The sequence below is a fragment of the Medicago sativa genome, chromosome 7 (genome assembly GCF_051527215.1).
Source record: "Medicago sativa cultivar Bolivia chromosome 7, Bolivia_mono, whole genome shotgun sequence".
Classification (NCBI taxonomy): Eukaryota; Viridiplantae; Streptophyta; class Magnoliopsida; order Fabales; family Fabaceae; genus Medicago; species Medicago sativa.
The window spans coordinates 54,318,897-54,390,985 of NC_140755.1; the positions used below are offsets into that span (position 1 = coordinate 54,318,897).

General features: G+C 35.3%; 2 protein-coding genes, 2 long non-coding RNA genes, 2 other non-coding genes and 3 pseudogenes across 8 annotated transcripts; 8 read left to right on the top strand and 1 right to left on the bottom strand.

Moving 5' to 3' along the window:
• Window positions 1–2,407: 2,407 nt before the first annotated feature.
• LOC146906812 (uncharacterized) lies at window positions 2,408–8,388 on the top strand (annotated as a pseudogene).
• A 1,913-nt stretch (window positions 8,389–10,301) lies between these two features.
• LOC146906813 (uncharacterized) lies at window positions 10,302–12,181 on the top strand. Of its 2 annotated transcripts, XR_015019856.1 has the most exons (4): window positions 10,302–11,052; window positions 11,270–11,315; window positions 11,839–11,911; window positions 12,000–12,181. It is a non-coding gene; the product is annotated as an uncharacterized LOC146906813 (long non-coding RNA). The 2 variants fall into 2 exon arrangements; XR_015019855.1 differs by having other exon boundaries at window positions 10,304–11,052; window positions 11,839–12,181.
• Window positions 12,182–21,453: 9,272 nt separating this feature from the next.
• Window positions 21,454–22,137, top strand: LOC146906814 (uncharacterized). Its single transcript, XM_085728966.1, has one exon. It carries the CDS (start codon window positions 21,454–21,456, stop codon window positions 22,135–22,137), a length of 684 nt encoding a protein of 227 aa, XP_085585092.1.
• A 13,553-nt stretch (window positions 22,138–35,690) lies between these two features.
• On the top strand, window positions 35,691–37,074 carry STOMAGEN (stomagen). Its single transcript, XM_085723816.1, has 3 exons — window positions 35,691–35,953; window positions 36,516–36,577; window positions 36,682–37,074. The coding sequence occupies exons 1-3, from the start codon at window positions 35,881–35,883 to the stop codon at window positions 36,865–36,867; spliced, it is 321 nt and encodes a 106-aa protein (XP_085579942.1). The 5' UTR covers window positions 35,691–35,880; the 3' UTR covers window positions 36,868–37,074.
• A 12,743-nt stretch (window positions 37,075–49,817) lies between these two features.
• On the bottom strand, window positions 49,818–52,915 carry LOC146906816 (uncharacterized). Its single transcript, XR_015017848.1, has 2 exons — window positions 52,776–52,915; window positions 49,818–50,188 (listed from the first exon to the last, which is right to left on the bottom strand). It is a non-coding gene; the product is annotated as an uncharacterized LOC146906816 (long non-coding RNA).
• A 1,597-nt stretch (window positions 52,916–54,512) lies between these two features.
• LOC146906817 (F-box/kelch-repeat protein At3g23880-like) lies at window positions 54,513–57,831 on the top strand (annotated as a pseudogene). The gene is made up of 2 exons (XR_015019568.1): window positions 54,513–55,746; window positions 57,589–57,831. The product of XR_015019568.1 is annotated as an F-box/kelch-repeat protein At3g23880-like (transcript).
• Window positions 57,832–62,408: 4,577 nt separating this feature from the next.
• On the top strand, window positions 62,409–63,514 carry LOC146906818 (F-box/kelch-repeat protein At3g23880-like; annotated as a pseudogene).
• A 5,518-nt stretch (window positions 63,515–69,032) lies between these two features.
• TRNAK-UUU (transfer RNA lysine (anticodon UUU)) lies at window positions 69,033–69,105 on the top strand. Its single transcript has one exon. It is a non-coding gene; the product is annotated as a tRNA-Lys (tRNA).
• A 2,407-nt stretch (window positions 69,106–71,512) lies between these two features.
• On the top strand, window positions 71,513–71,585 carry TRNAK-UUU (transfer RNA lysine (anticodon UUU)). Its single transcript has one exon. It is a non-coding gene; the product is annotated as a tRNA-Lys (tRNA).
• Window positions 71,586–72,089: the final 504 nt, after the last annotated feature.

The following is a 72,089-nucleotide window of genomic DNA, read 5'->3' on the forward strand; positions in this document are numbered from 1 at the left end:
TCCAAGGAGATTTCACTATGAGTAATATCTGATTACAAATGCTCAAGCACACAAGCAAGAGACTTCCTTTGCTCAAGCACACAAGCTAGAGACTTCCTTTGCTCAAGAACACAATCAAGAGACTTCCTGCTCAAGCACAACTGCAAGAGACTTCCTAACTAAACAAAATTACACAGAAAATTGTTTAAGGTTGAACACTTGATATACAATCAGAGGTGCTCTCAATACAAATCAGATACAGACTCAATGGACTTAAGAATTTCTAAGATATGACTTTTAGACACAGAAATTCTAAGTGAATGCAGAACAATTTCAGCAGAGATTTGGCACTTGTAAAAATGTTATGAGTCTTTCGTTTAGTGTTCTTGCATTACCAAATTTCTAGGTCTTCACTCCTTTATATAGAGGTGTGAAAGAGACGTTGTGAAATTGCCAGCACACCAAAGAGTCGTTGTTGAAGCTTGATCTTTCACCAATGATCTTTTGCCTGATTTGGTTGTTGTCCTATGAAGAACCAATTTGAAATCCATTCCTTATCCAAAGGAACATATATGCAGGCGAGACCGTATTCTGGAGCTGTTTTCTTGTCTTGAAGCGTGGACACAAAACAGAGTAGTGGAGAACGTGGCTGTACAATTCGTACAATAGTACAATGTCAACGCTTTCGTCCAAATTGCAAGCACATGCCTTCAAACACCTTTGAAATGGCCGTTGCAATGTTCCACTGATTTTCTGCTGTGTTTTCGAGACCAATAGACAGCTTTTGCAATGTAGATCCTTCAATCTTTGAATGTTTTGCAAATCCAGTTGATCTTCAGCTTCTGGTGAAATGACTTCTGATGAGGCAGCTTCTGATGATGCAGCTTCTGATGAAGCAGCTTCTGCAGCTTCTGATGGTGCAGCTTCTTCAGCTTCTGATGATGTGGCTTCTGGACCTCTTGTCTTCAGAAGCACTATTCTTCAGGAGCAGCTTTACTTCAGGAGCGGTATGCCTTCAGAATCATCTAAGCTTCATTTCCTTTTGCTCTTTATTTGCTCATTCAGAACCAACCAATGATGTAACTTTTTAACTGTGGTCCTGTACACTTGAACAAATATTAGCTAGTCCAATTTACAATTTTTAATACCTTGTTATCATCAAAACTCTTTAAGGTTCATTGTTAAACACATTTTGTTCCAACAGAGACCACTCAAATATGGTGTTACCACCATTCTAATTTTTAACATCTCCAAATATCAATATGGTATTTCAACCACTCAAATATGGTGCTACCACTACAAGAAATCCTGCATATTGCCAGGGATCAATGCCAGGGACAAGAACTCCTGGCAAATTTGCCAGGACCTATGCCAGGGAAAACTCATGGCAAAGTTGCCAAGGGCAACCCCTCACAAAAGTCGTGGCAAAATGTATGGAGCAGAAAAGATTCTTGTATGGTCAGAAAAAGCAGGACGGTACAACACTTTCCCAGGGGTTGTGCCACCAAAAACCCCTGGCAAATTGCAAAGCCTGCAAATTTGTCAGCAAAGCCTGCAAGCTACGTGAATAGCCTGTATTGTAGCCTGCAAAGACTAAAGAGCCGTTGTGAAATCACAACACTTAGAGAATGGTTCCCTTTCATTTCGGTCATAGCACTTAGAGAAAAAATTTTCTCTTCTTAACAGAGAACCACCAAAAACTACTCTCCACAAAACACTCTCTTCTTCAACAACACTAATTTCTTTCACTTTGGTAAATTACTACACCTACATTTTTATGCTTCTATTTTATTTTCTTATATTGGCATATAATTTTATATATGTTGTTGTATTTAATAATAAATATGCATGTTATTTTTTGGTGAAGCTAAGTATTAATGCATGTTGAATATATGTTTGTTCTTGTCTAGATCATCTCTTGAATATATGTTTTTTTTTAAATGTATGTTGAATATGTGTTTTTTTATTAGATCTATTATTTTTTTTATTAGATCTATTAGTTTCTTTTTATTTGATATATATGTTAAAACAAAAGAAAAAACCAGAATCGAATTTTTTTTATAAAAAATGTCTTTATTATTTAAAACCGTATTTTTTAAAGTTTAATTAAAAAAATGTTATTTAATAAAATTTTAAATTTATTGGTGTAATAAGTATTAAACTGATGTTATTATAAGTAAATAGAATTAAAAAATTAATTTAAATGAATAAGTATAAAACTGATTTTATTATAAGTAATTAGAATTAAAAAAATAATTTAAATGAATAAGTATAAAACTGATTTTATTATAAGTAATTAGAATTAAAAAAAATAACTTAAATGAAAAAGTATAAAAAGTGTTTATTGAAAAAATTTGTGTTAGTAGCGATACTTAGGGAAAAAAACTAATTGTTATATATGTGAACGTTATAGCTGAAGGTGCCAACGATGGAGTATTATCAGCATTATCGTAGTTGGATGTATGACAGAACGTTTCCGGGAAGAAGAGGATTAAAATCCCATTTTGTAGAAGGAGTTCACGGATTTATTTCATGGGCATGGGGACAACAAGTTTGTAAAGATGAGGGAGGGATAAGATGTCCGTGTCTGAAATGTGCGTGTAGATATATAAAGACTGACCCCAAATGAAGTGAAGAAACACTTGGAGAAAGTTGGATTTATGCCTGATTATTGGGTTTGGATTTATAACGGTGAACAATTTCAAAATTTTGGGGCGGGAGTCAATGCACAAGCTTCGAGTAGTGGAATAAATGTGGTTGACAACGAGCAATTCAACGATGAACAATTCAACATGATGAATGATATGGTCGCTGATGCTTTAGGTGTGGAATTGTCTTACAATGATGATGTTGAAGATGAACAAGGTGAACAACCCCCAAATGAGCAAGCCCAGAGATTTTACCAGTTGTTGAGTGAATGTAATGTCCCACTGTTTGAAGGGTGTACGCAATCAAAGTTATCAATGTGTGTCAGACTTTTAGCTCATAAGGCAAATTATAGTGTTGCTGATAAAGGCGTGGATGAAATTACGGAGATGTTGTTGGATGTGACTCCTTTTAAATATAATTTGCCAGCAACTTATTATGACACTGAGAGGTTGGTGATGAGGTTGGGATTAAAAGTTGATAAGATTGATTGTTGCATAAACGGCTGCATGTTGTTTTATAGCAATGAATTTGGGAAAAATGACGGAGCATTGGTGGAATGCAAATTTTGTCAGAGTCCACGGTATCGTCTAACCAGGAGTGGGAGGGTTCCGAATAAGACAATGTTTTACTTGCCAATAATACCAAGATTACAAAGATTGTTTGCATCGATGAAAACTGCTAGTCATATAACGTGGCATCATTCAAACAAAATTCCCGGAGTCATGCGACATTCATCTGATGGTGAAGCTTGGAAACACTTTGATGAAGTATATCCTGATTTTGCAGTAGATCCGCGTAATGTAAGACTTGGATTGTGCTCTGATGGTTTCACTCCATATATCCAGGCATCAGGGAAACCCTATTCTTGTTGGCCGATCATTGTAACCCCCTACAATCTCCCTCCTGACATGTGCATGACAAAGTCGTACATGTATTTGGCGTGTGTTGTTCCAGGCCCAGATAACCCTAAAGCAGGCATAGATGTGTTTCTAGAACCTTTAATTGATGATTTGAGGAGGTTTTGGATTGGAGAATTGACATACGATATTTCAACCAAACAGAATTTTCTAATGAGAGCATCTTTGACGTGGACAATTAATGATTTTCCAGTATATGGCATGTTGTCTGGTTGGAGCACTCATGGGAAAATGGCTTGTCCACATTGTATGGAAAATAGGAAGGCGTTTACTTTGGAAAATGGAGGGAAGAGTTCGTGGTTTGATCATTGTTGTTTCTTGCCTCATAATCACCCGTTTAGAAGAAGTAAGAATGACTTCCTGAAGGATAAGAGAGTAGTAGTTGGCCCGCCCCCTAAAATCACATCAGAAGAGGTGTGCACAAGAGTTAGTGATTATCCTAAAGTCACTGATCTTGGCACAACTGTCCCAATACCAGGATACGGAGTTGACCACCACTGGACAAAAAAGAGTATATTTTGGGACCTCCCCTTTTGGAAAGATAACTTGCTCAGACATAATCTTGATGTGATGCACATTGAGAAGAATTTTTTTGACAACATATTTAACACAATGATGGATGTTAAAGGGAAGACAAAAGATAATGAGAAAGCCAGAAAAGACTTAGAAGTGTATTATAAAAGAAGGGACTTGGAGTTAAAACCTCAACCGAATGGAAAGTTGTTGAAACCTAAGGCAATATACACTCTAACTTTCGAAGAAGCTAAGGCAGTTTGTCAATGGTTGAAAGATTTGAGAATGCCTGACAGATATTGTTCTAACTTGGGTAGGTGTGCCGATGTTAAAACTGGAAGGGTAATTGGAATGAAAATTCATGATAATCATGTTTTCATGGAGCACTTACTCCCAAGTGCGTTTAGTTCACTTCCCTCCCATGTGTTAAATCCACTCACTGAGATCAGTCAATTTTTTAAAAACATTTTTGCTTCAACTTTGAGAGTCGATGAACTTGAGAAATTAGACAAGTTAATTCCAATCATACTCTGTCAGCTTGAGCAAATTTTTCCCCCAGGTTTTTTTGACTCTATGGAACATCTTGCGGTGCATCTGGCATATGAGGCTAAGCTTGACGGGCCTGTTCAATATAGGTGGATGTACCCTTTTGAAAGATTTATGGGAGATTCAAAACGATCTATTGAAAATAGGGCTAGAATTGAAGGATCAATCGTTGTTGTGTACTTTCATAAGGAAACCTCATACTTTCTTGGTCATTACTTCATCGACCGTGTGCTTGTTCCAACCACTACATGAAATGAAGTTTATGTTGATAGTGAAAGAGACCCGTTGACCTTATCAGTTTTCAATCTACTTGTTCGCCACTCTGGCAAGACGAGGGAACATTGGATGGTAGATCCGAAAGAGTACCGATCAACTCATGTTCATGTCTTAATTAATTGCGCGGAGGTTAAACCATACCTTGAGTGAGTATTAAACAAACTATTACACATTTTTCCTGTTACATTCATTATTTATGAAGTTAAAACACGTCTAACTTTGTTTTTAATTTTGGTATAGGGAATTTAATACCTTTTATGAAGAATTTGGTGATGATTCACCTGGTTACATACATGAATATTTTCCTGGTTGGTTTAAACAAAAAGTATTCGATGCCGAACCAACGGATGAAATCCTTCGTTTAAGAGGTTTAGCTCAAGGTCCTTTACAATGTGCCATTGAATATCATACATACTTTGTAAATGGATATAAATTTCATACCCAATCATGGAGTGAGGGGAAGAAGACATATAACAGTGGTGTATATGTAAAAGGAGTTACAGAAGGAGGTGCAGCTGACTTCTACGGCGTGATCAAACACGTTTACGAGTTATTTTACAATCAGGATAAAATGTTGTTATTTTATTGTGATTGGTTTGATCCCTCGTCTAGGTGGTCAAAAATGAACAAAATAAGCCACAATGTTGACATTCGAGTGGACAAAAAGTATAATGTGTATGATCCGTTTTTCATGGCACAAAATGTTAGGCAGGTGTACTATGTTCCTTATCCCCCAACACAACCACGCAAACGAGGGTGGTCGGTTGCAATCAAAACAAAACCAAGGGGTCGAATTGAGACTGAAGACCCAACTGATGAAGTTGAGCAAACTGATTAATTGAAGTTGAGTCGGTTACAGGTTGGCGTGATGCAGAAGTTGAAGGGGATCATGTTGATCCAGCTGTTTTTTTAGCTCCTAATGAAGATGAAAATGAGGAGGATGATGCTGGTTTGGAAGAGCCCAATATTGAATGGGATCTAGATTAAGGGGATCAAGTCAATGAAAGTGTTTTTGGATTATAATTAATGTATTGTTGCATTATTATAATTGGTGTATTGTTGACTTAGTTTTATATTGTTCTAATTGCAATGATATTATTTTCAATATGAATGAATATGTGCGTTTTTTAATTCATACGTAGAGGTTTATAACCGCTATTGCATTTTTAGTGAAAATACAAGATTGCCCTTGGTTTTAAAAAAAATAAGGGTATTTTTGACATTTTTCATCAAACCCTAAAATCCCTAAAGGCTTCAGCTTTTGTCGTCCTTCCTTCATTCTTACCAGCGGCCGTCTTTCCTTCCTTCACTCTCTCAAGAGCGCTGCTTCCTACCTTCACCGTAAAACGCCGCTGTCGTTCCTCACAGCCGCCGTTCATCAGATTTGTCATCACTTTTCTTTAGATCTGTAACTTCTTGATTTTATGATTCGATTGTTCCTCACAGCCGTCGTTCATATCTCAGATTTACCTCTGGTATTCTCATTATTTCCAACTGGCGTGCGTATCAGCTTCTGTTGTGCTGGTTTTAACTGCTTTGTGGTTCTGTTCTTGTAGTGGATGTAGCTTGGGCATTATGGGTTTTTTTTCAGTTGTTATTTTCTACAGGTCGGGGCTTTATTTTTGGTCTATAGGTAGTCAGGCAGGGATATGCTGCTGGTGTTGTTCACTAGTATATGTCGGCCTCAAGACCGGTTTCTGTTATTGGCTGTTTTGGCGGTTTTGTTGCATCGTTTATTAGCGGCCTTTTGTTTGATTGTAATCCTTTCCTTCTGCGAGTTTTTTTGCTTCTTGCATTTACTCGACGAGAATAAAATATGCTGCTTGAGATTTATAGATTATAGTCCATTCATTTTCTGCAACTAAGTTTGTTTTATAGATGAGTGTTCTGCAACTAAGTTTGGCATCTTGTTTTATAGATGAATAACCTCATTCATTTGCTGCTTGAGATCTATAGACTATAGCCCATTCATTTTCTGCAACTAAGTTTCCAAAGATATTTGTCTGTTCAATAAAATAAAATGAAAGATAGCTGGCAGATTTGATATATGATTAATGGAGATTTCACATTCCTCACTTTTCTTGTCTTGAATTTTCTTCTGAGCAGGGTTTGCATTGGACAAGTTGATTAATGGAGATTCCATTACAGACCTTTTTGTCTTGCTTTATATTGTTGATGATGATACTGCTAGTTATTGTTTAATGTTGGTTTACTAGACTATAAAGCATAAACTATTTTGTTATTATTTGAACAGGAGGAGTATGACCGGCAGCTGGCTGATGCTATTTCTCGAGGGTCAACTGTTGATTAGGCATGGCAACAAAACTCATACCCGTGGTTACCCGCCCGAACCAAACCCAATTTGACGGGTTTTCCTCGTTTTGACTGGGTTTGGGTATGGGTTTGGGTTTTCCCCGATTCAAAACACGGGTATGGGACGGGTAACGGGTATATAGGTACCCACCCCGAACCCATACCCAAACCCGCCCCAAATGCAAAAAATTACTTTATGTTGATATGTCATATTATTTTGTTTGATAATACTGCGTTATAGAAAACTAACATTGATATTTAAAGGAGCAACTAAATCAATCGGTCTAACAAATGTTAAAGTGATCATATTGCAGGATAATGCATTACAACATTTCTCTAGGGGTTGCAAAAAAACTTCTATTTTTTATTAAAAAAAATTATTCAATGCGGGGATGGGGCGGGGATACCCGAACCCGTCGGGGATGGGGATGGGCTTCAATTTCTCATCCTCGTTGGGTATGGGTAGGGTAACGGGTAAGTATATGAGAATCGGGTATGGGGACGGGGAATGTAAAACCCGTCCCCACCCCGCCCCATTGCCATGCCTACTGTTGATCACACTTTGTCCTTCCGCACTTGGACAAAAGTTGATGGCGAGAAAAAGAAAGGAAAGCTATATGGTCTTGGAAACTTAGCTGCTAACTACCGAAAGGGTAGTGTTGCGTCAACCCTAAGACTTAGCCTAAATCATGATGAAGGATCCTTCGAGCAGCCTGAGCTGACGCCAGAGATGCGGGAGCTTATACATAGACTGACACAAGAGTAGTTTGCGCAGCAGATGGCGACTCAAGCAGCCGTTGTGCAAGACTTGCTTAACTGCCAAAGATCATATGAGGAGCAGCTGGCTCAGTTTAGGCAAGCGCAGGCTCAAGATCCCTCTCACACTAGAGCACCAATTTTAAGTCCCAATGTTGAACCTTATCCGGTTGATAGAGATGAGGAGGATAGAGATGATGAGGAGGATTGAAGTCCCAATGTTATGATATATTCTCTCTTGCCTTTATCTATTTAATTTCTTTGTCGGTAATATTTGGGGAAGTTTCTTATACTTCCCGGTACAATTTCTACCTATTTGATACTTATGTATGTAATATTTTGCACAATTTTAATTTCAATGCTGCTAGACTTATTATTTTATGTGTGCTATTACTTTAATTTGCATTGTTAACTTCTTTTTCTAAACCAATTAAATTAAAATAATATTTTAAAAATGTTTTTTAAATAATTTTTATTATTAAATCAATTTTTAAAAAAGAAATAATAAACAATTTAAAAACATTTATTTTAAATATTTTAATAATTAAATTTAATTAATTTACGAAAAGAAAATTTAAATTCTTTTTTAAAATTATTTTAATTATTAAATTTTAATATTTTTATTTTTTAAACGAATAAAAAACGTTTTTTAAATAAAATTAAACAAACACAATTTGCCAGGGGTTAACCCCTGACAAAGTCACTACACCATTTGTTGTCTCTGGCAACACTTTTTTAGGGGACGTGTAAAAATTGTCCCCTAAAAGTCGCTAAGGCAACGCTTTATGGCTGTTCCCAAAAATATTTTCACAACCCATGAAAAACGTCCCCTAAAATACTTTTGGGGACGTTTTTGGAGCGTTACTCTACTATTTCTTAGGCAAAGATCGCGAATTGTCCCCATAAATACTTTTGGGGACGTTTTTAAAGTGTCACAATATTATTTTTCTGGCAATATTTGATAATTGTCTCCTCAAATACTTTTGGGGACAATTTTAGATTGTTACTTTATTTTTAACAAAAGGCATTCCTTCAATGTTGTATAAGATTCACACATCAAAATTTGGTTGGCAATCTTCCCTCTAAACTTGTTCACCAAAAATAAAATCTTCCCTCGGAACATTATTAAAAAAAAGTTAATAAAAAAATTGGCTAACATATAATAATATCTGGATAATTAATAATAATATATGGGATGAGATCAAATGACACCACACTACACCATTTGTTGTCTTTAGCACAAAGTAGGCCTACTATAATTTTTTTATTTTTTTTTATAAATTTTTTGTAGATCTTGGCTTTTATAAAACAAACAAATACAATGCTCTTTAAAGTTTTTTTTTTAAAAAAAAACTTATAACAAATGGCCTTAAAGAGCTTATTTGTTACGTAATAGAATAAAAATGATTTTTACATTCAAAGATTTAGAGATTTTTTTTTAGAGATTTTATAAAAAAAAATATAGAATCTATTTCAGGTTTGTTTATTGTATTAAACTCTTTTTTGGTAAAAAAAAATAATAATTTAGTTTGTTTAATAAAACTATATACATGGATTTGTCTGTTACGAAATCACCTCGATTTTTTGACAGCTATTTTTCTCTCTCCTCTTGATATGATTTTTTGCTATAAAATACATAAAAGAGTAAAAATATGCAATATGTTGGGGTTTCAAATGATTAGATGAGACAAAATTGTGTTTATGTTGGTAATTAACTTTCATAAATAGAGAATAGATAAACTGTTATTAAAAAAAATTAGAATATAATGTGTAGTTTGTTGAGAATAGATAAACTTAAAAGAAATATTTAGTTGATAAGATCAAAATAATATATGAAGTTTGTTGAGATATTCAGATCAAATAAAATATTATTTATAAAATATAAACAATAATAAAAATATTGAGAATAAACATGAAAGTGACACGTGACATAAAAAACATTACACTATATATATTGATTGATATTTTTTTTAAGGAAGATACTAATAATATATATGTTCACCATATATATATATATATATATATATATATATATATATATATATATATATATATATATATATATATATATACACGACTCAATCGAATCTTCACACAATATTTTTTGTTATTTTTTTTTCTAAAGCCTTTACACAATTTTATAATATATTAATAATAATACATACCCTCCCTCAAAATATATATATACACCGTATCACACAAATATATACACCCATCTTTTTTTTTTTTAAGGATATATACCCATCTTTATTTAATCGCTTTCTAGTCTCTACCACCGACAAAAAAAAAAATACCCACCTTTTTTTTTAAAAGTAAAATACCCACCTTTCAATTGAAGCTTCACACAATTTTTTTTTAATAACCTTCACACTATTTTATTATAGAAAAAAATATATAATATTATAGAATAAATAAATATTTAATTTCCAATCAAACCCAATTCATTCAGACTCTTCGTTCCTCACTCAAACCATCGAACCTTCACAGTTCACACACCCTTGATCCTTCACACCTCAAACCATCGAACTTTCATCATTGCAATCGGATCTCCAACCTTAATTCAAACCAAATCGAACCTCAAACCTTTCAAATCTTGTGACAATCATTCCAAACCTTCGAAATCATATGACAAATCGTCACCAAAATTAACCCTTTTTTGGGGGTTTTGATTTATTTTTCATTCTAGATCCATGTAATTCTTATTTCTTCTTCGTCCTCCATTTATGTTGAGTTTTCTAAGTTCAATTTTTTGACCTTTTTGGGGTTTTTTGTTGTGTGGGGTGTTGAAATGTATGAAATGATTTTGAGTTTTAGATGTTAATGGAATGATTTTGGGTTTAGGGTTTGTTGGGGTTTTTTGCTGTGTATGAAATTAGTGTGGGTTTTAGATGTTAGTTGAGTGGTTGTGAGATCTAGAAAATTACATGAATCACTATTGGATGAGTCAGTGATGTTGGGAGTTGAGTGTTGGTTCTGCAGGTCATGTTTTTGTAGATGCAGTCTGTGTTTTGTGTGGCAGGTTTTGATTGTTCTCGTGTGGGGAGATGGGGCAGGGCTGCTGGTGTTTTTTTGCAAGCTTATTGATGTCATGATGTACTTTCAGGTAGGATTTTGCTTGATAATGTGTTCTGTTACTGTCATTGCTTTTGCTGGTGTGCCTCTTTTTTCGTCCCTGGCTGTTCTATGCGGTCACTTACCACTGGTGCTTTGTTTGTTTGTTTGTTCACAGGTTTTTGTAATCCTTTTGTCGCGTTTGGTAAATCATTTTCTTGTTTCATGATTATGGCAGTAACCATTTCTCTCGATCATGAATTATGCAGGGAAACAATAGAGAAATTGATCAAGAGATTGTAGAAGTTGTTGATGGTAATTTATTTTCTTGATTCATGATTTTGATTTTACAAAATTGCATATGTAACATTTATGTTTTGGATTTCCTTCAGACATATTTATTCCTAATTTTTTTTAAGAAATTTTAGAAAAATTAGAAACACCAAGAAAAGGAACTCAAATATGTCTGAGAGAATTAAACATCGTCCTCCAAAGATACCAATAGAAAACTTTAGGAAAGCTTGTGAATATTGGAGTAAAGAAACTATACAAGTAAGATTGATAATTTTTTTATGTATGTGTGCAATTTTACACCTTTCTATGTATGTCATAATCAAGTAAGATGATTATAATAATTCTGTAAAATTGAAATGTAGGCAATCACTGAAAGTAACACTAAAAAATAGAGATCAACTAAAGTTGAAGTATCAAATGGGTCCCAAAAACTTCACTTTAACTTTTGAATGGTTCTTTTAGCATTTTAATTCATGTCTTTTTTTTTTTTTTTTCTGTAATAGACATTTTGATTCACGTGTTGTTTTATTTTGGAATTATGCAGCGTATAAAGGACGTCGTAGTTGATGAATTTCAAGAGGACGGCTTAGATGATAAATTTGAAGAGGACGACATAGGTGATGAATTTCTAGACGATGATTTGAATCATGAATTTTAGAATGTAAAACTTAAATGACTTGGATGTTATTTTATTTTGGATTGTAGTGTGGTTGGTGAGTTGCTTGTCGATGGTCAGCGATGGTTTTCCTTGTGTTGTCTTGGCAATGAAGTAAACTTAAATGTGTTGTCTTGGCAGTGAAGTAATGATAGAAATTTTGTTTACGACTGTGTTGACTTAATGTTTGTACCCAATTTTATTATAATACAACAATCATATTTAAATGTGATCTTGTTTGAGATGTAATCTTTAAAATATTTTGAAGCTAGTTATAATCAACTATATTTTTAAAATAATTGAAAAAGTGTTGCCTAAATGCTACGGCTTCAATTTTTTGTGTTATTCAAATTAATATTTAAGGCAACGATTATCAATTGTAGCCACATATGACAACGTTCAGAAACCGTCCCCTCAGATGCCATAAAAAAACGTCCCCTATTCCCATGCTTTAGGCGACGCTTCTAAAAAGTGTGCTCAGAGACCATGAAAAAACGTCCCCATAGACAATAGGCAACGCTCGTATAGGAGACCCCTGGAAAACGTCCCCTATTCTTTTAGGCAACGTTTTTCGATGTTCTGGCAACAATTTTCAACTGTTGCAAGACAGCATAAATGGTGTAGTGAGTCCTTGACATGTTTTGAAAAAGACTGTTGTGATGCTGACACATCTGCAAAAGCCTGCATTGACTAGGGAATGCGTCAGCGAAGTCTGTAATTATGCAGATACATTTTGCCAGGGGTTGTGCCAGGGCCTTTGCCAGGAGCGCATTTGCCAGGAGAACGGATTTGCTGGGTATTCTGCTCCTGGCAAAACTCCTGGCAAACATCCATTTGCCAAGGCTTTCTGCATTTTGCCAGAGCTTCTTCCCATGGCAAAATGCAAGATTTCTTGTAGTACGGCCATTCTAACTTCTAATTTCTCCATGAATTGAAGAAGAATATATATGTTTAAGATCATTCTTATTATACCGAAAAGGGACTATGATCTTAAAATATTATTTATCCTAAAAAGGCATAAATAATTGAAGGGACTATGCTCTTAAGACCATTCTTGATTCTGAAGGGACAATATACCGAAAAGGGACTATATGGTCTTAATAACACTCTTAATTCCGAAGGGACAGAAAGGAGTACAAAAAAGAGAAGGACTTGTCAACACAAGTCGAAGGAGGGAGAAGAGAGGAAAGACACAGGAAGCATCAACTGTGAATTTTGGTGTGTTGAATGCACTGTGTGAGCTCTCTATTTATAGAGAAAATTCACAACTAATAAGTGAGAAACTTTGGGAACAAGTAATACATTACCTTGTGATTAAGTAAGTCACATATTAGAGCTAGTAAAAAAATATCTCAATTGAGTACCAAAATATATTATATTGAGTATAAAAATATATTATATTATGTACCAAAATATATTTCAGATCAAGTACTAAAATATATTAGATTGTCTACCCAAATATTTCAGATTGTGTTCCAAAATATTCTAGATTGCGTTCCAAAATATTTTAGCAAAACTTGGGGACTAAGAAAGCACTTTCTAATAATGATTAAATTAATTATTTAATTTATCATTTCCAAATAATAAAAAATATATCAATATATATATTTTTTCTCTAGTGTTTACTTCGTTCACATAATTATGTACGCCTATTAGTGGTACACCCGTACTATATAAACACTACTAATGTGTGTGTTCCATCCGATGTGGGACTTCCACTTTTTTCAATTCACACAACACTAGTTCTACTCAACATGGGAATTTGTGTTTATAGTCTTTTTACTCAATTTCCACACATGTTCCAACAATCCCCCACTTGAATTAAAAAAATGGTTTCAGAAATAACATAAAAAACGTCTCTATAAGATTTGCTAGTAAACAAAGGTGTCGCCTACAACTTGAACCTTTGCATAGCGGATAATATTCCGATTTAACAAGAGTTTCTTATAGCATTGAACTCTATCTCAGACATAGAATCCACACACAAACCTTTACTAAGGTGTATTCTTAAAGCCCGTGCGTTTATGGCCATGCACGTCTATCCCAGTTTTAACGAATGCTCTAGGTATTCTGCCCCGAATTCCATAGGAACTGGCCTTAGTTCCACATTCGTATAGTTGAGTCTATCAAGAGTACTCCTGTAGCTATGTACTCCACTCCACATAGAGTATAGATCTCATTAAGAGTTTCTATTATCTCATCCTTCTGTCAGTGCAGGAATCATGTTTTCTTACTTTTCTCATAGCATGTTCTATCACTCATGACTTGTTATTACCCATTGAACCTATTTCTTGGGATCTCCAGTCAGTTAGATCGGGTTACCATCACTTGTGACCTTTGGGCATTAGTTCCATCCTATTGGATGTGTTTAGGACTTTCTTTATTATTCCTTTCGTCAAAGGATCAACTAATTCATCATCAGTACGAACATGATCTACTTCAACTATTCCTTTTGAGAGTAGCTAGCTCTCTAATTCTTTACGTGTTCGTGCCTTAATAATCGTCTCTTGTCATTGTAGTAATGATTCTCAATTTTTGTAATAGCTGCAGTACTATCACAATGAATTAACACTTATGGAAACAGTTTTACCCACTAAGGGTTCTCAACTAGCATGCATCTTATCAACTTGCTTCTTCACTAGTTTTCTCTAGTGTTCTCATCTCAGATTCATTCCATAGTGGACTGAGTCAATATCATTTGTTTCAACAAATAACCCCTCCAGTGATGCTCCAGTGATGCTCAATATGCAGTCACTGGTCGCTTTAAGACTCATCTGAAGGATGTTCAATTTTTTTATCTTGTACCATTCATGTACAATATATGATACTTCTCATTTGTATCTTGTACCATTTAAGTACAATAGGATACTTCTAATAATGTAATCCTAGAGTCATAATCTTCATAAGGCACCTCATGACTCTTTCAATAGAATGACGATGCTTCTCATCCGTCTACTAGTAAACTTGAACAAAATTCTCACGACGTGGCCAACGTCGAGTCTAATACATTTAATGGCATACCTAAAGGCTGCCAATGATGCTCGCATATTCTATTTGTCTAACATCATCTCAAGTGTTCTTGAAAAGTTTTACACTTGCAAGTTTACAGTCAAATAATTACATTTCCTTAAGGTATTCTTAAATTGTGAGATTCATCAGAAAAGTTCTCTTTTCTGATATAGTAATCTTGAAACCAAGAATTACTTCAACTTTGTCTAGGTCTTTCTTATCAATGTTGTTGATAAACAATGATTTCACATAATTCATAACATGAATCTTTAAACCAACTATGAGCAATTCGTCTTCATAGTGACATATGATCGTGCAAATTTATTTACATATTTGTTGTAAATATATTTGTCACTTTCATTCACTTTATACTCATTCGATAACATTAGAATGTCAAATTTTTCATGTCATTCCTTAGGAGTTTATTTTAGACCTCACAAAGAATTATCTAACTTACAGACCTTGTTTTCTTGTCCATGAATCGCAAAAATTTCAGGTTGTTTCAAATAGATTTCTTCTTCTAGTTCACCATAAAAAAGGCAACTTTCACATCCATTTGGAGTACTATCGAGTTATGAACAACGACTAAAGGGACTAGTACTCATATGGATATGATTCTAGTGACTGGTGAATGAGTGTCGAAGAAGTCTATATTTTTACTCTTTGTCTAAAACCTTTGACTACAAGGAGAGCCTTGTATTCATCAACCGTACCATCAGGTTTTAGTTCTTTTCCGAAATTCAAATACAACCGTTTAGTTTGCAACTATGAGGCAAGTCAACAAAATGTCATGCTTTGTTAGACTTTAGAGAATCCATTTCATCGTATATATCCAATGAGGATATATCTTGTTTAAGGCTTAATGGATCTTCTTCCAATGTATAAACCATAAGGTTCATACTCTTTAGCAATTCTTGCTTCTTTACCTGCTCAAGGTTCTATAACATCTCGTACGGTGTTTTCATAACTATTTATGATTACTGGAATGTGATCAGATATAGTGCCCCCACTAGTTCTTAATATACAAGGGGGATTTAGTTCACCCCCACTAAGGCCCCCACTATTCTTTAATTTATATGGGTACTTACTTCATAGAAATCAACATCGTTTGACTTTATGATCACTTTAGCATTTAGGTCATAAAACCTACAAGCTTCCCTAATTATAGCATACCCAATGAATACACATTCATAGGCTCTACTAGTGAGTTTAACTCTCTTGGGTTCAAAGTCTGAACTTATATCAGACAATCCCAAGTTCAAAAATAAGACAAGTTGGATTGTCTTCTCTTCAAAAATTTCTTAATTAGAATTTTTGTTCATAGACTTGGGTACCTATCCAACATAAATTTCAATTTTCGTTAAAGAAATTGAATATAACAAGCATATCAATTTTATTCGCAGTCATTAATAAATATGATAAAATATCATTTTATCATTTCTAGGTTATGTGCCATCAAGTTCGCACATATCATAATTTATTAAGTTTAGAGCTTTAAATTTTCTAAACACTGATTTATATGAACTTTTGGTTCATTTATCTTGACTGCAAAAAATAAGATTGTCTAGTCATATAACTTTGGAATTAAGTCCAAGTTACTCAAGTTTAAAATTAAACGCTTGTTCACATAATAAGTTTTGATATGTCAAATATTAAAATCACACAACTTATAAAATATAGGGAGAATTTAATTTTGAAAAAACCATCAAAGGCGCAGTCTTTTCCACAAGAATACATGATACACAAGTCTCTCTTTTAAGTCTGATTGAACTCAGTCTTATTCAGTAGAAATCTGAAATTCAGATTCTTTCTTACTTCATATCTCCAATGTCATCAACTTTAATGATGTTATAATATTATAACAACACTTTCTTATTTTCAGCAGTAGTATATGTTTTGAACATAGCATAATCATTGCAAACATGATGCGATGCGCTAATGTTTATCCATCTTTCACTTAATTCACCAACTAAAATGAGTTAACTAGTCATATTAGTGAATTTCTCTTTAGTCATGTTAGACTACAAAGCAACACTTGACATGTTCATATAATTGTGGGACATATGACATGGTTTCTCACAATTGTATTAAAAATAAATTGTGAACCAATGTCAATTCTTGATGGTGGCTGCTGATTTTCACTTAGGACCTTTTTGGGTTCCTATTCCCTTGGCAATTAGAGTTATTTATTCACAGTGCAGTTCTGAATTTTGAAAATAAATTTCAAACATATTCAAAGTAGCATATGTGAATTTCGTTAGTGTTGTTGTTATAACAACAAGCACTTTCATCGTTTCAGTCGAAAGATGTATTTCTATAGCTTGATTTATCCTTCTTGTATTTAGGGACAACGAAACCTCAATAAGTAATTTCCTCGGTAGACATAGCAGTCGAAACGTCTTAAAATTGTTGTTTTTTGGATTCCCAAACTGTTGTATTTTGGTTTTCCAAATTCTATTTTCTTCCGAAGTTGTTACTAGGTTGATTCACGACCAGGTCGCTCTCTTTAAGACGTTTCGTGGCACTGCCTAAAATTGTACAAGACAGACTATCAACCACGCCGCCTCCAGGATAAAACAAGTCCAGCTACAACTGTGCAGTTAACTACTGCACTGTAGAAAACCGTTCGAGAATTACACCTTCAATATGTTACTAAGACCACTCTTTTAATGCTGAAACCAATATGGTACTGTAACCACTCTATTATGGTGTTGAGACCACTCAAATATGGTGTTACCACCATTCTAATTTTTAACATCTCCAAATATCAATATGGTATTTCAACCACTCAAATATGGTGCTACGACCGTTCTAACTTCTAATTTCTCCATGAATTGAAGAAGAATATATATGTTTAAGATCATTCTTATTATACCGAAAAGGGACTATGATCTTAAAATATTATTTATCCTAAAAAGGCATAAATAATTGAAGGGACTATGCTCTTAAGACCATTCTTGATTCCGAAGGGACAATATACCGAAAAGGGACTATATGGTCTTAAGAACACTCTTAATTCCGAAGGGACAGAAAGGAGTAGAAAAAGGAGAAGGACTTGTCAACACAAGTCGAAGGAGGGAGAAGAGAGGAAAGACATAGGAAGCATCAACTGTGAATTTCGGTGTGTTGAATGCACTGTGTGAGCTCTCTATTTATAGAGAAAATTCACAACTAATAAGTGAGAAACTTTGGGAACAAGTAATACATTACTTTGTGATTAAGTAAGTCACATATTAGATCTAGTACAAAAATATCTCAATTGAGTACCAAAATATATTATATTGAGTACAAAAATATATTATATTATGTACCAAAATATATTTCAGATCAAGTACTAAAATATATTAGATTGTCTACCCAAATATTTCAGATTGTGTTCCAAAATATTCTAGATTGCGTTCCAAAATATTTTAGCAAAACTTGCGGACTAAGAAAACACTTTCTAATAATGATTAAATTAATTATTTAATTTATCATTTCCAAATAATAAAATATATATCAATATATATTTTTTCTCTAGTACTTACTTCGTTCACATAATTATGTACCCCCACTATATAAACATTACTAATGTGTGTGTTTCATCGGATGTGACACTTCCACTTTTTTCAATTCACACAACATTAGTTCTACCCAACAAGGGAATTTGTGTTTATAATCTTTTTACTCAATTTCCACACATGTTCCAACACAATAGAATAACACATGAAATTATTTCTGATTCAAGTCTTTGACACTAAATATTTGTTTCTCTACTTCTGATTCAAGTCTTTGACATGAAATTATGGACACTAAATAAAACTATTTCTGATTCAAGTCTTTGACACTAAATATGTGTTTCTCTACTTTATATTTCTACTCTTAACTCTTTTTTCACTAAACCTGCACACAAACTCACCACAAACTCACACCAGTAATCTAGCCCTGTAATATCCCACTTTTATGAAACGATGATTCATCTGTTAACGATAAAGTAAGCGCGTTTAAGACTAAGGGAAAGATGGTAATTGCGCACGAAGGGACTATTTAAGGACTTTAGTCCAAATTTTTCACACAATCCTCTTCACTTTCTCTCACTAGGGTTTGAAAGAAAGTTTTGCTCTCCCTTCTCTCTAGAAAATCGATCCTCACCATCCTTCTTCTCCCATAATCTTTGTTTCATCTTTCTCCTCTTTGGAATCAAGTATGTATTATCTAGGGTTTATGGTTTTTGGTTAGTGGAGTGTTGAAGCAACCTTCCCTTTTCTTCTCTACTCATGATCTTCCTTTAATCATCTCCTAATCTTTCAAGAAGTTGAAGTTTAAGCAAGGCTAGGGTTTGGTGCTTGTTGGTAACAAGTTGGAAGCAAGCTTCACCAACATCCATCTCATCTCTAGGGTTTTGGTCTTAGGGTTTGCTGTCAAGGTTCTCAAGTTGTGAACTTGATTTGAGGTTATGTTAAGGTGAGTTCTTAGTTAGTAATCCAACCATGGTATGTGTTTTACTTGCAAGGAAAAACTTTATATTTTCTAGGGTTGTACATAGAAAAAGTTACCCCTTTTATGCCATGCATCATTTGTGATTACTTGCTCAATGTCTGTTTTACAGGTTCTATATGATCTCTAGTACCATGATAAGCCTTGGGATGCTTGGATTTGAGGTTTTTGAGTGAAATATACCATTTTTGACAGTTCTGGACTGTCATAACTTGCCACGGCGAGTAAATAGCTTGCAAGGCGAGCTAGAAGGCCGAATGGGAGTGTCCACTTGCCTCCTACTCGCCAAGGCGAGCAGGTGCTCGCCTCCCACACATAATCACTCGCCATGGCGAGCAGACAGTGGGGAGACCCACTGTTTTGTTCGTTCCGGGTGATTCTGGTGTTTCGTGAGCGGTTTTCCTTATATAATCTTTTATACTTTAACCCCTCAAATCAGGATTTCAAGGCAAAGACTTTTAAAATGTTTTCTTGATTGTTAAGCAAGTATTCACATGGTATAATTAAGCATGGCGAATGAAAGTCATAGCATGAGGTGAAGGGGTAGCATGCAATAATTAATAAGGGAAGTGGAACTAGAACCTTGACGTAGTCGTCAAGAACTAGAGTGCTAATCAAGATTATATTATGTTAGTGTGCGAAGAATATTTTCTTACGCTTATGAACTTGTATGTTATTACCCCAAGGGATCGATCAAGGATCCGAGTTATAAGTATTTAACTCATGTGTGTGACTTTTCATGTATGCATATGAACAAGGCTAATACAAGATGTAGGTGCTCGTGTCTCTCGTTATCCACATCAGGGGGATACGGGAGGTTCTCGACTTAAGGGGAATGGTTCAAGCCGTAAGGGACCCACACGACACCGAGGGAGTCCAATGTACGTACATCGGTCATGTTTGGGAGTTTACTCGGGGTTACTCCACCCGGGACTCTCCGTAAAACGAATCAAGATAATGTTTAATTGTTCAACCCTAACATAATGATATAAATGAATGTGTTCATGCATGATTATGATATGATGATAGATATGAGCAAGTTATAAAAGATTGCCAAGGACGATCTTAGGATACCCTATTCGTCCGGTATAGGTTGTGCCATGATTTGATTCATGTTTAGGCTTAGATACATTTAGCGTATCATAGCAAAGCGCTGCTAGGAACCCTTGACCGCCATGGCACGTATAAGAATATCAAGCCTATAACAAATTAGGAGATATCTAAGACGGATTTAGCTTGCACGACCGTCTAAGGTACATGACCACACACGTACAATCAACCGCCAGGTTGTAATATAGACACGTGATAACCATAGGTTTCCCCGAGGTTATCACTAGCCTAGGGCTAGGAAGAACTCACTGAGACATTATGTCTCACCCAACTCCTTTTTTGTTCAGGTTCACAGGTTGTGCAAGGAAAAGGTAAAGAAAAAGTCTTGGATTGATCGTGACTTCATGGAATCGTTTTGTTGTGAATTAGAGATGCATATGTTATATTATAAGATGTGTAATTATGAATTTTGTATTTACACTACGTATGACAAACTTTGGTGTAATAATGTAACATAGAAGCCTTGGAGTGATGTTGTAACCAAACTTTCGACTTGATGTCGTTTCATGTATTTGTATAATTAATGTATCCAATATCAGTTTAACGCTTATTTGAATATTCTAGACACTTTCAAATTTAGGCGTTACAATTTGGTATCAGAGCAGGTCTTTCCAGATCGTGCCTTGGGTCATTAATAATACAATTCAAGTAGTCGTTCTTTTGGTGTTTAAGATATTTGTCCTCATTGTTATATTGGTTAAAATTGATCACTTTGACTTAAATATGACAGTTAGAGCGAAAATGTCTGGAGCACAAAGGGGACGAGGCCGGCCAAGAGGTAATCTGTATGTGGAGGAGAATGTTAATCCTGCTGCTCAGATGTGGGCACAGTTGATGCAACAAAACCAACAGATGATGCAGCAGCAGATGCAGCAGAATGCTCAGACTTAGCAGCAGTGGGCTGCAAATATGCAGCAAGGTCCAGGTGTTTGTCATCAGCCCCCTCCACCACCTCCAGTTGTGGGAAATCCAACCTTCCGAGAATTTAATCGGAACCATCCTCCAGAGTTCGATGGTAGCGGTGAGCCACCTGAAGCTAAGAGGTGGATCAAGCAGATGGAAAAGATTTTTCTGATGGTTCATTGTACCGAGGAAGATAAGGTGGTTTTTGCAACGAATCAATTCCGAGGTGCAGTGCTTGATTGGTGGGAAACTGCTCGGCGTAGAATGGAGAATAATGGGTTGGAGTTGAACTGGGAGAATTTCAAGCAAGTGATGAAAGAGAAGTATCTTCCTTTGTCATACAAGGTCAGGAAGGAGCAGGAATTTCTCCATCTAAAGCAAGGTCATATGTCTGTGACAGATTTTACGAAGAAGTTTGAGGAGTTATCTTATTACTCTACTCACAACGAGTATGCGGGTAATGAGATGTGGAAGGTTAATCAATATAAGCATGCCTTGAGGGGAGAACTCTATGCTGCAGTAAGTCAGCAAAGGGTAACAGATTATGATGAGTTGGTGCATAACAGTTTGGAGGCCGAAAGAGGTTTTGATAAGGCAGCTAGAGAAGGTTCTGGGGCAAGTGGAAGAAACAGAGGTAACTTTGTCGATAAGTATCATGAGAAGCTGAAACCCAAAGGGTTCTCCAACTAGAGGAAAGTACACAGGTCCACCTAGAACTTATCCAACTTGCAGGAAGTGTGGTAAGGCTCATCAAGGAGAATGCAGGGTAGGTTCTGGTAATTGTTTTGCATGCGGTCAGTCAGGACACTATGTGGCTGATTGTCCAACAAGGGGAAATAAGGGCAAGGGTGTGAGTACTACAATGAGTAAAGGTAGAGTGTATTCCCTTGATGGTAAGAAGGCACAGGCAAATGAAGACTTGATTGGTGGTACGTGTTTTCTTGGTTAGTATCCTGTTAATGTTTTATTTGATTGTGGTGCATCATGTTCTTTCATTTCATTTCAATGTGTTGAAGCTCTTCAGTTGTCTGTTTCATTATTAAATCCCCCTATGAAAGTAACCACGGCTACTGACAGAAGTATTGTAGCGAATTATGTTTGTGAAAATTGTTCCATCACCGTATCTAGTAAGACGTATTATATAGATTTGTTGTGTCTGCCGATGAAGCAACTTGATGTTATATTAGGCATGGATTGGTTGTCAGCAAATCATGTATATATAGGGTGTGCAGAGAAAACTATTTACATGCCTACTAGTAACACGGAGGAAGGAGTAGCTTTGTCAGAACTGATTAAGCACACGTATCAGATGGCTCAGTTTATTTGTGCACAAGATAAGGGTTTTTATGTAATGCTCACCGTGACACCAGAATCAGACATAAGCCCCAGTGATATTCCAATTGTTAGTGAATATTTGGATGTTTTTCCGGCCGAAATTACAAGCTTGCCACCTAAAAGGGAAATTGAATTTTCCATTGATTTAATTCCAGGAGCTGAGCCAGTGTCGGTAGCGCCTTATAGAATGTCTCCTTTGGAACTTAAGGAATTGAAATCGCAATTAGAAGAGCTTATTCAGAAGCATTTCATTAGACCCAGTGTGTCTCCATGGGGTGCACCGGTATTGCTGGTCAAGAAGAAAGAAGGCAGCATGAGGCTGTGTATTGACTATCGTCGGCTTAATAAGGTAACCATCAAGAACAAGTATCCCTTGCCAAGAATTGAAGACCTTCTTGATCAACTTAAGGGAGCATCAGTGTTCTCAAAAATTGATCTTAGGTCGGGTTATCATCAGATACGCATCAAATCTTCTGACGTGTCCAAGACGGCTTTCAGAACTCGTTACGGACACTATGAATTCCTGGTTATGCCTTTTGGAGTATCCAACGCACCAGCAGTCTTCATGGACTATATGAACCGGATTTTTCAACCTTATCTAGATCAGTTTGTTATTATTTTCATTGATGACATTCTGGTTTATTCCAAGAATCCGCAAGAGCATGCTCAGCATCTAAGGATAATGTTGGATATCCTTCGGGAGAAGCAATTGTTTGCAAAGTTCAGTAAATGCGAGTTTTGGTTATCAGAAGTCAAATTTCTGGGCCACGTTATTTCTCAGGGTGGTGTAGCCGTTGATCAATCGAAGGTTGAGGCTGTTCAAAATTGGGCAAGGCCGAAGAATGTTTCAGAAGTTAGAAGCTTTTTGGGACTAGCAGGTTATTATCGACGTTTCATCATGAAGTTTTCTCAAATCACTTTGCCTTTAACTCGTCTCACGAGGAAAGAAGTACCTTTTGTGTGGGATGAGGAGTGTGAAAAGAGTTTTAGGACCCTGAAGAAGAAGTTGACTCAAGCTCCTGTTTTGACAATTCCAGACCCAGAAAAGAAATATGTGGTATTTTGTGATGCATCGTCTAAGGGACTTGGAGGAGTACTTATGCAAGAAAACAATGTAGTAGCTTATGCATCTAGACAACTCAAGACGCATGAAGCAAATTATCCCGCCCATGACTTAGAGTTGGCTGCTATAATCTTCATTTTGAAGATATGGAGGCATCACCTTTATGGAACGCATTTTGAATTGTTTAGTGATCACAAGAGTCTGAAATATTTATTTGATCAGAGGGATTTGAATATGAGGCAGAGGCGTTGGATGGAATACCTTAAAGACTTCGACTTTGATTTGAAATATCATCCAGGAAAGGCCAATGTTGCAGCGGATGCTTTGAGTCGTAAGGCCTTAGTTCAAGCCGAAGTTATGATGCACACTTGTCAGATGTATGAAAAGGTTCGTGATCTTAATCTTGGAGTCACAGACATTGGTGATGGTATTTGTTTGTATAATTTGGAAGTCTCGTGTGACTTACGATCAAGAATTGTACAAGCCCAAAGTGATGATTTGGAACTTCAGAGACGAAGTGGTTACCCAGAGTTTTCTAAGGCTACAGATGGAGCAATCTTGTTTGAAGGAAGATTATGTGTTCCCAATGACCAAGAACTTAGAAGATTAATCTTGGAAGAAGCGCATAAGAGCAGTTTTTCAATTCACCCTGGTACAACCAAAATGTATCAAGATTTAAAGAAGGAGTATTGGTGGCCCGACATGAAAAAGGATATTGCTGAATTTGTAGCACGATGTATTGTATGTCAACAAGTCAAGATAGAACATCAGTGACCAGCTGGTATGTTACAACCATTAGAGATTCCTCAGTGGAAATGGGAGCACATTACCATGGATTTTGTAGTAGGTTTACCCCGTACTCAAAGAGGTCATGACTCAATTTGGGTAATCGTGGATAGGCTAACCAAGTCAGCACATTTCTTACCGGTAAAGTCTACCTACAAGACATCACAATATGCGGATTTGTTCATTTCCGAGATTGTCAAGCTACACGGTGTTCCAGTGAGTATCGTATCAGATAGGGATCCAATATTTACTTCACACTTTTGGAGAGCTTTTCAAAGAGCTTTGGGAACTAAATTGAAACTAAGCACGTCTCATCATCCGCAAACTGATGGTCAATCAGAAAGGACTATCCAAACCTTAGAAGATATGTTACGTGCTTGTGTTTTGGAAGATGGAGGAAGTTGGAACCATCATCTGCCTTTGATAGAATTTTCCTACAACAATAGCTATCATGCAAGTATCGAAATGGCACCATATGAAGCTTTGTATGGTAGGAAGTGTAAGACCCCATTATGTTGGGCTGAGGTTGGAGATAAGAGCATCCTTGGACCAGAGATCATTCAAGAAACGACTTTGAAGATTAAGTCAATTCAAGAGAAGATGAAGATAGCTCAGAATCGTCAGAAAAGCTATGCGGATCAGAGACGGAGACCTTTGGAGTTTAATGAAGGTGATCATGTGTTTCTAAGAGTTACGCCTAAGCTGGGTTTGAGAGGTGTTTTTAGAACCAAGAAATTAAGTCCTAGATATGTGGGACCGTTTCTGATACTCAAGCGTATCGGACCAGTAGCTTATCAGTTGGCTTTACCTCCAGCTATGTTGGGATTGCATGATGTATTCCATGTATCGCAGCTGAAGAAGTATGTTCCAGATCCTTTTCAGCCAGTTGAATTAGACTGTATAGAGTTAAGATCAGATTTGACGTATCAGCCAGAACCAGAGAGTATAGTAGACCGTGATGTCAAGTCTCTCAGAAACAAAGAGATTCCCATAGTGAAGGTTGTATGGAAAGGATCACCAGAAGGTGAAGCAACATGGGAACTCGAATCAGAGATGTCGAGTCAGTATCCGCATTTGTTTTCAGGTAAATTTCAAATTTCGAGGACGAAATTTTTTTTAAGGGGGGTAGGATGTAATATCCCACTTTTATGAAACGATGATTCATCTGTTAACAATAAAGTAAGCGCATTTAAGACTAAGGGTAAGATGGTAATTGCGCACGAAGGGACTATTTAAGGACTTTAGTCCAAATTTTTCACACAATCCTCTTCACTTTCTCTCACTAGGGTTTGAAAGAAAGTTTTGCTCTCCCTCCTCTCTAGAAAATCGATCCTCACCATCCTTCTTCTCCCATAATCTTTGTTTCATCTTTCTCCTCTTTGGAATCAAGTATGTATTATCTAGGGTTTATGGTTTTTGGTTAGTGGAGTGTTGAAGCAACCTTCCCTTTTCTTCTCTACTCATGATCTTCCTTTAATCATCTCCTAATCTTTCAAGAAGTTGAAGTTTAAGCAAGGCTAGGGTTTGGTGCTTGTTGGTAACAAGTTGGAAGCAAGCTTCACCAACATCCATCTCTTCTCTAGGGTTTTGGTCTTAGGGTTTGCTGTCAAGGTTCTCAAGTTGTGAACTTGATTTGAGGTTATGTTAACGTGAGTTCTTAGTTAGTAATCCAACCATGGTATGTGTTTTACTTGCAAGGAAAAACTTTATATTTTCTAGGGTTGTACATAGAGAAAGTTACCCCTTTTATGCCATGCATCATTATACTTGTGATTACTTGCTCAATGTCTGTTTTATTGGTTCTATATGATCTCTAGTACCATGATAAGCCTTGGGATGCTTGGATTTGAGGTTTTTGAGTGAAAAATACCATTTTTGACAATTTTTGAGTGTCCACTCGCCTCCTACTCGCCAAGGCGAGCAGGTGCTCGCCTCCCACACATAATCACTCGCCATGGCGAGCAGACAGTGGGGAGACCCACTGTTTTGTTCGTTCCGGGTGATTATGGTGTTTCGCGAGCGGTTTTCCTTATATAATCTTTTATACTTTAACCCCTCAAATCAGGATTTCAAGGCAAAGACTTTTAAAATGTTTTCTTGATTGTTAAGCAAGTATTCACATGGTATAATTAAGCATGGCGAATGAAAGTCGTAGCATGAGGTGAAGGAGTAGCATGCAATAATTAATAAGGGAAGTGGAACTAGAACCTTGACGTAGTCGTCAAGAACTAGAGTGCTAATCAAGATTATATTATGTTAATGTGCGAAGAATATTTTCTTACGCTTATGAACTTGTATGTTATTACCCCAAGGGATCGATCAAGGATCCGAGTTATAAGTATTTAACTCATGTATGTGACTTTTCATGTATGCATATGAACAAGGCTAATACAAGATGTAGGTGCTCGTGTCTCTCGTTATCCACGTCAGGGGGATACGGGAGGTTCTCGACTTAAGGGGAATGGTTTAAGCCGTAAGGTACCCACACGACACCGAGGGAGTCCGATGTACGTACATCTGTCATGTTTGGGAGTTTACTCGGGGTTACTCCACCCAGGACTCTCCGTAAAACGAATCAAGATAATGTTTGATTGTTCAACCCTAACATAATGATATAAATGAATGTGTTCATGCATGATTATGATATGATGATAGATATGAGCAAGTTATAAAAGATTGCCAAGGACGATCTTAGGATACCCTATTCGTCCGGTATAGGTTGTGCCATGATTTGATTCATGTTTAGGCTTAGATACATTTAGCGTATCATAGCAAATCGGTGCTAGGAACCCTTGACCGCCATGGCACGTATAAGAATATCAAGCCTATAAAAAATTAGGAGATATCTAAGACGGATTTAGCTTGCACGACCGTCTAAGGTACATGACCACACACTTACAATCAACCGCCAGGTTGTAATATAGACACGTGATAACCATAGGTTTCCCCGAGGTTATCACTAGCCTAGGGCTAGGAAGAACTCACTGAGACATTATGTCTCACCCAACTCCTTTTTTGTTCAGGTTCACAGGTTGTGCAAGGAAAAGGTAAAGAAAAAGTCTTGGATTGATCGTGACTTCATGGAATCGCTTTGTTGTGAATTAGAGATGCATATGTTATATTATAAGATGTGTAATTATGAATTTTGTATTTACACTACGTATGACAAACTTTGGTGTAATAATGTAACATAGAAGCCTTGGAGTGATGTTGTAACCAAACTTCCGACTTGATGTCGTTTCATGTATTTGTATAATTAATGTATCCAATACCAGTTTAACGCTTATTTGAATATTCTAGACACTTTCAAATTTAGGCGTTACAAGCCCTGTACTAAATCCATAAGAGAATAACACATGAAATTATGGACATATATTTTTAAAAGAAATATCTCATATCTCATTAATCATATCTCATCAATCTCATGGTCATGAATCATATCTCATGTTAAACTAACAACTTGCCAATGATCTTAGTGAAATTTCGTGTTTACTGTCAGGGACCTAACTGACAGTACACAATCAGGGACCTAACAGTAAGTAGAGGACATTGATTTTCGATTCAGGGACCTAACTGACAGTAAGTAAACACAGTCAGGGATCTAACAGTAAATTGAGGATATTGATTTTCGATTTATGGACCAAAGTGACCATTTTTTACTTTCACTTTAGTCCCTGTGACATGTCATACTCCTTGTCAGCATGTCACATCATCACTTAACAGATTTTTTTAACGGCAGAGACCAAAGTGATAACGGAAGTGTAGAGTCAAGGACTTGTTTGTATTTAATCATGAGTGAGAGACCTATATGACAGCGAGGTGCAGATTCAGTGACTAAGTGACTATTTGTTCATTAAACGTCAATTCAAAATATCTCATTTTCTGTACACTATGAAATAATTATTATTTCTATCAAATCACCATGTGAGTGTTCTACTTAGCCATTTCCTCAGCAATATGCATTGCATCCTGTTGTCATCCCCTCTTTGCAAATAGTTGACCTAATAACTTAGAATAGGTTGTTCAGAGAAATTCAGTGATAGGAAGATTCCACATAATATTGAAAACCAAGTTAACGAACTTATGGCAATGTTGGCTGTCACACGACCCCAACCACAAACTAGATCAAATAATTTACTACCTCCGTCCCAATTTAATTGACACAATTTTGTTTTTCACACATATTAAGAAAAATGTATAAATAAAAGGGAAAATGAAATATATTGTATTGGGAATGATAAAAGTAGTATTATTTAGTGTTATATTGTATTGGGAATGATGAAAGCTGTATTGAAAATTGAAATGAGTCAGTTATTTTGGGACACTTTTTTTTAGAAAATGAGTCAGTTATTCTGGGACGGAGGGAACTTCAATAAGTGTTTTCTTTTTAACTGACCCATTTTAATTGGGTCAGTTTTTTTTTTTCCGCTTTTAATGTTGATAAGATTGATCCAGAGTTCCGACATATTACTAGACAAAGTAGCATAGATTTATCTAGAACAAGTCATCTCAACTATTTGGCCAACAAAGCCCTTCTTTAGACCTCACATTTTTTATTTTTTTAACTAGTATATATTTTGTAATTCACACTCCATGACAACATTTAATATGGCATTAATTAACATGTATGCGTACATTGTGATATATTGCGATTTTCACAATTAACGTTAGTAGTTTCCTTCATTAACGTTGAGATTCACGCTCTTTTTTTTGTTCTCTTCATCCCTTACTTACAGTCTCACAACTATCTCACTTGCCCATTTCCTTTATTTACGTTGGGAACTTCAATAAATAGACGTAACAATAATCAAATCTACTGTGAACAAAGTAGTACAAAAATATGAATTAGACAATTTGGTTTTTAAACTAGGGAAGAGGTACAATGATTTTAAACTAGTCCTTAGCTTACTTATTATAAATAAATTATATATATTTTTTTTTAATTCTAGATGTTCATCTCAACCAATTTTAATGTCTAATGTGAACAGTAAGGGTGTTGTCTTTATAAAATTAAACTTTTTAAAAATAATATTTTATGTAAATTTAATTTTTCAAGCTTTTTGAGATGCAAAAACGTTTATTAAATTATCACAATCGAGTTCATTTAACATTTTTTTTTTCTTTTTTTGGTGTTAACCCTCCGATTCCAATGGGAATGAGGTCTTTGGTAATCTGGAGTTCGGTTGGGCCTAAGGTAACTTAAGTTTGGTCAATAATTGTTCCGCATTAGAATCATGTTCAAGTTCTCCTGAACAATTTATCCTTTGGTAGAGCTTATTGACCAGTTGAGATCATTTTCTTGGTTAACATTTCTTTTCAATAGTACTGTCAAACCAAGAGATAATTATGAGACTCTAAGTAAGGGACGAAGAGAAAGATAGTGCATATATACTTAAAAAAAAGAATGTGAATGTCAACAATAAAGATGCAAACTATAAACATTAATTGTGGAAAATCGCAAGAGATAGTTGTGAGACTGTGAGTAAGGGATGAAGAGAACAAAAAAAAGAGCGTGAATCTCAACGTTAATAAAGGAAACTACTAACGTTAATTGTGAAAATCGCAATATATCACAATGTACGCATACATGTTAATTAATGCCATATTAAATGTTGTCATGGAGTGTGAATTACAAAATATATACTAGTTAAAAAAATAAAAAATTTGAGGTCTAAAGAAGGGCTTTGTTGGCCAAATAGTTGAGATGACTTGTTCTAGATAAATCTATGCTACTTTGTCTAGTAATATGTCGGAACTCTGGATCAATCTTATCAACATTAAAAGCGGAAAAAAAAAAAACTTTCTCACAACAATATTATTATTAATTTTTATAATTGGAGTTCTTTTATGTCAAACAGTCTACGAGTTAAAATTTCATATTTAAGGTAAATAAGTGAAGACTTTAGAGTTTAAACTCCAACATATACATATATAATATAATGTCTCTACCAATCATCTATGCACACGGGGAATGAAGCATACTTCTTATTGCTTAAGTATGATGATTGAAGAAGTTACGTATTATAAAGAGAAGTTATGGTCTAAGGTGTTGCAATAGGTGGTGAGAATGAGTAATATTTGTTCCGTTGATCCGACGTAAAATCTTTTTAGGCAGCAGTATAGTTTGGAAGCTTTTGGTCTGGATCTCCATAATGTATTCATCAGAAGGTGTCTCTTTTACTATAAAAATTCATTTTAATTTTCAGTCCATCCCTTGATCCCATTTTTCAAGGTTTTTGAGATATATGCATATGCAACTATACTGTGACAACATGAACAATTATAAGTACAACTGTATCAATCATAAATAAAAATTGTATCAATCATTTAGTTTTATACAGTATATCAGAAACCACGAACAATTTTTTATTTTTTTTAACAAGCAAAAATGATGTATATTAACACCGACAAACAATATCTTCAGCACAAGGTGTATCAAAGAGACCACGAAGAATTTACAAAGTCAGCACCTGAATACAGATACAAATCAGTCGATGCTCAAACATACAAGCGAACTCGACCACCATATATGAACCCCAAAAACAAAACAGACTTTCTTAGCTTGAAGCCACCATAAAGAATACAACTTAACTTTTCCTAATAATTGAAACATAGTATTTTCTTTCTGCTTAAATACCTTGATGTTACGCTCGTTCCACACAATCCAAACACACAGTAACCAAATCAACTGAAGAACGGACTGCCGCGATTTCAAACCACCCGTGTAATAAATGAACTGCTGAAAATGATCTATAATCACCGGAGAATCCACACCATCAAATCCTGAGTAGTGAGCATATCATAGAAATCACGGACCGAGTAACCCCTGAAGGATCCGGGAGCCACTGCCAACCATATGAGAAGGTAGACTGCAAAGAAACATCAGATAATAATAACCTACACTTCGCTAGCATCTCCTCCTCCCACACCCACAACCTCCTCCTCCAAACCCAAGCTTCCCCTCCTTCGCCCCACCCAAGCAAAAACATGCTCCTAACCGGAGTTGATTTATCAACAACTAAATCAAACAGACGGCGGAAACGCACACTAAACAGAACACAACCAACCCAGCAGTCATACCAAAACAAAGTATCTGCCCCATCCCCCACCTTTCTCATAACCATCTGCTCAAACAAACCCCCCCTCACCGCCACCGCCGCCACCATCACCCCTAATCAAACCAAATTTTGTTAAACTCATAGGGTATGTTTGGTTTACCGAAGAAAGTTTAAGGAAAGAAAGTGAAAGGATAGATAGTAGAAGGAAAGAATGGTTGAAGAAAGTGAGATGATTATTTTAGTTGTTTGGTATAAAAGAAAGTGAATAGATTGTGAGAGGAAAGAAAGATATGTATATTTGCAAAATGACAATTATAACCTTAAAAGTTCTAACTAAATGTGTTTATTTTAAATTAATTATGTTATCTACACATTTAAATATATTTTATTAATAATTTTTAATTTACCTAATATTTGTTTTTTTTTTTGAGGGAATTTACCTAATATTTGTTACATTTTTGTTCGAAACATCACGCAAGCAATTTAGAAGCACAGCTTGTATTACAATGCTTGGTCAACAAAGTAATATAATTATTATAGCAAGGGTACTTTTGACTTTTCCCTCTAAAAGTTGGTGATCCTCCATCTTTCCGTCCATAATAGTGGGGAAAAGTTTTGAGTGTGGGTCCCACCTCAAAACTTTCTTTCCTCTTCTTTTTGAGGTGTTGCCAAACTGTGGAAAGTCAATCTTTCCACACACTTTCTTACCTTCTTCTATCTTTCCTTAACCTTTCTTTAGATCCAAACATAGCCATAAACTAATATTAATTCGATATGTCGGTTATATTAGAGGATACTTATTTAGCTCCAAAATCTTATCCATGTACAAAAACATGATTTTAATGATACTCTCATAATTGAGGACCAAGTTGATACTTATTAGGGAGCATAAAATGGTTGCTTACACTAAAATGTACAACGTACTATGTAATTATTGATAGGTGTCCAACAAGCCGACCACCTATGAAAGACTTATGACCTAATAATTATCATTTCTATCAAATCACCATGTGAGTATTAGCCATTTCTTCAGCAATATGCATACATTTTTTTTGTATTATTGACCAGGTTTTACTATTAGCATTGCATCCGGTTGTCATCCCCTCTTTGCAAATAGTTGACCTAACTTAGAATAGGTTAGTCAGACAAATTCAGTGATAGGAAGATTCCACATAATATTGAAAACCAAGTTAACGAACTTATGGCAATGTTGGCTGTCACAGGACCCCAACCACAAACTAGATCAAATGATTTAGTTAGTTTACTTTTATCTTTGGGATCTTCAATGAATAGACGTAACAATAATCAAATCTACTGTGAACAAAGTAGTACAAAAATAAGAGTGATGTGTGACACCCAGTTTTTCTCCAGAACAATTTGTCCTTTGGATTTTAGGTAGCTTAAGTTTGGCCAATAATTGTTTTGTATAGGAATCATGTTCAAGTTCTCCTCAACAATTGATCATTTGGTAGAGCTTATTGACCAATTGAGATCATTTGCTTGGTTAACATTTCTTTTCAGCAGTACCGTCAAACCAAGAGATAATTGTGAGACTCCAAGTAAGGGATGAAGTGAAAGATAGTGCATATATACGTTAAAAAAAGAGTGTGAATCTCAACAATGAAGATGCAAACTATAAACATTAATTGTGGAAAATCGTAAGAGATAATTGTGAGACTTTAAGTAAGGGATGAAGAGAACGAAAAAAGGAGAGTGAATTTCAACGTTAATGAAGAAAACTACAAACGTTAATTGTGAAAAATCGCAATATATCACGATGTACGCATACATGTTAATGCGATATTGTCAAGGAGTGTGAATCACAAAATATATTCTAGTTAAAAAAAAAAATTTAAAAATTTGAGGTCTAAAGCAAGGGCTTTGCTGGCCAAATAGTTGAGATGACTTGTTCTAGATAAATCTATGCTACTTTAGACACCAGAAGAATTCATTTTACTGCCGACGTAAAATCTTTTTAGGGGGTTCTAGATAAATCTATGCTACTTTAGTTGAGAAGACGTAAAGTTGAGGTATTCATCAGAAGGTGTCTCTTTTACTATAAAAATTCATTTTAATTTTCGGTCCATCCAGCCATTTTTCAAGGTTTTTGAGATATATGCGTATGCAACTATAGTGTGACAACAATTATCAGTACAACTGTTAAAAATTGTATCAATCATTTAGTTTTATACAGTATATCAGAAACCATTAACAACTTTTTTTTTTCTTTTTAACAAGAAAAATGATATATATTGATACTAACAAGCAATCCCTTCAGAACAAGGTGTACCAAAGAGACCACGAAAAATTTATAAAGTCATCACCTGAATACATATATACAAATCAGTCGATACCCAAACATAATAAAAACCCACAACCTCCTCCTCCAAACCCAAGCTTCCCCTCCTTCCCCCCACCCAAGCAAAAACATGCTCCTAACCGTAGTTGATTTATCAACAGCTAAATCAAACAAACGGCAGAAACGCACACTAAACGGAACACAACCAACCCAGCAATCATACCAAAACAAAGTATCTTCCCCATCCACCTTCCTCACAACCATATGCTCAAACCAACCCTCTCATCGCCGCCACCACCCTCCCTAATCTTCACTATCTCTCTCCACCACAAGGAACAACTGCGAACAACAGAAATAGAAATTGTCATTGCAATTCAAAAACCTTATAATAAAAACTTGATAATGTATTCAAATTCCTGATAGTATTACAGAAATAAAATGATGACGCCAAATTTGAGTATCACCATTTTCAAAGCAAATATTTTAAAAAGTTAATTGTGAAATTAAAAATTAGACAAGGAGCACATTTTGAAGTTCAAAATATGAACATATTTAACTCACTTCCTGCTAACCACATTATTTATGAGTCAAGTGGCAAAAGTTTAACATTTTAATTTTATGGTTCAAATTCATTTGAGACAATTGTAAAATGATAATTAGTATCACTTATTAATAATAATTTATCTTTTTTCAACTTTTATAAAAGAATTAAAATGAGCCAATTAAATTTGATCGAGTTGAGAATTATTCAACTCATATTCCACAAAGACTTGAGTTCGAAACTCATCGTTGATGTGAGAATTTTTTTGATAGATGATATTTGAATATGTATGTCAAATTTTTTTGGGTCTGACTCTGGTTGCGAGGAGATTTAACAATTTTTTTATTAAATAAAGCAAAACAATATTCATTAATTCAAATTGATAAAATACATCAGATACAATAACATCATCAACATCGCCTTGTTAAAAAAAACATCATCAAAATCGCTAAAAACGTAAATGGTGAATCTGCGAACAAACTCATAACATCCAAGTTAATAGCATACAACGGCAAAATGACTACAAATAATATGATAAAATCTAGAAAAATGCTATTTAACGCGAAAATAACCATCCCGACTGTTTCAAGACACATGTAGCATGTATGCCACTCATCCACTTTTTCAGGATTTCCATATTTTTCTCCCCCACCTCCCGTGATACCTGCTCAAAGATGCTTTTTGATTGGCTTGTTTTCATTCTTGATAATTATTGTCGTTGTGAATGACATAGCTGTAAAATCTAAATCATCAGAATACTCATGTTTTCGGATTTGCAATGTTGACGCTTAAATCATTAATTGAATCAGTGTTTGACTGAAACTGATCTTTCAAAAGGAACCAAACGTACAAGACTGACAAACAAATCCAAAGTATATAAATTAAAATCTTCAATATTTTTTTATATTTATTGAAGATCTTTGTTGGGATGTGAAGCCACATTCAAAATATGGAAGCCCTAGATGCTCTTTTTGGTGGAGGACATGTCTTCACACATACTTATGTCCATTCCAAATGATTCTTTACTATTGAAACACCATTATTACCCAAACCAAATACCAAATCAATCACTATCATTACGGTCTCCATTATGGGCAATCTAGTAATTCTAATTGGACCTAGAATTTCCTATGAGTTAGCCACTATAGTCAGCATTCAGTACCTTTCTTTGATCATGTTCCTCTGTCTTAGTGCAGATTTTGCCAGTCTATCTCTTATGGTCACTAATTCACCACAACACCACATTATCTTACCTATCTTTCCTCATCTTTATCTTTCCAAAAACACATTTTTTATCTTAAATATATTCTCTTCTCTTCAAAGTTAGCATAACAAAAAAAAAAAGAGGAGAATGGGTAACACCAAACTCCCAAAAGTACTCATGCTACTCTTGACCTTAATTCTTGCAGCTAAAGTTATACAAGGTCTACTCATGTCATATTGTCCTACTTAATGATACTATGATTCTTCTTTTCCTATAAAGTTCCAATGAATTCTCACCTTCTTCTTAGTCCTTACACTCTTTCTTTTTTTCACTTCTCTTGGATTCTTCTTATTATTATATTGGATGCTTCTTTCAATTGTATATAGTTTGGAGCATATATTAACTGTATTCTTAACATAAACATATATAATACTCATAATATTAGTGTTATTCATATTATACCTTACTTTATTGGTGTATTTTTCTTTATGTTATATATGATTTGCTTTAGACATTAAGTGCATTTTCCAAATTGTCATAAGTTTTACAAAATTACATTGGTGCCACGATTTTGTTGAAGTTTTAAAATGTAATATTTGCAAAAAAAAAATGTAATTATTCTAAACCCACCACCAATTTAAGCATGCACTAATTTCAACAAAAGCACTTCTCTAAATTATCAAGGTTGTCAAAAAACACTTTGCAGAGAAAAATAATTTAGTCTCAATTTCTTGATGCATATGCATTTTCAATGTATCCTAAATTTGTAACATTCTTTGCAGGAATTGAAACAAAAGGGTGGATATCACAATCCTCACAACCTCAAAGAGAACTAAGTTTGAAGGTGAAATCAAACACATGAAATATCAATTTGAATTAATTGCTTGGTAAGTTTTCTCTATACACTTAAATTAATGCATCAAATATTTTTGTATCTATTATTTTCAGGGTAGCAATGAAGCATGGAAACAAAGAAATTCTAGAAGATTGATGATTGGATCCACAGCACCAACTTGTACTTACAATGAATGTAGAGGCTGCAAATATAGATGCAGAGCTGAGCAAGTTCCTGTGGAGGGAAATGACCCCATCAACAGCCCTTATCACTACAGATGTGTTTGTCATAGATCATGATATATAATAAATATATTATGATTATGATTATATTCATTAAAATAGATTATATAGGATAATGTTAATTTTGTGTTTTGGTAGAGTTGAGTTTATCTACAAGCCTTCTTCTAATTAGTTGTTAGTGCTTATGCTGAAATGTTCAAAAATTTTGCATTTGCTATGTTGTCATTCAATTATAATAATGAGAAGCCTATTTGTTAAGTTTCATTTTCATATTTTTACTTCTATTTTCACTAATGCAGCTAAAGTCATTAATATAAAAAGGGTTTTTGCTAACAAGTGCTTTAATGGTATTGTTTAAGGAGACCATAAATAGAAATATTTTCTTAAAGATATAAGTCAAACATATAAAAAAGTAATAACCACACATATTTCTATACAAAAGTTACTACTATTGATTGTTTAAACAATGCCCCAAAGACACTTGTTAACATTTCCCATGTAAAAAAATATCAGAACTTTTGATGTTAACGTATTGTCATATGATTGTGTTGTAATGCCACATAGTTAATAACCTTTTTTTTTTGAGAAAGAATATAGTTAATAACCTGGTTGGAATCCTTAAGGATATGTTTGGTTCTATTATAAGTCAATGAAAATTGATTGATTTTCAATGAATTGACTTCAGTAATTCATTTTAGTTATAAGTGAACTAAACGTAAAGTTTTTAATACATTTATGTAAATATGAGTTCAATAATTTTAAGTTTAAAGTCACGTTTAGCGATAAAAAATGAAAATATTACTTCATTAGAATCAATTGTATTTGAGAACACTGAACCTTTTTCATTCTATGGTAAAACTAATTTGAAATGAATTAATTTTAGTTGAATCTAAAATGATTTTTATTTGAATGTATTTGAATAAAAATGTGCGTCTAAAAAAATGATTCTACAAATAAAAACTTTACATTCTAACTTCAGATGGAATCATTTTATCGCTTAAAGTTAGCTTCAAGCACAAAAGCATAGATTAAAATTCATTATGAAAGACCAATTGCACTAACTACATGTTTGGAAGTTGGAACTAAATTCAATCACTTCAAACACACAATTTTGGCTCTCCTTACCAAAAGTGATTATGAGAAAATATATCTATCCAATTTCACATTCATAAAATAAATAAAATGTGAAAAATAAAAGTGTGTAATTTTACCTGCCAGTTGGCACATGAAAGTGGTCCTAAATATTGTAGTGCACAAGGGACCAAAATGTCACATGGGTTATTTGTTTGAATTCTCTTAATTTGCACAAAGTGGCAAAATAAATATTGAATATAGCAGACCATGCGTATATAGACAAGGAGGTCCCATTTTCAGTGTAAAAAGTAAGGTAGCTAGCTACTGTTAACGTATATATATGTTGTTTCCATGTGCTTGGTCTTAGCTTACCAGTTAAATAGATGTGCTATTTGTTACTACTTTGACAATCTTCAATATACCGTGATCAGTCTAATCAATTTCACTGCACATTCCTGACTGTAGATACACATTTTATTTACTACACCTATATATGTTCAGACAAATATTGCAAATCAAATTGTTTTGAATATGCTGTGGCTAAAAAAAAGCTCTGATCTTTTATGGTCAAGTACTTCTTCTTAGTGGTAGCATTTTGAATAAAAACTAGTAGATTTTTATTTTTATTTTTTGAAAAATTGGGAAAGGGTGAAATTAATATGGCATTAATGACAATTTAACAATCGTTTTCGAGGAGATTTAAACTTTGATCCAAAACTCATACGAGCACCTCATGAACATAATTCAAAAGTTTATAATCATACAATAACAAGAAAAGGTGGAAATAGAAAATAATTAAATAATATATATTTTTTTAAAAAAAGACAAGTTCTCTCCAAAACAAAATTAAGCGATGAGAGCACTGAGAGGAAAAGAGTGTCGCGGCCAACCTAGGGCAACCACGCCGGAGTAATTCGCCAGCAGAGAGGATCATTGGGGGGGGGGGGGGATAAGGGTCCAGCCAGGGTGGCAGAAATTGGGGGGGATGGGGGAAATTGGTATGTGGTTAGGTCACGGAAGAGGAAAGCGATGCAACCAAAAGCGGGAAGACGGGACAAATCAAGAGGTTCAGAACGACACGACGACGCAGGTAATGGGCTGAAGGTTCGGCATGGCAGGGACGATTCTAGGGTTTATCATCGGGATTCTTCAGGTCTGGCAGACGCGGTTTATCCTGTGGGCAATACAGGCAAACGTGTTTCTTCTTCTGACATGCGTGAGTACATGAATGGCAAGGTTACTGGAATCGACAGGTTTGATCAGAATGGACTCGACAATTCAACGTTTGGACGTAAGGTTTCTTTCTATTTCACCAACATACCGGAATGCCTTCCTATCTTTCTTCTCAGACAACAATTTGAAGTTTGCGACATCTTAATGGACGTTTTCATTGCAAGACAACGGAATGCACGTGGACAAGTCTATGGTTTCCTGCGCTTTTCAAACGTCAAAAATTTAGATAAGTTATCTCAAGCTCTAATCAATGTCTAGTTCGGTCACCTTAGGGTTTGGGCTCGTGAGGCGAAGTTTGATAGATTTGCTATTAATGGTAGAAAGCCACTTGCTGTTTCTAAGTCAGTAATGCGTCATGATGACGGTGTTGTAAGGAGGAAGGAGGTGGTGCGGGTTATTGGTGAGGGAGATAATATTGTGAGGAAGGGTGAGGGAGATGCGATGACCAATTGGGGAAGAAGAAGGGAGGGAGAAAAAAGTGTGAGGGTTGGGCAACTAGAGGCGAGAGTTAATGGTGATGGTGGGGTTAGAAAGGAAGCTCGGATGGGGTTTACATGGCAGACGTCGCCGGTGTTGAAGAAGGGGTTGGGAAGACCGGCAGTTACAAAGACAAATGAGGTGGTAGTCCTGACTATAGATGAAGAGGGGAAGGTAACAAAGTCCATCGAATTTGATGAGGATGTGGAACAACCTTTAAACAAAGTACTGACTAGCTGTGACGGTCATTCGAATGATAAGGTCATGCTTGAGTATCAGTCTTCTTCAGATGACAGAGAATGGGTAGGTGCTGGGTTGATGGCAACTGTTAGCACGAAGGAAACTTTGTTAGCAATACATCAACGTGTGGAGGATGCAGGGTTTGATAATGCCGAAGTGATACCTATGGGAGGAGATAGAGCTTTTCTTCATTGTCGTAATCATGGTGATATTTTGCAAGTTTTTAATGAAGCTGCTGATTTTTTTGGTATGTTTTTTTTTCCGATATGCACAAATGGACGTCAAAGGATATTCCGTATGAACGTGGCGCTTGGGTCCGTATCTATAGTACGCCGGTACATGCTTGGAACATAAACTTTTTCAGACTTTGTGTCTCTGATTGTGGGAGGTTAGTGCAGGCTGATGAGTGCACTTCGGATAGAGGAAGAATTGATTATGCACGAATTCTAATCTCTACAACTTCTTTGGATGTGTTGAATAAAACGACGGTTATGGCGGTTGATGAGTGCAATTACACTATTAAGCTTGTCGAAGAATGGGTTTGTAATCTTGGTGAATATGCTTTCTTGATGGAGGAAGTCGTTGATCATAGGGAGCAAAATTTCGACGAAGGTCAAGAAAATTTGAGTGGCCACGGCTTAGATGAAGTTGATGGAGAAGTGGATCCGTTGATTGAGGACATTCACCGGGAGTGGCAAGAACATGAGGGTCACAAGCAAAATGACGACGCATGGAGCATGGAGTGTACTAAGAATGCACAAGATGTGCATCAGGCCGATGCTAACAAAGAAGGAATTGATGTTGATGCTCTTAGTGATACAAACAGTACCGAGGCACCTCACCTTGGCAATGACGGTTCTGCACCTATTATTTCTAGTGCAGATGTGCTTTTTTCAACTAAGGATTAGCAGGCTACAATTTCTTCTTCTCACGCCAATGGTACTCAAACAATCCTTCACAATGTGATATTAAAAAAAAAAGAATTTAGTTCTTGGTGATACTAACAGTACAGAGGAACCCCACCATGGCAATGATGGTTCAACACCATTTGTTTCTAGTGTAAATGTGCTTTTTCCAACTAAGGATGTTGCCCAGCAAGCTACAATTTCTTCTTCTCACGCCAAAGGTAACACAAAAAATCCTTCACAATGTGATTTTTAAAAAAAGAAATTAGTTACAGGTTATATGCATTCTTCTCAAAATTTGAAGAGAGTAGCAAGGATACCCGACAAGAATTTTACTTCATTCAAAAAAGCATAAAGGGCCAGCTCAGTCTCAACCTTCAAAAGCTTCATCAAATACCACTCTTTCTTCTGTAAACAAAGATTGGGAACACTGGGTGTCAATGCAGGGAGGTAAGGAGATGGTTGATGTTGATGTGAATGGGATATGGGGCCTAATTGGAGTAAATTACAAAGGGGATGCCTCAAATAGATTTAATGTATTGTCTAAAGAGGGTAGGTGGTCTTTGAGAGAGGAGGTAGGAAGGATATTGTCGAAAGGGGGGTCAGGTGGGAGTGGGGGTGTTTGTTAGTTGGTGTCGGTTTGTGTGTGTGTGTGTGTGTGTGTGTGTGTGTGTGTGAGAGTTGGGGAGGTTTATTGTTACAATGAAATTTATTTCTTATAATGTGAGGGGGTTAGGTGGTTTTGAGAAGAGATGTAAAGTCCGGAAGTTGGTGGAAGACAAGAAACCGTATGTTTTATGTTTGTAAGAGTAAAAAATGAGTATCGTGGATGATGTGTTGGATAAATCGATTTGGGGGAGTTCACCAGTGGGTTATTCTTTTCAGGCTTCGACTAGAGCTTTAGGGGGGTTACTGACAGTTTGGTATTGTAATCATATCGATGTTTGGTCTACTACTAGCTTTCATCACGTTTTAATCATCGCATGTCGAGTTATTCAATCAGGGCAGGAGTTTCTCATTGTTAATGTTTATGTACCTTGTGATACAACGGCGAAGCAGGTTTTATGGAATCAATTGCTGAATTTTGTGATCAATAATAATGATGCTAATTTGTGTTTATGCGGGGACTTTAAATCTATTCATTCTACTTAAGAAAGAAGGGGTGGTGGTTCTTTTACCCGTCAACATGCCGATTTGTGGTAGACTTTTACCTGGCATCGCGGTGACGGATTTTCGATGAGCCGTTTAGACAGATTTATGCTTACTATTAACTGGTGTAATGTGTGGCCTAATTGTATTCAGGTGGCAAACCAAAGGGGTCTCTCTGATCATGTCCCTTTGGTTTTACATGACTCTGAAGAGAATTGGGGACCACGACCTTTTCAGATGTTAAAATGTTGGGCGGACCTTACTGGGTTATGAGCAGTTTGTGAATGAAAAATGGAGGTCCTACAATATTGAAGGGTGGGGCGCTTATGTTCTAAAAGAGAAGATGAAGTTGATCAAAGGGAGTCTGAAAGAGTGGCATCAACGTCATTCTCGGAACTTGGAGGGTAGGTGTCGCACGGTGAAGGAACGGATGGCGATCCTGCACATCAAAGGGAAGTCATCCGCACTTGTGGAATATGAGGTGGCAGAACTTCATGACTTGTCACTGAATTTGCATTCTTTGTCAAGTATTTATTGGCAGCATGCGCGATTGAAATGGTTACAGGAAGGAGATTCTAACACTAATTTTTTTAATGGTATAATGTCCTCAAGATGACGTCGCATATTCATATGTTTCAGGTGAATGGGTTCCAAATTGAAGGGGTCCAAAATATCCATGCAGCTGTGTTTAATCATTTTTCATCGCATTTCAGACATATAGAAGTGGAGTGTCTAGGGGTGGATAATCTTTCTTTTCGTCAGTTATCTATGACTGAGTCGGGTAATATTCTTCGACCATTTACGTTGGAGGAGGTGAAACAAACGGTATGGGATTGTGACAGTTATAAGAGCCCGGGGGCGGACGACATCAATTTCGGTTTTCTAAAGCAATTTTGGAATGTAGTGAAGGATGATTTTATGCGTTTTGCAACGGAATTTCATCGTAGTGGTAGGCTGCCAAAGAGGTTAACACAACTTTTATTGCTTTAATTCCAAAAGTGGATAGTCCTCAAAGGTTACATGATTTTCGACCGATATCCTTGGTTGGTTGTATGTATAAGGTGCTAGCCAAGATTCTTGCTAATAGACTTCAAGCCGTTATCAGAAGTGTGGTTTCGGACTCTCAGTCAACTTTTGTTAAGGGCAAGCAGATTTTGGACGGTATTTTGGTGGCAAATGAGGCTGTGGATGAGGCTCGTCGCCTTAAGAAGGAAATGTTTCTTTTTAAGGCGGACTTCGAAAAGGCTTATGACTCGGTGGGTTTAAATTACTTGGATATGGTTATGCAGAGAATGAATGACTCGGTGTATTTTGGCATGTCATCTGTTCCAGTTTACTTTCTTTCCATTCTCAAGGCCCTCACATGTATAATTTCTTCCATTGAATCTTTATTTAATTTTTTTTTGTGGGGGTGGTGAGGATATTAGAAAAATTGCTTGGGTTGACTGATTTTCTGTTTGTTTACAGAAGGAGGAGGGTGGGTTAGGTGTTCGGAGGTTGAGGGAATTTAATGTTGCATTATTAGGGAAGTGGTGTTGGCGTATGCTCGTGGATAAGGAATAGTTATGGTATCGAGTCTTAAAGGCTAGGTACGGAGAGGAGGGAGGTCGGTTGAAGGAAGGGAGGAGGGTTAGTTCGGTGTGGTGGAGGATGATGTCCGTTATCAGTAGTGGTGTCAGATCGGGGGAGGGGGTTGGTTTGACGAGAACGTGATTAGAGTGGTTGGTGGAGGGAGTAGCACCTATTTTTGGCTGGACAACTTGGTGTGGGGCACACCCTTACATGTGCGTTTTCCATGCTTATTCGATCTGGCTGAAAATAAATGGGTGACGGTGAGGGAGATGGCTAGTAGAGGATGTAACATCCCAGATGACTTTTTAGGATTGCCGACTGACCCTACGAACCAACACGAGTCTTTTCAGCGTGCTTTGTCTTCACTAGCACGCTTTCTGGGACGTCACTAGCACGCTTTCCGGGAAACTCCCTGAAGGTCACCCATCCTAAGACTACTCCAAGTCAAGCACGCTTAACTGTGGAGTACTTATGGTTTGGGCAACCAAAAAGAAGATGCATCTTGTTGATACAGGTAGTACCAAACAATTCTTATAAGCCTTCCTTTAACCATGTAGTCCCGTACCTACACGGCCTCAGGATCCCTCTCATTCCGATGTGATTTGGTTCCTCTAGAAGCTGTCAGGAGTCGCACATTGTCATGCCTTGTGCACTGGCGACCACTCCCCGCCCTCGTCAGCCTTGGGTATTACATGCCCACCAGCTTCCGCTTGGTTCGTCCCCGAACCACATCGTACTGGGAGAGGTATGCTTTGATACCATTTGTAACATCCCAGACGACTTTTCAGGATTGCCGACTGACCCTACAAACCAACAAAAGTCTTTTCAGCGTGCTTTGTCCTCACTCGCACGCTTTCCGGGAAGCTTCCCGGAAGGTCACCCATCCTAAGACTACTCCAAGTCAAGCACGCTTAACTGTGGAGTTCTTATGGTTTGGGCCACCAAAAAGAAGATGCGTCTTGTTGATATAGGTAGTACCAAACAATTCTTATAAGCCATCCTTTAACCATGTAGTCCCATACCTACACGGCCTCAGGATCCCTCTCATTCCGATGTGATTTGGTTCCTCTAGAAGCTGTCAGGAGCCGCACATTGTCATGCCTTGTGCACCGACAACCACTCCTATCCCCTCGTCAGCTTTGGGTATTAGAGATGATGGGTGGTTGGAGGTGACGCTTGGGAGTGGCAGAGGCGTCTTTTGGCGTGGGAAGAGGAGTTAGTTACCAGGTGTTCGTCCTTGCTGTGTAATATTGTTTTGCAGGATCATGTCATGACAGGTGGCGATGGGTTTTGGATCCTATTAATGGTTACTCAGTTAAGGGGACTTATCGGTATCTCATGCGACCTGACACATCTGTGGAGCGCGGTCTTTATGATGCTGTGTGACTGAAGCAGGTTCCCTTAAAGGTATCAATATTTGTTTGGCGGCTTCTCCGCAACAGACTTCCTACCAAAGATAATCTTATCTGTAGGAGAGCTTTTCATCACGAAGACATCTTTTGCATAGGTGGCTGCGGTTGTCAGGAGACATCTTTTTTTTTAAAGAATAATATATATTTTTTAAAGAATCAAATAAAACACATTTTTATGTGTTTAAATGGTATGCTTAAAAGACATGTGCACGCCCAAGTACGACTCCTTCTACATGGGATATTATATCAACTTTTTAATATTTCTACTCTCATCCGTTGTATACTTAAATACTCGTACCCATCATCAACAATTTAACTGTAATAAATTGATAAATGATATTTATTTTTTTAACAAGCCAAACTAAAATTATATATTAACAATAAAAAGTGTTCTTCATATCACAAGATATACTAAAGAGAAACATCGTAATCTTACAAATAGAGCACAAACAACCCAAAAGAGATAAAAAGGAAAGGGTTTTGTTAGTCAATGCTCAAACAAGAAGTATTTAAATAAAGAATGATGATAACCAAATAGCAGAGATAAAAGATCGTGTACTTTTGATATTTTGCCTTCAGTCACCAATAGAAAAGTAACTTCACTTTATCTAAATGATGATGACTAGAGACTTCCTTTAGGTTAAATATTATGTTATTCCTCTCTTTTCAAATTACACAAACACAAGAAAACTAAATAACAAAGATAAAAGATCGTCGTGCTTTTGAACCGCCTGTTAAAAATCGTATCTTTTTAAATAAAGAACTAAAATGGATCTCATGTTTCTTTTATCTGGGAATAGAAACAAATACAACTTTTTTAGTTGTTATATTTCATACACATTTATCGTAATTTTTTTTTGAAGAAGCTAAATTAATCCACCTAAATTGACACTAGAGAGAATCAAACCTAAGACTTTGAGGAGGAACACACTCTTAAGTCTTAAACCAATACCACCTGAGCAACCTAAGTGATTTATATTTATCGTAATTGTTACAATTTTTATAAATTAAGACAAATGCTAAGCAGGGGCGGATCCACTTAGGTTCTATGTGGAGCTAAAGCTCCACATGTTTTTTCCTCTTTTTTTTTTGTTATAATTTATAAAATAGAAAAGAAGTGACTTAGTAAATAACTCTTTCTTTTTCGCTTCCACCTTAGTCCCGCAAAGTCATTTGCAGCTTTTAATGTGAAAAAATTATTGAGGATGACTGAGTTTTATCCAAATGATTTTATAGATGTGCCGGAAGTGGCGTTACACACTCAACTTAAGAATTATATTACAAATGTTCTATCTGACCCAAAATTTGCTAAGTTGAAAGGGCTTTCAGATCTTTGTGCAAAACTTGTGGAAACAAATAAGTGACAATGAGGTATGTTAGCACACTACTGAATGTTAGACTATTTGATCTACGAGTTTTTGTGTTTCTTACGCAATCTCAATGAGAATTTAATATTTGTGGACTGAAAAAAAAAAATTAGTTTGCATTATTATTTATTTGAAATTTTAGCTCCACATGTACCTAAAGTCTGGATCCGCCCCTGATGCTAAGACATGCTCTTATCACACTTGTTACAAGTTTTGTAAAATTGTAAAGTTTATTTTGGAATATTTTCTGACTCAAACTCAGGTGTAGGAACAGCAAGTGAAGTGTCAATCAATGCAGAAGAATGTAAGCCTAGGAAGTAAGAATAGAAGATCCTTTGGCAAGTCAATTTTTTTTCCATAAATATGAAAAATTAATTTGCAACTACTACTAGTTATGAAGCCTTGAAATGGGTTGTAGTATTTATTCTCACCTGAAAGTTGAACAATGCTCGAGATAGTTTCCGGTCAGTATGAGACAGAGGCAACGAAAAGATACAACTCCTGTTGAAGGGAGGGACCAAAACGTTGGGGTTTTCTTCTTTATGGCCTTGTCATATGCATGTCTGGACTTTGATTACGAAGATGCTGATATATTTGAGGAACATGCAATATGCTAATAGCAAAGTTTTAAAAAACTGTCCGTTACTGAAAAAAAGACGCAACAAAAAGGTATAGGTAGAGGATGTTACCGTTTATATAAAGTGAACAAAAATCACGACGAAACGTCGTTACAGCCGCAACAAAACACCGTTGCAGCCGCAAAAAAATGTCGTTCAGGACAAAAGACATAGAATTAGGATATTTTTTCAATTGAGATAGATAAAAATCATATTTTTAGTACATATTTGATCATAAATTACATAAGTTATCTCCTTATCTAATTTAGAACTTGAAATCTTTCTCTAGTTATAAGTTATTTAAGTTACTATCAGTATCATTATTTAAGAGTTGTGCAATGTTGTGATTAATTCACACCGGGACAACCACAATCTGTATCGCAACACCCGTAATGACCGATATCGCGAAATCCTATACGTGACCGCGACTTTGACCGTGACTGTTATTTCACTTTTGATCTTATAATAACGATGAAGTTGCTACTTGAATTAAGATTTCGTTGCACTCAAATTTTGAGGAACATCAATTTCCACAAATTTCCACTAAATGTTGTTCCAGAGTCTACACAAACAAAACTTCAGCGGCTGAAGTTTTGTTTGTGTAGATACCACCCTCATTGATATACACTTCACACACAGACCTTATTGTGTCTTCATTGAATTGAGAATGAGAAGCATGGAATCAGTTGTATCGAGTGATTGCATTTTCACAATCTAAGTTGTGGGTAAAGAAGCTGTGACAGATGGAAAATTGAGACTCTTAGTTTAGGGTGAATTGAGACATTTTTCTTCAAGAATTTGACACCCCATATTCTGAACTTGAACTCTTCAAGATGAAGCTCCACTCAAAGATGAAGAACAATCCAAAAGTCTAGAAAGAATCCACTTCCTAAAAATCTAGAGAATCTCACATATTATTCTCCTTGTGATGAATCTAAAACCCCTTAGATTGAACCACACGATGAACATTCATGAAGATTGAAGAAATAAGCATATATTTGTTTCTCTCACAATCACGCTCCGAAGGAACTTCCATAAAATAAGTGTTTAATCCAAAGCTCTTTATAATTTTAAAAGATGAAATGAATGTTAATGATAAAAATGGTTAAAAAAATAAAACTCACTTAAAAATCGGATTTTTAACAGTCTGGATCGATTCAAAATACACTTGAATCGATTAAAGCGTTTCAAGATTTTGCACATGAACATAGTTGAATCGATTCAAACATGGATCGATTCAAATCTTTGATCTAGAATTGTGGGTAAAAAATCATAATGTTTGAGTCGATTCAAATATCCTTCCCGCATTTTTTAAAGAAACACCATGATGAAGTTTGAATCAATTCAAACACATGTTGAATCGATTCAGAAGCGCTTATTATTTTTTTTTTTTTAAAGTTCTAGATTTCATTTGAATCAATTCAAAGCTTTTCTGAATGGATTCAAATATGTACAAAATGTTTTAAAATTATTTGAAATGCAAACCATGAGTTTTAAAAATTGTGATTTTACTATGTAATTTTCTATGCATGATTTAAATGCTTATTTTCTCACACTTTTTCTGATCCAAGAGCTTGAGTGGTTATTAGAGATCAACAAAGACAACCCACTTGGGTTGGTCTGATGATATTGACTTAAGATCTGAGAGTGTGTTCCTCCTCAAAGTCTCAGGTTCGATTCTCCTCGGTTCCAATTTGGGTGGACTAATTTATCTTCTTAAAAAAAAAAGAGATCAACAAAGACCTAGACCACTTATTTGACCTTATGTTATTGCCATAATTTGCAAAATAGAGAAGCCAAATTTCATACACTAGTAAGCAATCATAAAAAAGAATCCCAATCAAAGACTTAAACTATAAGAAGAAGAAAAAAACAGTACCATGACATCTTCAACATGTGAAAGAATATCAATTGCTTTGATGTGAAGTACAAATAAAGTAGCAGTAAATAACCTACAAGGTTGTGTACACACAATGTGCATTCTAAATTCTCAATCTGACGTAATGAGTTATAAGCTCGTGAGAAAAAAATGTTATCTACCATATAAGTAGGGGTCGGCAAAAAAACCAAAAACTGAACTGTAAACTGAACTAAAAAAAACTGAACCATTACTAACAGTTCTGAAACTGAACTGAAACAGTTCAGTTCGATTCGAAACAGTTCAGTTCAGCTCGTAACAGTTCAGTTCAGTTCTGTAACTAAAATTCAATTTCATTTGTTTTTTTTTTCATATTTTTTCAAAGGTAATTTCATTTGTTTTTTTTTTTCATATTTTTTTTAAAGGTATCAATAATAACAGTTCGGTTCAGTTCAGAACAATTCAGTTCGGTTTGAAACAGTTCGGTTCAGTTCGAAATGCAAGCAGTTCAGTTCAGTTACTTTAGATTTAGCAAACAGTTCAGTTCGGTTCAGTTTTCATCCCGAACTGAACATGCCCACCCCTACAAGCTATACGTTCAAAATTTGACATTGCCAAACAAAGTTGTAATAGTTAAAAATCTTGGATGGATTGAATATGACAACAGCAAAATCTTATCTACCATTTCACACAACTAATTAATCACAAGCTAAAGAGTTGTCTATGTCTGTTGAGAGACCGCCCTGAACTTCACAACAAGAAACTCCATGCCAGATGCTCTACCAACTAAAGGTATGTTTGGATTGACTTTATATATTGGAACAGACATTTGTGAGACTATTTGGGAGATCTAAATGAAAACAACTTATGATTTGTCTGTAAATTGTTTTCAGTTTATTTCCATAAGCTTGTCAGAAGAGCTTATAAAAACAACTTATATCTTATATCTTATATGAAAAGAGTTTGACATTATTTTTTGTTAAAGAGGTAGTTTATACATAAGCACTTGATAAGCGTTTATGTTATAAGCGCTTAATTAAGCTTTCTTATCCGGACAGGACCTAACTACCTAGTGCAATTTAACCAGGAAAATAAACTACTCATGCAATTATTTTCTGCATTATAAGAAATCATCTACCCCAGAAAGAATGCTAAAAACATCCCATCATAATGAACATTACCTAATGCAGAACTGAGAAAGTGAAACTTATACACTTAACCCTCCATTTCTTCAAGCATCAAACCAAGGCCAACTATGCTAACAACTAACAGTGCTAAAATTCAGCATAAAAAAAGATTAGTACAGTACAATAAAAATGACTAGTGAGCTAAAACACTAAAAAATCAAAATCCCATTGTCTTAATAAGAGAAAAAACAAACATTTAGCATGGGCTTGAGATGGAGAAGTTGATTTTGGGGATTGTGAATAGCAACACCAGCTTTTTCTGTCTCAATTGGATCAGACCTCAGTATCTGCACAGAAGTAAAAGCACAAAAGTAAGTAGCACAAAAGCTTATAAAAATGTGAATCATGCAATGAAATATATGCAAAAGAAACTAAAGAGCTCAAAATAAATATATAGTAGTAAGAAGTAACTTCAAATGTTTTTACTATATATAATAGAGCACAAATGATAAAAGACGACAGTAACATTTGATATACTGAGAATCGAGTTTAAATGATAAAGAAAAGGGAGAGACCGAGAAACAAACAGTCATTTGTATGCTAGTGTTAAACTGTTAACGGGGATCTTGTTAATCTATTTTGTTTTCCTTATGTTAAATAGTTTCTAGGTACATGATCCATTTCTGCTCTTATACGATAATACCGACAAATTTTTAGGTACATGTTCAATCCATGAAGCTTCATACTTGTTTGTTATGCCATTTTCACTAAGTAATAGCACAAAGATGAGTATGTATAAAACCTATGGCTAACCTTTACACAATCATACTCGCATTATCTTCTTACTATCTCTCTTCCTTTTTCTCTCTCTATTGTTTTGACCAATAGGAAGAGAGAAAAAGAAGGTTGTCACATAAATTGTCACCAAATGGTTGTCCAAATATCACTACTCGAACAAAAAGCAGTACCGTGGTATTTTGTCATGTCCCAAAAAGTAGCAATAAATAAACTACAAATTTTGTACACAAAATCTGCATTCTGTATTCTCAATTCTTGAGCCACTACTCCTATTAATCATGGAATTGTAGGGAAGAATGTCATAATGATCAGCACGTAAGCAAGCATAGGACCATTAATGAGGGAGATACTCATAGAGATTCATATAGAATGAATATAGATTGATAAAAGATTGAATAGAGTGAATGAATATAGATTGATAAAAGATTGAATAGAGTGATACAATGGAGAGTTATTCACAGGAGTGAGTTAGTCTAACTAACTCCTAACTAACTAACCAACCAACTAACTCCATTTTACCTCATCTAACTCTAGTTTATTCTCACTATACTGTAATAACTACTCTTTGACAGTAAAAAAGCTTATGAAAAATGTCATAAGCTGTTTTCTTAAGTTCTCCCAAACAATCTCACAAAACTTATGCATGTAAATAAGCTAATGCACAAACAAGTCAATCTAAACAGACACATATGGGAGAGCTTACAGAAACAACTTATGACGTCTCTGTAAGTTGTTTTCAACTTAATAAGCTCTCCATTGTAGCTTATACTGTAATAACTACAGTCGACACCAATAATAATTTGAAGAAAAAAAATGACACAATTCAATGTAATCACATACGTAGGTGTAGTGTGGACACTAACATGTTGGACACCAGACACACCTTCAATCAGAGTGTCTGTGCTTCAGAGCATGGGGAATTAGATTTGGGGATTGAGAAAGGCGGTAATAGCAGCACAGCTTCCTCTGTCTCAATTGGATCAGACCTCAGTATCTGTAACAGAAGAAGAAAATTCGAATCATGCATAGGTTTATAAAGAAAGTAGGGAATAGAGAGAGAGTACTTACTGGGTCTTGAAGCACAGGTTTTGTGTCATCCTTTGCTGGCACGAAAGGAGGTTTGGTTTTTGATTTGTCGTTAATGGTGGTTGTTTTTGGTTTGATTGAAGATTGTGAATAAGTGTTGTTCATCGTTTCTGTGTTGTGTTTCTTGTTACCAACACAACACTTTTGCACTATTTCATATTTTTTTTTTGTCCTTAATAGACTTGAGCAATTTCAATTTAGCCCGATAAACTTTTTTGGTGGTGGTCGAGGTTCGAACCCCGGATCTTGTATATATTATGCATTGTACAAACCAACTGCGCTATGCTCACGAGGACTACCCCAGATAAACAAAAATTGACCCAAAAGACAATGAGTGAAAATACCTTTAATTATGAGATTTGATGCGAGAGATATCTAAAAAAGAAGAATTTTTAATTACAAGGTTGAAAGAAGATAAAAAATAGAGTAAATTTTACTCACCTCCTCTCAAAGTAAAATTAAGTCACTCTTTTCTTAATCATTCTAAACTCATTGTTACAGAAAACAAATCATATCCCTATCATTTTATTCGAGAAAAACAAGATTTGGAAAATTCATCGTTCTTGAACATTTTTCAACTAAGTTTCAATTTGATTCATCAAAACCATTTTAATTCAACCCAAATTCATCATCAAACTCAAAAGATAATCAAAACACTTACAAACATGAATTCATAACCTCATTTCATCACAAATTCATCATCAAATTCATTTTTCACAAAAAACTCATATTTTCACTATTTCATTCAAACTTCTCAAACAACAACAACCATTCAAATCCCAACAACATACAAACATATATAATCATATATCAAATGAATTTAGACATGTTTGAACAACAATCACTCGCAAATTTATGGTTTACACTTAATTGAGCAAAAATCACAAATTCCATGAAATTTAACATATCCATAATTACTCATCAATTAAGTGCACGAAATTCAACATCAAAAATCACAAAAATCATAATTCTCACAAAAACACTTATGACGCAAAAGCAAAATGATGAGATTATAGTTTATTTGATGAAATAGTTCTATCCCCCTTTTACCTCAAGCTTCAATTCCTTTAGTCATGGCTTCACTCTCCCTTCTAGCTTCCAATCTCTAACTTTCCTCTTATCCAAGTTCTTCCTTTTCTCTTCTCTTTATTCTTCCCACTTTCTCTCTCTAGCATCCCTTTGATATGAGATGAAATGTTCTAACCCTAATTTTCCTTCATGAGTTAAGTATATATACTACTCTCCAAAGGGGCTAGGTTTCTAATATTCAGGCCTAAAACTCTCACTAATAAATTCTAAAAAGTTACTACTCATTAATCCGTTAAAACATCGAATAATTACCGTCTCGACATAATTACCCCAACTCACTAGTAATTTAGTAAAAATAACTATTCTCACTAAAACACAAAAAATAACCTTCCTAATAAGATTAATAACTTACCCTTACACATCAAAAGACCAAAATATCCCTACACATCAAAAGACCAAAATATCCCTTAGTCTTAAAATGACTAAAATACCTTTATAGGCCAAAAATCCGCTAAACCCAAATCAAATATACACAAAGAAAATTAAGCACATACAAACACATATAAATAATAAATAAAATAATTCTAGCTAAAAACGGGTTGTTACATCCTTTCAAAATAAAAAAATTCCACTATTTAGACTCATTTTTAATTTTTTCATATTCTCATAAAAATCCGATTTTTTTTTGCATATAAGTTTTATTTGACTCTCAGATTTTTTTGTTAGTATTTTTGTAGTTTTTTTATATTTTATTCGCATAATTTTATCATTTTTTTTACGTTGTTTTTAAAAGAGAAATTTGCATTTGTCAAAAAAAAAGGGAAATTTGCAATTACTGAAATGGAAGAGATTTCAATTGATGCTAATATATGGCCATATTTCAGATTATATAATTTAAACACATCCGAACTGGTGTTCGGATTATAGAATCTGAAACCCCATAACCATTTTTGTAAAAAACATTAGGCATTAGAGAAATGTATATGATAGAAAAAGTAATACTCAAAATTGAAGGTCCCAACTTTATGTCTTATCCGGATTAGCGGACGAGCCCACATCCCATTTTGAGTGCTTTAGAGGGATATATCTTTTTATTTTTTTTTTTTATTTTTTTTATAGAAAAATTATAAAATTGCCATTGTGTGTGTGTGTCTATATATATATATATATATATATATATATATATATATATATATATATATATATATATCATCTTTTGCGTGCTGTGTTAGAGACTCCCGTGGGCAATTTATTCGGGCTCAAACGAAATGGCAACGTGCAAATATGACAGTTTTGTAGGGGGAGGCAGTAGCCTAACTCGATGCTATTCACTTTGCTGATGTGAACAGATGGGACCGAGTTGTCTTCAAGTCTGACTCTGCTACTCTAGTGCAAGCTCTACCGTCTTCAGGCCATGGTGATTCAAAATTATGTGCTATTGTTTCCAATATTATTTATCAGTTATCTTTACATTCCAACTTTGAGGTGAAGTTTGTTAGGAGACAAGCGAACATGGTTGCTCATACTTTAGCTAGAGCAGCCTGTTCTTGGGCGAGTCACCGTATTTTTAATTCTTATCCTTTTTGTATTGAACATTCGTTGATTAATGATAATAGTTAACTTTGTTTTGGTCAAATATATAAATATATATATAATCTAAAATCAGATCTCCTTTTTAAATATAATCTAAAATATTCTTTCACAAAAATCAAAAATATAATCTCCTTTGTAAATATAATCTCTTATATATACGATACAATTGACTATTGTGCACCAAACTTCGGCAAAATAAAAACCTCCATAGATTTCGCCCTCCATCATGAATCTCCCACCACAGAAGTCCCAGCTTCCACCCAACTCTAGGTCATCGCCGATAATCCTCCCCGACGAACTTATTGCAGAAGTGCTTTCATTCCTTCCCGTGAAATCTCTTATGCGACTGAAGTGCTGTTGTAAATCCTGGAACATCCTCATGTCCAAACCTTTCTTCGTCAAGTCGCACCTTCAACGTTCTTCGCAAAACACTCACTTCATACTTGGCGACACACTAGGTCAAGATGATAGAAGTGTCTTACACGTCTCCTTTGGTCGATTGATTGAGAGTTCGCGTTCGTTGAAGCCCATCACTCTTTCCAACGATCCTTACTATGATTTGAAGGACAAGGATTGCTGTTATGTTGTTGGTTCATGCCATGGATTGGTATGTCTGCTCGGTTATTCTTTAAAGTCTGGAGAGATGTGGTTCCGTTTTTGGAACCTCGCCACCAGGACAATATCAGATAAATTAGGGCATTTTTATGGCATAGATAACAGTTTTAATTTTTACATTTGGTTATGATTATTCAAAAGACACTTATAAGGTAGTGAACTTATATGGAGAGGCGAGAGTTTTTAGTCTGGGAGATAATGCTTGGAGAAGTATTCAAAGTTTTCCGGTGGAGGATCGCCAGCTAAGTTGTGATGGTGTGTATTTGAATGGTATTGTTAATTACTTGGCAATTCGCAATTACTCCAGTATTATTTATGATTGCAAGAATATTATTGTTGAGCAGTTTGTGATTATTTCACTTGATCTTGGAACGGAAACATACAAAGATTTGCTTCCCCCTCGAGGTTTTGATGAAGTGCCATGTGTTAAGCCATCGCTATGTATGTTGGTGAATTGCCTTTGTTTTTCTCATGTTGTCAAGGAAACTGATTTTGTTATATGGAAGATGACAGATTATGGAGTTCAAGAGTCTTGGACTCAATTACTTAAGATAAATCTTCAAATTATAGATTATAACTTGGGGAATAAATTTGATAATCCGTGGTTGCCAATGCACCTTTCTAAAAATTATGATACACTCATATTGGGAAACTATCTTGAACAACTGCCAGTTGTCTATAATTTGAGAGAGGATAGTGTAAAGAGAACTAGAGTTATCAATGGTAAAGGCTGGTGGCACTGCATCAAGAATTATGCTGAAAGCTTGGTTTTGTTTCATTGAAAGTAAGTTCCTCTTCGATGATTTATTTGAATTTCCGTTAATTCTTATATGTTGTTTGATTGTTATATGATGGATTTTATTTTATTATTTTGGCTATTGTTAACGGTTTGATAATCTATCCATCGAATGAATTTCTTTTGCTTTTTATATTTAAGGTAATAAACCCAAAAAGAAATTCCTTCTCTCGAGAATATTCTTGAACTAGCTGATCTTTAGAACTTTAAACAAAAAGCTAAATAATGAAATGGTGCTTTGGAAGACCATACTAACAACGTGAATTGTAATCGAAAACACGTTTACAAGCAAGTGACCCGTATCACTAGTAGGCTGCCTTGGATGGATTTATTCCACTTGGGAGCCCGTACTGAAACCATTCCGAGCAAGACTTATCTCTTGGCATGGAAAATTACCCTCTATTGGAGGTATGCTAACACTGTTAAATTACCGTTGTATTTTTTTCTCATTTTATAAGGTAACAAAGAAGGTTTTGAATGTATTGGCTAAACTGCAAAGATGCTTTTTATTGGTTAGTTGGGCTATTATCTGTAGAGATAAGTGTCAAGATGGTTTGTTTGGGTGTAAAAATCTTGAATTGTTTAACTTAACCCTTTTGGCTAAATGGCAGTGAGAATGCTTACTTATGAAGACATGTTATGGTGCAAAATTTTAAAATCAGATATGGAAATCTGTCCAGACGAATCTGCTCGTGAACTCAGTAAGTAAATCATCGATTTGGTGGAGGGATGTGTCAAATTTGAGGTTAAAATCTGGCCCTGGAGCAGACTGGTTTTCTCATGTTGTTAAGAAGAGATTAGGTGCCGGTGATAGGGCTAAATTTTGGCACGATTTATAGATTTGTAATACCTCGAAGAAAGACTTGTTTCCTTGTCTATTTATGCTGTCCACACAGGAAAATGAAGTAACTAGTAATGTGGGGGAATGGATTTATATCGAGCGGGTGTGGAATCTGTTGTGTAGGCAGTATTTATTTGACTGGGAATCCGAATAGATGTGTGATTCGAATGTCCTGTTGTAGGGTTCATCTCCATACCGTGATCCATTTTATGGTTAGGTCTGGAAATTGGACGTTGCACATGGATTCAGCTGCAGGAACTGCTACAATCTGCTATCAAATGATGTCAATTAATATGTACGTCTAGCGGCGGGTCTGACAGAACCAATTTTGCAGCAGCGTGCAGACTGGTGCGAAGGAGTTGTTTACCATCTAAGGTGCACATTTTCACTTGGAAACTTCTGCGGCAGCATCTGCCAACGACGAAGAACTTTGTCGCTAGAAATATTCAGCCCGCGGTATATAATTTGAGCTGCGTTTTCTGTTTTGATGCTGACGAATCCCAGGAGCACTTATTTTTTCAATGCCAAATCAGTGCAGCAGTATGATCTAAATTTCGCCAGTAGCTTGGTGTGTCCATGATCTGACACGTTAATCCGGTGGTACATCTCTCGCAAAATTTGCTTCATTAGGACGTGAAAAATAAAAAACTATGTCTGCTACTGCAGGGAGCGGCTGCATGGTCTATATGGAATGCTAGGAACAACATTGAATATTTCGTGGACATCCACATGGATTTGCTGCGCTAGAATAATTTTATTTTATTTATATTCTTGTTCTTGATTACGATGCTGCTACTATAGAATCTAGTTTTTCATATACATTCATTGTGTCACATGTGCTACAAGCTCATGGCACACATTGTTGAAGCTAATTTATTTCTCTGTTCATTCATTGTGGGATATGGCTGCCAACCCTTTTGATCATTATACAATTTCTTGCTTATTCAGTCGTGTTTTTCTACTTCTAACAAGTCCTTTTTGAATTGTAGAACTGCAATCCTAACTTCAAAGATATCAACGTTATTGACGGTACATGGCTGGATGAAGAAATGATAGGAAGAAAGAAAGGGATGAAGAATGATAGGACGAAAGAAACAAATAAAGAGGCTTATTGGAACTACAATTACTTTTGATCTTCGAGATTATTAGTTGCAACTTAATAACATATGTTCTACAACTCAACTCCTTGTTAAACTTCAAGTCTACTCTTTTATACGCAATATAAGTGCATTTTATAGTTAAACAAGAGTCACTAGGAAATTAATTAAGAATAATTTATGGCGGATGTTTTTTCTTTCTATTTGGTTTGTCTATATAATAAATTTCACATTTTAAGCAGTCTACAATACAAGTCTTTCCTGCCTCATGGTTTACTTGTTCAAATTGATTATTGATATCCGTTTCACAAGTATTTAGCAAGAAGTATTGAGCATGGTTTTCCTTGCAACTTACATGCATAAGAATTTGATTTTATTTATTTTTGCATAGTTTATGGGTTGGCTTTGTTTTTATATGCTTTTTTATCAGGACATGCTTTAATTTGACTAATTTGGAAGTGTTTTTTTTTTTGTGGTGGCCGGGGTTCGAACCCTGGACCTTGCATATTTTATGCATTGTCCATACCAACTGAGCTACGCTCACGAGGACAATTTGGAAGCGTTTAGGATACGAGAATTGACCCTGTTTTCATTGTGTTTAGCTTGATTTAGGAAAATAAATAATAAGGTTATGAAGCACGAACACTCTTTAGATTAGGTGTGTCCCGGTGTCGGACACGTGTCGTGTCTGACACCGACACTTATAATTACACTGAATTATGTAAAATTTTTAATTATTAGCTGTGTCGGCGTGTCAGTGTTTGTGCTTCATATATAATTATAGAAGTAGTTTGGAGATGAATTGGAATGAAGTAAATTGTAGAAGCAGTTTGCAATTTTATCAGGGCATATGCTTTATCATTTTTTTTTTGGAGATGAATTGGAATGAAGTAAATTGTAGTAGTTTGCAATTTTATTGTAGTGAAGGTTCCAATTCCAACTATAAAGTCTACCAAAATCACCTGTTTTTATATCTCTCATTTGTATATGTTTGTAACTTACCAGAAAAAGAATCATATTGAAATGCTTTTAAATATAGAGGTTTTGGTTCACCCATTTGTCATAAAATCACAGTTTTCTTCTTCCATATATGGTTGGGTTTTATTTAGAGGGCTTATTTGAATAAGAGTTTCATTGGTGGTTTTGCAAAAAAAAATCTAGACTCAGACTCTTCTTATGTTGCTGAGCTTCTTGCAGCAATCTTGGCTATAGAGATAGCATACTCGAAAGGATGGCATAACCTTTGGTTGGAAACTGATTCTCAACTGGTCTTGCTTCCTTTGAAATCAAAAACCATGATACCTTGTGAAACAAATGGATAAATTGTTTAGAACTATTGAAACAGATCCCTCAAACAAAAAAACTAAAATAGTGAAACAGATGATTTTTTTTGTAAAAAATATTTAGAGAGAGGGAACTCATGTGCATATGGTTTTGCTAATTTGGGATTAGCTCTATCTTCATTTGTGTTGGGAAACATGATATCCACGAAGGAGTGAGAGAAAACTCAAATAATCTTTCTATTGATGATAAAAGTGAATATTACAAATGAGTGAAGTAACCCTCTAATGGGGTGATTACAAGTTATTTATACTACTCTCTACTAGGACTATATGCCACTAATCTATATCTCTAATAGTCCCTCGCGAGTTGGAAGGTGTTCACAACACTTCCAACTTGGGATGAACAATACAATAGTATATCAAACAAAGGAAAATACAAGGAGAGATGCCGGAAATACATCGGCCAAGAGAATAGCAGCAACCAAATGATTATCCAACAAGAGGAAACCACAACTCAAAGTTTAACCCCTTGGAGGAAGAAGCAACAAAACAACGCTTAACCACCATCCGGTAGAAGCAAACAACCACAAAGCCATAAAAGGCACAACGCTTAACCATCAAGAGTTCTTAATAACTCAAGACAAGCACAAAAAACGACGCTTAACCATCCGTGGACAAAAGCACAACAACGCTTAACGATTCATGACAAAAGCCTATCAACATGGCTTAACCATCCTGAACAGAAGCACAAGACAAAAATTAAAGCCAACAGAGGCTAACAAGAAAGACGAAGAAGTGAGCCATGGACAGAAACTATTGCCACAAGATAGAAAAACTCAATGTTCTTCAAACAAAACTAAGCCTCCAGTCATATGCTCCAAGCAGAAGCAAGAAAACCAGATGCAACCGAAAGTGGACAGAGACCAAAACCTTGCATCCATGATTGTACCTGCTGAAGCTAACAGAGACAAAAGTACCACTTCACAACAGACTAATCAATATGCCACCATAATCATCACTAAGAGAACAAGAACAACTTATGGTTCTTGTAAGGCAATCTCATAGTAATCAAAAGCAAAGTCAGAGGCCAAAAGCTTCTATAACAATCCAGGACCAAATACCAAATAGAAAGAGGCAATGAATCACAAGCATCTAGAAAAGAATCCAACCAAAGCCAATCAAAATTGTTCTACAATTGCTACTAAGTAAAGCAATTATGCAGCAGATGCATAACCTCATCCATACTCGACAATTCCAAAACCAAGAACCTTTAACCTATCTTCAAAGTGGATATAACATAAACAGCTTGTGTAAGTCATTGTGGGCAGCCACAACAAAATATGCTTCACAAACTGGAAATGATCAATCATTCTCATAAGCCAACTCCTCCATAAGCCAACTCCTCTTACAAAGTTTAACCACCGAAGTAGAAAACCAAAAGAAAGCAATCCCATGCTTCAAACACCAAACCATTCACAAGTTAAGAAGTTACCAAGTTATGAAATGGCTTAACTGCAGTACAAAAACTCTTCAGTATTGCACATCTCAATCCTTGCCTTCTACAGTCACTCATAATGCTCTTCATGCTCAATGGTAATCACCAATTTTTTTTCTTCAAGAGAGTAAATCCAGTAGCTAGCAATCCCCACACAATTATACCTTATGTATGAGTAACTATACTTCAAAGAAACATTTGTCAACAAGAGGCATGAAGAGAGAATACCAAACAATTTCAGCCAATAATATATCAACAGTTATGGAAATTGTAGCAGCAGTCATCAATCATCAATAACCAGAAATAAAGTCAAGAGTAATACCAGAACGAACTCAAGAATTGTGAGTTTCCAAAGCATTTGTAATCAACAATACACGGCTGCTCAATCATGATTTGTTACCTCAACATACCAAAAGTGACCTCATAAACGGAATCAGTATTAACCCAATATTAGAGATATGAATCCAAGCTTGAACAAACACCAATAACAAGGCTCTGATACCATGTTAGGAAACATGATATCCACGAAGGAGTGAGAGAAAACTCAAATAATCTTTTTATTAATGATAAAAGTGAATATTACAAATGAGTGATGGGGTGGTTACAAATTATTTATACTACCCTCTACTAGGACTATATGCCACTAATCTATATCTCTAATAATTTGTCAGGTTCCCTTCTCTCCCTGCAGTGGTTAGGCTTGATTATATCGGAAATAGGTTAGGTTTACCTAACTTTAGGTTCACTTCCTTTTGATGAGGTTTTGGCCTAGTTCTCCTCTTTCTTTTGTACTTGTTTTTGTTTAATATATTTAGGTAATGCACTTTGCATTACTTTTATATATATATCGTAACCATTACTTTTAATATATCGTAACCATTATTTAATATTTAAACCTATTAATTTAACATTTAATATATATTATTTTATTTGACATGTTTCAATTCGTATCAAAGCAGGCACCCTACCTGCTATTGGGTGAGCTACAGGGAAGATAAATTCTGGACAGCTTCAAGGAAGAAGTTATTTGATTTATGTATATTAAGGGGGAGTATTACCTGAGGGGGAGTAATATGTTCTACTATCTGTCGTTGAGGGGGATCATTATTTTATTTGACATGTTTTATCATTTTTTTATTTTTTTTAAAAACGAAATTTGCAACGGTTGAAATGTGAGAGATTCTTTTTGCTGCTTATTTATAAGCATATTTCAGATTCTATCTATAATCTGAACACATCCAAACTGTGTTCGGATTATAGAATCCAAAACTCCATGGACAATTTGTAAAAAAATAGGACATGCGGGAATTAGGGTGGAAAAAACAATAGTACTAAAATGTTATAATGGTTTTGACTCTTTGTTAGACAAGCCCATTTGAGTGATTTAAGGCTTTGTTTGCGAGTTTGGAGGGGAGGGGAAGGGAAGGCTTTGAAGGGTGGAAAATATGAGGGAAAATGGAGAAATCTTTCAATTTTTTTAAAAGAGTAGTTTTATAGAGAATGATAAATTAATACATATGATTACTATATTTTTAATTTTAAAAATAATATAACAACATAGATTAAATTTGAAGAATTCATATAAACCCTCCAAAACCCCCCAAAACTTTCCTCCAATACAATTTTTTAGTTCCCCCAAATGAGGAGGGTTTAATATTATGAAGAAAAGTTAACCCCCCAAAGTCATCCCCTCCCATTTTCCTCTATTTCTTCCACTTGCTCCTTCCTTTTTTCCCAAACCTTCCCCTCCCTTCCCCTTCAAACTCGCAAACAAAGCCTTAGTGGCTTATCTCTCTCTTTTTTATTTTATTTTTATAGAAAAGTCATATATATTATTTTAAATAAATCTAAAATATAATCTCTCGTATATATACGATACAATTGTGCAACAAAGCTCGGCAAAATAAAAACCTACATAGATATCGCCCACACTCATGAATCTCCCACCGCAAAAATCGCAGCGTCCACCCAGCTCTAGGTCATCGCCGATAATCCTCCCCGATGAACTCATCGCAGAAGTGCTTTCATATCTTCCCGTGAAATCTCTTATGCAACTAAAGTGCTGTTGTAAATCATGGAACACCCTCGTGTCCAAACCTTTCTTCATCAAGTTGCACCTTCAGCGTTCTCCACAAAACCCTTACTTCACACTTTGCAACAATCAATGTATGAACCACAATGCTATACTGATTTCCTTTACTCGTTTGATAGAGAGTTCTTTGTGTTCATCGAAGTCCATCACACTTACCAATGAGCCTTACCATCGTTTAGAGGATATGGATTGTCGTTGGATTGTTGGTTCTTGCAATGGATTACTATGTTTGCTCGGTTGTTCTTTTAATACGTCTGCAGAGACGTGGCTCCGTTTTTGGAACCCTGCGACTAGGACAATATCTGATAAATTAGGGTGTTTTGGTAGCATACCTTGCCTTGGTGATTTGACCTTTGGTTATGATAATTCAAAAGACACTTATAAGGTAGTGAACTTATGTGGAGGGGCTAGAGTTTTAGTCTGGATGAAAATGTTTGGAGAAATATTAAAAGTTTTCCGACGGGGGATCATCGTCTAAGTAGGGGTTTGCATTTGAGTGGCATTGTTTATTACTTGGCACAATTTGTGATTATTTCACTTGATTTAGGCACGGAGACATACAAAAAGTTGCTTCCCCCTCGAGGTTTTGTGGAAGTACCACATGTTAAGCCATCTCTATGTGTGTTGATGGATTGCCTTTGTTTTTCTCATGTTGTCAAGGAAGCTCATTTAGTTATATGGCAAATGACACATTATGGAGTTGACGAGTCTTGGAGTCAACTACTTAAGATAAATCTTCAAAATATGGATTATTTTGATTCTCAGTGGTTGCCATTGCACCTTTCTAAAAATTATGATTCATTGGTATTGATAAACACTCTTGATGACATACCAGTTGTCTATAATTTGAGAGATGGTATTGTAGAGAGAACTAGAGTTATCAATGGTAAACGCTGTTGGTACTATATCAACAATTATTATGCTGAAAGCTTGGTTTTGTGTCAATGAAAGTAAGTTCCTCCTCGAGGATTTATTTAAATTTCTGTTAATTCCTTTATATTGTGTGATTATTTTATATGATGGCTTTTATTTGATTATTTTGGCTATTGGTAATGGTTTGGCAATCTCTCCATCGAATGAATTTCTTTTGCTTTTGTATTTAAGGTAATTCACCCAAAAAGAAATTCCTTCTCTCTTGAATATTCTTGAACAAGTTGATCTTTAGAACTTTAAACAAAGCTAAATAATGAAATGGTGTATTGGAGGACAATACACACAACGTGAATTGTAAAGCGAAAACATGTTTACAAGCAAGTGTCCCATATCACTTGTAGGCTGCCTTGGATGGATTTATTCCAGTTGGGAGTGTTGAAGTCATTCCTAGCAAGACTTATCTCTTGGCAAGGAAAATTAATCTCTTTTGGAGATATACTAACATTGTTAAATTTGGTGTTGTCTTCATTACCGTTATATTTTTTATCGTTTTATAAGGTACCAAAGAAGGTTTTGAATGTATTGGTTAAACTGCAAAGACGCTTTTTATGGGGTGGAAAGAAGGATATTATCTGGGATATTATCTGTAGAGATAAGTGTCAAGGGGGTTGGTTTCGGTGTAAAAATCTTGAATTGTTTAACTTAACCCTATTGGCTAATTGGAAGTGAGAATGCTTACTGATGAAGACAGCTTATGGTACAAAATTTTAAAAATCAGATGTGTCAAATCTGTCCAGACGAATCTGCACATGAAATTGGTAAGTAAATCATCGATTTGGTTGAGGGATGTGTAAAATTTGAGGTTAAAATTTGGCCCTGGAGCAGATTGGGTTTCTGGCACTGTTAAGAAGAGATTAGGTGCAGGTGATAGTGCTAAATTTTGGTACGATGTATAGATTGGAAATACCTCGATGAAAATGAAGAAAGTAATGTGGGGGAATGAATTTATAGCGAGTGGGTGAGGATTTATTTGACTGGGAAGCCGAATAGGTGTGTGATATGAATGTCCTGTTGCAAACCGTGATCCATTTTATATTTAGGTCTGGAAATTGGGGATTCAGCTGCAGGAACTGTTACAATCTGCTGTCAAATGATATCAATTAATATGTACGTCTAGCGGCAGGTCTGACAGAACCAATTTTGAAGCAGTGTGCAACTGGTGTGGAGGAGTTGTTTACCATCTAAGGTGCATATTTCCACTTGGAAACTTCGACAGAAGCTTCTGCCAACGAGGAAGAACTTTGATGCTAGAAATATTCTGCCCGCGGTGCAAAATTTGATGCCGACAAATCTAACGACCACTTATTTTTTCAATGTCAAATCAGTGCAACTGTATGGTCTAAATTTTACCAGTGGCATGGTGTGTCGATGGTCTTACACACTAATCTCGTATCTTTTGCAAAATTTGTTTCATATGGGTGTGAAAAATAAAAAACTATGTTTTATACTGTGGGGGGTGGCTGCACGGTCTATGTGGAATGCCAAGAACAACGTTAAATATTTCGTCGACATCCACATTGATTTTCAGAGAAAGAATCATTTTATTATATTTATATTCTTGTTTTTGAATACGATGCTGCTACTATAGAATCTATATAATTTGAGAGATGCTAGTGTAGAGAGAATTAGAGTTATCAATGGTAAACGCTGGTGGCACTATAACGAGTATTATTATGCTCAAAGCTTGGCTATGTGTCAATGAAAGTAAGTTCCTCTTCGAGGATTTATTTGAATTTCTCTTAATTCCTTTATTTGATTATTTTTGCTATTGGTAACAGTTTGACAATCTCTCCATCAAATGAATTTCTTTTGCTTTTATATTTAAGGTAATTCACCCAAAAAGAAACTCCTTCTCTCTTGAATATTCTAGAACAAGTTGATCTTTAGAACCTTAAACAAAGGTAAATAATGAAATGGTGTTTTGGAGGACAATACTCACGACGTGAATTGTAAAGTGAAAACACGTTTACAAGCCTCTTATTCATAGCACGCAAAATTTGTTTCATTAGGGTGTGAAAAATTAAAAACCAAATTTTCTACTGTGGTGGTGACTGCATGATCTATATGGAATACTAGGAACAGCATTAAATATTTCGTGAACATCCACATTGGTTTGCAGAGCTAGAATCATTTTATTTTATTTACCTTCCTGTTCTTGATTACGATGCTGCTACTATAGAATCTAGTTTTTCATATACATTCATTGTGTCACATGTGGTACAAGCCTCTTATTCATGGCACAAATTGTTGGGATATGGCTGCCTACCCTTTTGATCATTATTCAACTTCTTGCTTATTTAGTTGTGTTTTGCAACTTCATTTTCCAATCTAACACAAGTCCTTTTTGAATTGTAGAACTGCAATCCTAACTTCAAAGATATCAACGTTATGGACGGTACATGGCTGGATGAGGAAATGTTAGGAAGAAAGAAACAAAGAAAGAGGCTTACTGTAGCTACAATTGCTTCGGTAGTACTCGTTTTATTTTATCAAAGAAATTTATAGCCCTTTCGATATCTATCTTTTAGGTATCTTCGAGATTATTGGTTTTGCAACTTAATAACATATGTTCTACAACTAAATCTTTGTGGAACTTCGGCTCTTTTATGTGCAATTTAAGTGCATTTTATGCATTTTATAGGACCATTTGAGTATGATAAGAATTTTGTTGTAGTTTAACAAGAATTTCAAAATTTTAACCATTTACAATGCAAAAGTCAAGCTTCCAATTTAACAAAGTAGAATGTCATTTAAGAACAGTACAATAGCAAAATTAAGGGGATAGATTGTATTTCTCCAACCTTAAGAGATAGGACACAAGTTTCAGCTACACCTTTTATATCTTAGCTTTCCAATTTCATTGATGATGCATGATACTCCGTGGCCAAAAGCCAAAACTCTGCTGTAAAATGAAGTTTGACATACGGCTGCAACTCACATACATAATGTGTATTTCATACACCTTTTGCGTTGAAGTAGGAGCCGAACACTTAATAGTGTCTTCTTTATCCTATGTGATGGTCATCACTGACTTTGGTACTATAGGATTGTGGTGTTCAACGTACATGTTTGGTGTTGATCACACTATAACACACATGGTCATGGTGTTCTTTATGCACACATCTGCTACTTCAACACTTACTCAGTTAAATAATGTTCATCATATACACCTTGAAGAATATAGTCGTCGAGAAAAAAAGGTAGTAGAATGAGGTAAGGTTCGTCCAAAAAGTCGTTGTATGACTTGTACGATTTTGCAAACACTATGCAAATATGACTTGTAAAGTTATATGATTTGCTAAGTATCTTTGAATTTAAACTTCTGGTTTGAGGTTCATTGGATAACACAATTGTTCTTCAAATAATAACCGTACTTAGAATCCTCATTAAGATTACTATTAGAGGATGAATTCCTTGATCACAAGAGGATAATTTCTTCATTCCTCATACAGTGATTTAACAGTAAATTTCTTTGGTCTTTGAACAAATCTTACATCACAAGCTAATGCATGGTTGAATTTTATATTTATTGACAATTATCGGATACTTTGCTGCTTGTCTATGATGTATCAGAGGTAGAGCCTCATTTATCTCTTGCGACCATGATGATCAGACAATCATTGTATTAGACGCTTCTTCGCAAGAGTGATGATTAGAGTTTTGGACGATGTTTTTGTTCGCTTTGATCTTCCATACTTGTTTCTTGACCATATGATAAGTTTGGTTTTGCTTTTACAGACTTCTTTTGTACTTTCACTGGTGTTCATAGAATGAAATAAAATTTACATATAAGCAGACATATCATGTAATTACATTATAAATTATAATCATAACTAACTATACCCAATACCAACACAATGAGAAACTTAGCTACTCGAATCCACTAGAATTGATGATCCACCTTCTTCCTAAGTTCTCCTACGTCTCACTCTGTTTGTCTATACTTGGAGAGTGGTAGAATGTTGAAAATGGTGAAGTGCAGCTCTATTTATAGAGTTTTCAAAAATGGGATTTCGCGTAACGAATAGATACTAGTTAAGCAAATTGATATTTCTTCACCAATGGGTTTCTTCCAGCTCAACACTGAGTCCTTGTATAACCTTATGATTCGCTTAGCAAAGTGTATCTCCCTAAGTGAATACTCCGTGCAAAAATTCTTGAAGTCTGTGACTTGTTCGCTCCTTGCTGTCTCACCGAATCTTCCCTATTCACCTTTAAACTCTTTGATTTGCTTTCTACTCGCTCAACGAATTATTATGTACTTCACTTCTTTGATCATTGAAGTCTAAGCATCTAATGAGCTTTAATATCTATAAAAACAAGGAAAATATTTCATAGTAATGATTCACATACTTGAAACCTAATTATCTAATATTTACAATGAATATGAGAATTTTCATTAGATTACTTGTAAAACAAGTTATTAAGTGCTCTAAATATATATGTGAAATTAAGTAGATTTTGCTCTTATCCCTGCCTCTCTAGGAAACCTGAATATTCTTCTTGAAGCCTCTCCATACCATTATGACCTCAACACTCTCTAGTTGTAGTCATCTTGTGATACTCAATCTCCAGACACCCTTTTAACAAAACAAAAAAAAGGTTGATTGCCACTACTAGTAAGATTACTTGAATGAGTGTGTATCTAAATGATGCAAAGCCGGAGCTTTGATTTTAACTATCTTCAAGGATATCACAATTCAATCTTGCTAACAAGTGCCTTAAGGGCATTGTTTAAGATACCCACAAAAAAAAAATTTGAAAATACAAGTTAAATCCTTGTAAAAGTCATAACTACACAATTTTCAATACAAAAGTTACTACTTTTGGATGCTTAAACAATGTGCTAAGAGCACTTATTAGCAAATTCCTATTAATAAAAGTGTTCAACACCAACTTGATTAAATTATAACAAAATCTAGTGTCTCCTAATTGAGAAGATGTACAAGTACAATCAAATTCGAGATTTGAAGTTCATGACATTTTCACAATATTGCAATGATTTTAGGAACTTGCAGTTTCTTGATTTTCCCCATTCATGGATGTTCCGTTGAACAATCTCATGATTCTATTTGCATTTTGGCACCAATTACAAATTTTAAAAGAAAATACAAATAAATTGTTATTTTGGGACTAAAATAAAATTTTTGGGGTTTACCGAGATTGGAACTAACATTGATTCAACATGTGAAAATAGGGATAAAAAAATTTAAATTTTAAGATGAGTAGACCAAATCATGTTCAAGTAAAACAAGGAGATCAAAAGTGCATTTAAGGCATTAATAAAATTTTATATTGGAAATTTTTATAATGAAATATATAATAGTTATTAGTTTAAATTTAACCTAATCATTACGAATACTGGTCAATTGATTTAATTTAATAAATTCGAATTAAAAATTAAATTAGATGAGTGCTAGCAACATTTATATTTGTATATTTTTCAAATAGCATTCTCTTCCTATATGTAAACTCTTTCATAAAATTTTATTGTCTCTTTTTATAATATCATTTCAAAAGAACATAATAACAAGCCGTCTTAGCTCAGCTGGTAGAGCGCATGGCTTTTAACCATGTGGTCGTGGGTTCGATTCCCACAGACGGCGAAGAAATCATTTTTGTAACGAAATAAAAAGAGAACATGATACATTCATGACCACTTGTAATTTCATTTGGAGAGATAGAACGGCGAAGAAATCATTTTTGTAACGAAATAAAAAGAGAACATGATACATCATGACCACTTGTAATTTCATTTGGAGAGATAGAACGGCGAAGAAATCATTTTTGTAACGAAATAAAAAGAGAACATGATACATTCATGACCACTTGTAATTTCATTTGGAGAGATAGAAACAATAAAGGTATTCATTTGGTTGGTTGGAATAGAATTATCCACCATAAGTTGGTTGGAATAGAATTATCCACCATAAGCATCATAAGCATCAAGGCAGTTTGGAATTAGAAAAGCTAGCGAGAATTAGAAAAGCTAGCGAATCAAATATTTGTCGCTTAAGAGTTTGAGATTTGATTCAATCTTCACCAAAACTTTGGTTGGATCTTCTCTCCAATAGGTATGTTGTTAATGACCACTTGTAATTTCATTTGGAGAGATAGATCATTTGGAGAGATAGAACGGCGAAGAAATCATTTTTGTAACGAAATAAAAAGAGAACATGATACATTCATGACCACTTGTAATTTCATTTGGAGAGATAGAAACAATAAAGGTATTCATTTGGTTGGTTGGAATAGAATTATCCACCATAAGTTGGTTGGAATAGAATTATCCACCATAAGCATCATAAGCATCAAGGCAGTTTGGAATTAGAAAAGCTAGCGAGAATTAGAAAAGCTAGCGAATCAAATATTTGTCGCTTAAGAGTTTGAGATTTGATTCAATCTTCACCAAAACTTTGGTTGGATCTTCTCTCCAATAGGTATGTTGTTGGTCCCAATATCCTCCATGCTACCATTCACTCAAGAGATTCACCCATTTGGCCTTCCATTATGCATGCTAAAAATGCCCTCAAAGAGGGTTTCTCTTGGCGAGCGGGATCAGGTAGTTCTTCTTTTTGTTCTTGTTCTTGGATTAGTTCTTTTGTTTGGTCTTGTCCTTGGAGCTCCCTTTGATTCATTGGATCAATTGTCCCCTTCATAGATATCAATGAGTTGCACTTGACAGTCAAAGATGTGTTCTCCATCAATGAGTTACAACTCCTAAATTTATCAACAACATGCACATCAAGTTCAACCCCTCCATTGAAGATGTCTTCACTTGGACATAGAACAAAAATGGTGCCTATACAACTAAGAGTGGTTATACTGGTTGTTGTCTCACACAAACACAGTACCTCACATTCAATCCTCTTGGATTTGGAAATTAAAACTTCCGAAAAAACATAAATTTCTTTTTTGGTTGGCTTACCACAATTTTGTCCCTACTATCCTATTTCTCAACCATAGGAATATTGCTCCATCGACTATTGCTCTCATTGTGGTCTTGAATATGAGACTTTCCTTCATTGTGTTTGTGACTGTAACCTCTCTTGAATTATTTGGCACCTTGTTGGCTTCCATATGCAAAAAAAATCACAATATGCATGTGAGTGATGGGTTGAAGGCGGGTTACATGGGCACCAAATCTTTCATTTTTACGGCTAGAGATTGGTGGGATTTGGCATCACTGTAATCTTATGTGTTTAAGCAACAAGATTTGGCCTCTTAGTCGCCTTTTCTACCACATCCACATTTTGGTAGGTTCTTTCATTTCTTGTTTTTGGACGACTTCCAATGTTGAGCTTGTTGATAGATTTATTAAGTGGAGACATGATAATCACTCTTGTGTCATTCTCAATGTTGATGGTAGTTGTCTGGGCAACCCCATGAGACTGGATTTGGTGGAATCATTCAAAATAATGCAGACTTTTATTTATTGGGTTATTTTGATTAAATCATGAATCATCTAACATTTTGTATGATGAACTTTACTTTATCTACTAGGGTATAATTTTGGCAAAAAATTTGGATATAACTAAGCTCGTTTGCTACTTCGACTCCTTGCATTGTATCAACCTCCTCAAAGGTTCAACAATAAGGTATCATATTTATGCGGTCCTGATCCAAGATGTGAAGGATTTGAGTGAGCAGAGTAATGTAACTTTTATCCATACTCTTAGAGAGGGTAATCATTGTGCGGATTTTATGGTCAAGCTTGGAGCTGCTTCGGATACCAAGCTGCTTTACCATGTCTCCCCTCCTGAAGATATCTTGTATCTCCTTAGGATGGATGCAGCTGGAAATTACAATTCTAGTGAGTATTTTTATTGTGTTCTTTTTTTCCTTTATTTTTTTTTTCCATATATGTTCTTTTGTTTCCCTTTTCCTTGTAACAAAAAAAAAACTAGCAAGGAAACCCGTGCAAAGCATCGGTTTGAATTTCGTAATACTTAAAATATTAAGTGAAAATGTGGTATCATTCTCATTTTTGTGGTTGTGGGTTCATAATAACAAGCCGTCTTAGCTCAGCTGGTAGAGCGCATGGCTTTTAACCATGTGGTCGTGGGTTCGATTCCCACAGACGGCGAAGAAATCATTTTTTTGACGGCGAAGAAATCATTTTTGTACCAAAAAAATGGAGAACATGATACATTAATGATTTTATCATAAAATTACCTATAATTAATTTTTCTTTTAAGACAATTACCTCAAATTAAATGTTAACTAGTAAGGATACCCATGCCAAGCATAAGTTTGAATTTTATCAAACTTCAAATAATGGATGAAAGGGTGGTATCATTCTCATTTTTGTGGTTGCTCTCTGTCCAATGGAACGATCCACACCAATGTTGATTTGGTTTTTGGTGGTAGATTTTAATGAGTCAGGTGTGAAGTAAAGTTTCACATTAGATGCAAGAGTAGATGGTGAGAAAAATATAAGTGAGATGACCCTTACACATAATGCCTTAGGGTTTAGGGTGAAGATGCGGTGTGAATCTCAATTATCAGGTTGATCTTAGTCTAATGTGATTATCCAACCCAATTTAAGCTCCATGTATGTCATAACATTATGATAAACACTTTTGTTAGT

What these genes read in the sequence shown, in the direction of transcription:
- LOC146906814 (XM_085728966.1), top strand. Translation starts at nt 21,454, where the DNA reads ATGCAGCAAGGTCCAGGTGTTTGTCATCAGCCCCCTCCACCACCTCCA.
- STOMAGEN (XM_085723816.1), top strand. Translation starts at nt 35,881, where the DNA reads ATGGGTAACACCAAACTCCCAAAAGTACTCATGCTACTCTTGACCTTA. An exon ending in TGCAGCTAAAGTTATACAAG is followed by an intron (nt 35,954 to 36,515) that starts GTCTACTCATGT and finishes CATTCTTTGCAG; the next exon opens with GAATTGAAACAAAAGGGTGG. An exon ending in AAAGAGAACTAAGTTTGAAG is followed by an intron (nt 36,578 to 36,681) that starts GTGAAATCAAAC and finishes TATTATTTTCAG; the next exon opens with GGTAGCAATGAAGCATGGAA.